We start from the raw sequence: 72089 nt of genomic DNA on the forward strand, positions 1-72089 counted from the left end.
GTTGCTAGGAGACGTCTGTAAATAGTCACTGTCCAGGGTGCTGAAAGAGTTACGCGATCGGCAGTAACTGTTTCTGCACCCGGGACAGTGACTACCGATCTCAATATACATGTATCTGTAAAAAAATAGATAAGTTCATACTTACCGAGAACTCCCTGCGTCTGTCTCCAGTCCGGCCTCCCAGGATGACGTTTCAGTGTAAGTGACGGCTGCAGCCAATCACAGGCCAAGCACAGGCTGCAGCGGTCACATGGACTGGAGCGTCATCCAGGGAGGTCGGGCCGGATGCCGAAAGAGGGACGCGTCACCAAGACAACGGGCGGTAAGTATGAATTTCTTTGACTTTCACTAGGGAAAGTGCTGTCCCTTCTCTCTATCCTGCACTGAATAGGGAGAAGAGAAGCACTTTTCCTGCAGTCCGCAGCGGCCAGTCCGCATCAATTTTCTGCACATTTTGTGCAGATCCGCTGCAGAATCTGCAACGCAGATTCTGTGCGGCATTGATGCGGACAGTTGCGGAGGAATTCCGCCATGTGTGGTCATGCCCTTAAAGACACTCCTCACTGCAAAGGGTGCAGTGAGTAGTAACGGGGGTTGTAGACCCCTGTTCCCACGATCGGCAGGGGTGACAGCAGTGGGGCCCCAGCAATCAGACAATTATTATTTATCCTGTGGACAGATGATTATTGTCAATTCTGGTACAATCCCTTTAATTCAATGGCTGTATACTTCTTTAGCACTATTTATCTGGGGTACTTTGCAGACACTATTGTTTATAGGGGCACTCTGCTGGCATTATTTACAGGGTTGGACTCTGTTAATACTCTTTGTGGCAGGCATTTGGCTTGCACTGTTAGGGTATGTGCACACGATATTGACGATTATGTCTGACTTTACTGAGCTGTTTTCAGGAGAAAACAGCTCCGTCATTTCAGACGTAATTGCTCCTCCTCGCATTTTGCGAGGCGTCATTGACGGCCGTAATTTTGAGCTGTTCTTCATTGAATTCAATGAAAAACGGCTCAAATTACGTCCAAAGAAGTGTCCTGCATATAATGTATATGTGTCCTGCACTTCTTTTGACGAGGCTGTATTTTTACGCGTCGTCGTTTGACAGCTGTCAAACGATGACGTGTAAATTACAGGTCGTCTGCACAGTACGTCGGCAAACCGATTCAAATGAATGGGCAGATGTTTGCAGACGTATTGGAGCCGTATTTTCAGGCGTAAATCGAGGCATAATACGCCTCGTTTACGCCTGAAAATAGGTCGTGTGAACCCAGCCTTAATGGGGCCACGATGCTGGAGGCACTTTGGCCGATATTACAAAGCAAGACCTGTACTTCAAGTGGGTTAACGGAGGGAAAAAAAGTTCTTATGGCAGATCAACTATAAGCCCAAAAAGTCTGATTGATGCAGATTTTTTGTTTAGTGTCCCACTGGGCTCGATGGGATTTGTTTTTATAATCACCAGAACCTGACCCAAACAGCGGACGAGCGTGATCACAGCTTTACTCCATATTTGATATCTGGTTGAGAACGGTAAAGTTACCCTATATCCCATAAAAAGGGCTGTTAAGTTTAATATAAAATGACCCTTTTGAGCGTCTGACATGCAGTGAGGTTTATTATCATACAGATATAACAGGAGCATTCTTGCAGTGCTTTACCACGGGATAATAAAAATAACATATGACACATGTTACCTAAAATAGAACCAGGCGAGTGCAACGTGAGAAGAGTTGCATAACGTACAATCCTACTAAGTTAATATACTGTTATCGTAGAAAAAAATATTACTTGTAAGGGCCTGTTCACACGTCATGGAATCGCTGCAGAAAATTTCTGCAGCAATTCCGCAGAAACTAGCATAAATTCTACTGCGGTAAAACCGCACCATTTCCTGCAGTTTTTAGTACAGAAATTGGTGCGGATTTCTCTCAATGTTGGGAGATGGTGACGTCTCCTCTGAAAAACACAGCAATTCAGTCCAGTTTCCGCAGCAGGAATTGACACGCTGCAGTACAAAAAATACGCACCGCAGGTCAATTTCAGCTCGGAAATTTTCTCAAGCGTGTGGATGAGATTTGTTAAATCTCATCCACTTTGCTGTTACTGTATTCTGCTGCGTATTTTCCATCCGCAATTCCGCTACGTGTGGACGAGCCCTTACATGTAATGTACAATTCACATACACAATAAATACACAAGAAGTTTTATATTAGTGGAGACACATTTACCTGAAATCAGAACAACGGCCACAGTGCTGATTTTGGTGTCACCTTTGGCGCCTTTAGGCTTTCCAGATATTATATTTTACAATACAAGTACTCTGTGGGTTTTCCCATTTTAGACTTTTAGGCTAGGTTCACGCTAAACAAAAAATGGCTGTAAAATACGGAGCTTTTCAAGGGAAAACAGCCACTGATTTTGAGCCGTTTTTTAATCATCCAGTATTTTTTGATGCGTTTTTTGCGGCCGTTTTTGGAGCTGTTTTTCTATTGACCCAATGAAAAACGGCTCCAAAAATAGCTCAAGAAGTGACATGCACTTTTTTTTACCAGGCGTTTTTTTACGCACAGTGTTTTCAAACGACCGCGTAAAAAAACGTCCCGTCTGAATGAAATGCCGTTTTTCCCATTGAAATCAATGGGCAGATGTTTGGAAGCGTTCAGCTTCAGTTTTTTCAGCCATTTTTCAGGGCGTTTACAGCCCGAAAAACGGCTGAAAATAAGCCGTGCGAACTTACCCTCATGGTATATCCATAGGATATGTCATAAATGTCTTATATTTGGGGGACACTCCCCCTCTAGCACCCCCACCTGGAATCCCCTGAGGGGGCCGGAAGAAGCCACATCCAGACTAAAGACTCATTTACACATGCCAATGATTGGGCGAATGAGCGTTTGTACAAACTAAATGGCAGTGCACAGCCGACGAATGAGCAAACGTTTGTTTGTTGGCTGTTTTCATATTTTATGCTACCATGAAAATCATACTACTATAATACTGCCCCTATATACAAGAATATAACTCCTATAATACTGCCTCCTATATACAAGAATATAACTACTATAATACTGCCCCTATATACAAGAATATAACTCCTATAATACTGCCTCCTATATACAAGAATATAACTACTATAATACTGCCCCTATATACAAGAATATAACTACTATAATACTGCCCCTATATACAAGAATATAACTCCTATAATACTGCCTCCTATATACAAGAATATAACTACTATAATACTGCCCCTATATACAAGAATATAACTCCTATAATACTGCCTCCTATATACAAGAATATAACTACTATAATACTGCCCCTATATACAAGAATATAACTACTATAATACTGCCCCTATATACAAGAATATAACTCCTATAATACTGCCTCCTATATACAAGAATATAACTACTATAATACTGCCCCTATATACAAGAATATAACTACTATAATACTGCCCCCTATATACAAGAATATAACTATTATAATACTGCTCCCCATATACAAGAATATAACTACTATAATACTGCCCCATATACAAGAATATAACTACTATAATACTGCTCGTATATACAAGAATATAACTCCTATAATACTGCCCCTATATACAAGAATATAACTCCTATAATACTGCCTCCTATATACAAGAATATAACTACTATAATACTGCCCCTATATACAAGAATATAACTACTATAATACTGCCCCTATATACAAGAATATAACTACTATAATACTGCCCCCTATATACAAGAATATAACTATTATAATACTGCCCCTATATACAAGAATATAACTACTATAATACTGCCCCATATACAAGAATATAACTACTATAATACTGCTCCTATATACAAGAATATAACTACTATAATACTGCCCCTATATACAAGAATATAACTACTATAATACTGCTCCTATATACAAGAATATAACTACTATAATACTGCCCCTATATACAAGAATATAACTACTATAATACTGCCCCCTATATACAAGAATATAACTACTATAATACTGCCCCTATATACAAGAATATAACTACTATAATACTGCTCCTATATACAAGAATATAACTACTATAATACTGCTCCTATATACAAGAATATAACTACTATAATACTGCCTCCTATATACAAGAATATAACTCCTATAATACTGCCTCCTATATACAAGAATATAACTACTATAATACTGCCCCTATATACAAGAATATAACTCCTATAATACTGCCTCCTATATACAAGAATATAACTACTATAATACTGCCCCTATATACAAGAATATAACTACTATAATACTGCCCCTATATACAAGAATATAACTCCTATAATACTGCCTCCTATATACAAGAATATAACTACTATAATACTGCCCCTATATACAAGAATATAACTACTATAATACTGCCCCCTATATACAAGAATATAACTATTATAATACTGCTCCCCATATACAAGAATATAACTACTATAATACTGCCCCCTATATACAAGAATATAACTACTATAATACTGCCCCTATATACAAGAATATAACTACTATAATACTGCTCCTATATACAAGAATATAACTACTATAATACTGCCTCCTATATACAAGAATATAACTCCTATAATACTGCCTCCTATATACAAGAATATAACTACTATAATACTGCCCCTATATACAAGAATATAACTACTATAATACTGCCCCTATATACAAGAATATAACTACTATAATACTGCTCCTATATACAAGAATATAATACTATAATACTGCCCCCTATATACAAGAATATAACTACTATAATACTGCCCCCTATATACAAGAATATAACTACTATAATACTGCCCCCTATATACAAGAATATAACTACTATAATACTGCCCCTATATACAAGAATATAACTCCTATAATACTGCCTCCTATATACAAGAATATAACTACTATAATACTGCCCCTATATACAAGAATATAACTCCTATAATACTGCCTCCTATATACAAGAATATAACTACTATAATACTGCCCCTATATACAAGAATATAACTACTATAATACTGCCCCTATATACAAGAATATAACTCCTATAATACTGCCTCCTATATACAAGAATATAACTACTATAATACTGCCCCTATATACAAGAATATAACTACTATAATACTGCCCCCTATATACAAGAATATAACTATTATAATACTGCTCCCCATATACAAGAATATAACTACTATAATACTGCCCCATATACAAGAATATAACTACTATAATACTGCTCGTATATACAAGAATATAACTCCTATAATACTGCCCCTATATACAAGAATATAACTCCTATAATACTGCCTCCTATATACAAGAATATAACTACTATAATACTGCCCCTATATACAAGAATATAACTACTATAATACTGCCCCTATATACAAGAATATAACTACTATAATACTGCCCCCTATATACAAGAATATAACTATTATAATACTGCCCCTATATACAAGAATATAACTACTATAATACTGCCCCATATACAAGAATATAACTACTATAATACTGCTCCTATATACAAGAATATAACTACTATAATACTGCCCCTATATACAAGAATATAACTACTATAATACTGCTCCTATATACAAGAATATAACTACTATAATACTGCCCCTATATACAAGAATATAACTACTATAATACTGCCCCCTATATACAAGAATATAACTACTATAATACTGCCCCTATATACAAGAATATAACTACTATAATACTGCTCCTATATACAAGAATATAACTACTATAATACTGCTCCTATATACAAGAATATAACTACTATAATACTGCCTCCTATATACAAGAATATAACTCCTATAATACTGCCTCCTATATACAAGAATATAACTACTATAATACTGCCCCTATATACAAGAATATAACTCCTATAATACTGCCTCCTATATACAAGAATATAACTACTATAATACTGCCCCTATATACAAGAATATAACTACTATAATACTGCCCCTATATACAAGAATATAACTCCTATAATACTGCCTCCTATATACAAGAATATAACTACTATAATACTGCCCCTATATACAAGAATATAACTACTATAATACTGCCCCCTATATACAAGAATATAACTATTATAATACTGCTCCCCATATACAAGAATATAACTACTATAATACTGCCCCCTATATACAAGAATATAACTACTATAATACTGCCCCTATATACAAGAATATAACTACTATAATACTGCTCCTATATACAAGAATATAACTACTATAATACTGCCTCCTATATACAAGAATATAACTCCTATAATACTGCCTCCTATATACAAGAATATAACTACTATAATACTGCCCCTATATACAAGAATATAACTACTATAATACTGCCCCTATATACAAGAATATAACTACTATAATACTGCTCCTATATACAAGAATATAATACTATAATACTGCCCCCTATATACAAGAATATAACTACTATAATACTGCCCCCTATATACAAGAATATAACTACTATAATACTGCCCCCTATATACAAGAATATAACTACTATAGTACTGCTCCTATATACAAAAATCTAACTACTATAATACTGCTCCCTATATACAAGAATATAGCTACTATAATACTGCCCCCTATATACAAGAATATAACTACTATAATACTGCCCCCTATATACAAGAATATAACTACTATAATACTGCCCCTATATACAAGAATATAACTACTATAATACTGCTCCTATATACAAGAATATAACTACTATAATACTGCTCCTATATACAAGAATATAACTACTATAATACTGCCCTATATACAAGAATATAACTACTATAATACTGCTCCCTATATACAAGAATATAGCTACTATAATACTGCCCCTATATACAAGAATATAACTACTATAATACTGCTCCCCATATACAAGAATATAACTACTATAACACTGCCCCCTATATACAAGAATATAACTACTGTAATACTGCCTCCTATATACAAGAATGTAACTACTATAATACTGCCCCTATATACAAGAATATAACTACTATAATACTGCCCCCTATATACAAGAATATAACTACTATAATACTGCCCCCTATATACAAGAATATAACTACTATAGTACTGCTCCTATATACAAAAATATAACTACTATAATACTGCTCCCTATATACAAGAATATAGCTACTATAATACTGCCCCCTATATACAAGAATATAACTACTATAATACTGCCCCCTATATACAAGAATATAACTACTATAATACTGCCCCTATATACAAGAATATAACTACTATAATACTGCTCCTATATACAAGAATATAACTACTATAATACTGCTCCTATATACAAGAATATAACTACTATAATACTGCCCTATATACAAGAATATAACTACTATAATACTGCTCCCTATATACAAGAATATAGCTACTATAATACTGCCCCTATATACAAGAATATAACTACTATAATACTGCTCCCCATATACAAGAATATAACTACTATAACACTGCCCCCTATATACAAGAATATAACTACTGTAATACTGCCTCCTATATACAAGAATATAACTACTATAATACTGCCCCCTATATACAAGAATATAACTACTATAATACTGCCCGTATATACAAGAATATAACTACTATAATACTGCCCCCTATATACAAGAATATAACTACTATAATACTGCCCCCTATATACAAGAATATAACTACTATAATACTGCCCCCTATATACAAGAATATAACTACTATAATACTGCCCCCTATATACAAGAATATAACTACTATAATACTGCCCCCTATATACAAGAATATAACTACTATAATACTGCTCCTATATACAAGAATATAACTACTATAATACTGCTCCCTATATACAAGAATATAACTACTATAATACTGCCCCCTATATACAAGAATATAACTACTATAATACTGCCCCCTATATACAAGAATATAACTACTATAATACTACCCCTATATACAAGAATATAACTACTATAATACTGCCCCCTATATACAAGAATATAACTACTATAATACTGCTCCTATATACAAGAATATAACTACTATAATACTGCTCCTATATACAAGAATATAACTACTATAATACTGCCCCTATATACAAGAATATAACTACTATAATACTGCCCCTATATACAAGAATATAACTACTATAATACTGCTCCTATATACAAGAATATAACTACTATAATACTGCCCCTATATACAAGAATATAACTACTATAATACTGCCCCCTATATACAAGAATATAACTACTATAATACTGCCCCCTATATACAAGAATATAACTACTATAATACTGCCCCCTATATACAAGAATATAACTACTATAATACTACCCCTATATACAAGAATATAACTACTATAATACTGCCCCCTAGGGACAAGAATATATCTACTATAATACTGCCCCCTATATACAAGAATATATCTACTATAATACTGCCTCCTATATATAAGAATATATCTACTATAATACAGCTCCCTATATACAAGGATATAACTATATAATACTGCCCCCTATGGACAAGAATAAAACTACAGTCCGAGTGACATAACACACATCACGTGATGTAGTGAGTAGTAGGAGGAGTCATGTGATAGTAGGAGGAGTCATGTGATAACGCCGCAGTATTCTCCTCCGCATTCTCTTATTACCTGTCACTCAGCTCTGGAATGTCATAGAGAAGAATCACGCGAGATTTTGTCTGTATTCTCGTGAGATTTTACTGCAGTCTAAAACAGTCGTTCCGCAGTTCTCGCGAGTTTTCCGCTCCCCGCAGGACATTAGCCCGTTCCCGCGAGATTACGCAGCCAGTGTTTGCGGTGACGCAGAGACTGCACAGCGGTTTTCATATCTTGGTGCCTGGAGTGAGCGGTCGATATGGCGTCGTAGAGTAGACGGAAGGTGAGAATAACGGGGGCCTCGGTATGGTGCGGGGCAGTGGGTTAGAACCCCAGGATTATTGTAGGCCGGCGTGGAGCTTCGTATGTGTTATGAGTGACAGGATATGGGGGAGGGGGGCTGCAGCGTTGGAGGAGCAGGGGCTGACCGGAATGGTGGGTTGAGTAGCAGTGTGTGGGGGGTGATTGTCTTGGGGTGACAGGAATGACATATAGGAGTTCACAGGCTTAGGGGGAGCAGCACGGTCTCTGGATGACCGGTTTGTGCAGAACAGGCAACGTATGTGGAGTGTGACAGGATTGGTGGTGGGGGGATATGTGGAGTGTGACAGGATTGGTGGTGGGGGGATATGTGGAGTGTGACAGTATTGGTGGGGGGGGGGGATATGTGGAGTGTGGCAGGATTGGTGGTGGATATGTGGAGTGTGACAGGATTGGTGGGGGGGGGGGATATGTGGAGTGTGGCAGGATTGGGGGGGGGGGATATGTGGAGTGTGGCAGGATTGGGGGGGGGGATATGTGGAGTGTGACAGGATTGGTGGGGGGGGGATATGTGGAGTGTGACAGGATTGGTGGGGGGGGGGGAATATGTGGAGTGTGACAGGATTGGTGGGGGGGGGATATGTGGAGTGTGACAGGATTGGTGGTGGGGGGATATGTGGTGTGTGACAGGATTGGTGGTGGGGGATATGTGGAGTGTGACAGGATTGGTGGTGGGGGGGGGGATATGTGGAGTGTGACAGGATTGGTGGGGGGGGGATATGTGGAGTGTGGCAGGATTGGTGGTGGATATGTGGAGTGTGGCAGGATTGGTGGTGGATATGTGGAGTGTGACAGTATTGGTGGGGGGGGGATATGTGGAGTGTGGCAGGATTGGTGGTGGATATGTGGAGTGTGACAGGATTGGTGGGGGGGGATATGTGGAGTGTGGCAGGATTGGGGGGGGGGATATGTGGAGTGTGACAGGATTGGTGGGGGGGATATGTGGAGTGTGACAGGATTGGTGGTGGGGGGATATGTGGTGTGACAGGATTGGTGGTGGGGGGATATGTGGTGTGGCAGGATTGGTGGTGGGGGGATATGTGGAGTGTGACAGGATTGGTGGGGGGGATATGTGGAGTGTGACAGGATTGGTGGGGGGGATATGTGGAGTGTGACAGGATTGGTGGGGGGGGGATATGTGGAGTGTGACAGGATTGGTGGGGGGGGGATATGTGGAGTGTGACAGGATTGGTGGGGGGGGATATGTGGAGTGTGACAGGATTGGTGGGGGGGGATATGTGGAGTGTGACAGGATTGGTGGGGGGGGGATATGTGGAGTGTGACAGGATTGGTGGGTGATATGTGGAGTGTGACAGGATTGGTGGGGGATATGTGGAGTGTGACAGGATTGGTGGGGGGGGATATGTGGAGTGTGACAGGATTGGTGGGGGGGGATATGTGGAGTGTGGCAGGATTGGTGGGGGGGGGATATGTGGAGTGTGACAGGATTGGTGGGGGGGGATATGTGGAGTGTGGCAGGATTGGTGGTGGGATATGTGGAGTGTGACAGGATTGGTGGGGGGGGGGATATGTGGAGTGTGGCAGGATTGGTGGTGGGGGGATATGTGGAGTGTGGCAGGATTGGTAGGGGGGGAGATATGTGGAGTGTGACAGGATTGGTGGGGGGGATATGTGGAGTGTGGCAGGATTGGTGGTGGGGGGATATGTGGAGTGTGGCAGGATTAGTAGGGGGGGAGATATGTGGAGTGTGACAGGATTGGTGGGGGGGGGATATGTGGAGTGTGACAGGATTGGTAGGGGGGGAGATATGTGGAGTGTGACAGGATTGGTGGGGGGAGATATGTGGAGTGTGACAGGATTGGTGGGGGGGATATGTGGAGTGTGACAGGATTGGTGGGGGGGGATATGTGGAGTGTGACAGGATTGGTGGGGGGGGATATGTGGAGTGTGACAGGATTGGTGGGGGGGGATATGTGGAGTGTGACAGGATTGGTGGGGGGGGATATGTGGAGTGTGACAGGATTGGTGGGGGGGGATATGTGGAGTGTGACAGGATTGGTGGGGGGGATATGTGGAGTGTGACAGCATTGGTGGGGGGATGTGTGGCAGGATTGGGGGTACAGTAACATTACTCGGGGTGTTTGCTGTTTCTGGGGCGTTAGTAGAGTATATGGTTGAGATACGTCCTGTGTAAATAGTTCTGTGCCTGTATTAGGAATGAGGGGGTCTCCTCCCCAACGCTGCGGTCCCTGTATCTTGTGGGGACCAGTTCCATGTTCTCTGGATTTGTTGCCCCCCCATCTCGTGGTGGCGACGTTGCAGGGCGCGCGGTGACTAGATGTGGGACCTGTCACTGTAATATAGTAAAATACGGGAATCTTTGAAGATTATATATTATATCTGATATGACGAGCTCTGTTTTTTCGTGTACCCTATGATTTCATCTTGTCACATTGTCCTTCGAAGACCAGCTGAAACAACGGCCGTGTGAAGGGTCCATGAGAAATTAGGACGTGTCCTATTTTTTGGCGCTTCACGCATCCCTCCGTGTACGCTGGTCTATGGGGGATACGTGATCACGCGTCCCACAGGGATTCACGTCCGAGATGCGCAAAGCTCGTGAGAATCTAACCTAAGGAGTACAAGTCGCGTGTCACGTGCAGCGCCACAATGAGTCACGCCAGTTGTGCGACCGTTGCGCCCTCTAACCACGGCCTCGGACCGTATGTCCCGTAGTCTGTGAGCGTGCGGCTGGGTCTGTTTTGTGCTGTTCTTCTATTGGCTCTTTTGACTTTATAAGGAAATGAGAAATCCAGCACACAATAGAAAGCCGGAATCGTGAGGATATTATGCGGGGGATTGTTTCAGTTTGTTTGATCTTCCCCGTTTTCTTGCTTTATTACGCACTGTGTTTTATCTTTGCTGAGCCGCCTTTAGTTACATTGTACAGTGTTTATTTGTAATCTGGGCTGTGGTCCGGTCATCCCAGCCTGAAGGGGATATTCCATGGCATTTCCGTGGGATATGCCATATATGTCTGATGGGTCAGGTCCCAGAGCGAATATCCCATTCGTTTCTAAGGGGCCGTGCACACTTCTGTTTTTTTTTTTAACGTAAGCATGTAGCCCTTCTAACGGAAATAGAACATGTCCTATTCCTGTCCGTTTTTTTGCGGGTCAGTCTTGCCCGGTCTATTCATCTGGTCTGTTAAAACAACGGACTGTACACGGAAGCCATCCACGTGCAGTCCGTGTTTCGCGGCTGTATATTTGGAATGGATTTGTGCTTGAGGCCTAAGGCAGAGAATGAATGGACGAGTGTGCGCTGCCCCCTCCTTTTCTAATGGGTTTACAAAAACAGCCGAAGCTGGTAGCTGCCTCACCTGTTGGGACGGGGGTTGCTTGACCCCCGAAGTAGGTGCGTGGTCCCAGAGTTAGATACGTCATAAATGTTTCACTTGGATATTGTAGTTTATATGGGGACAGCACAAATTCCCCCAAAGTCTGCTGTCAGGGGAAACGAGGATCGGCATGCAGGATTCTTTGTTTCCCCTGGAGATAAGCGGCATCAAGGGTATCCGGCAGCCACTTATCCACTTTCCCTATGCCAGTGTGCATGTTTGAGTAGTCTGACAGGGGAGCGTGTTTGTTTTAGGAGTCGGGATGGTGTTCTGTTACAATTTATGCAGGTTCCTAAACTATTCTAGTCACCTTATCAAATTGACTTACAGATAATGCAGTAACGTTTGGTTAGGGCGACACGGCCTCATCCAACATTTTTTGCATTGACTGTTTTTCTTTTGGGGAAATCCTGAAGTTACGGTGATTCCCCCAATTTTAACGTAACTCGCTGGCGCCGTCATGTCGCTGTGAAGCTCTTGCCTAATAATCATTGTTTCAATGGACTGTGACAACACAATTATTTTCGACAGATGGAGGTTTAATCTGTCGTCAGAAGATTTCATTTTTTTTTTTTCTCCTGGTGACTACTTGGATTAATTTAAAAAAATCAATCCTCAAAGAATGTCCAATGCAAAAACTAATTTGTATTTATTTTTTACTACTTGTAGCAAAATATCTGTGTGTTTTCAGATGAACAGTCATAATAAATAACAGAAATTTGGAAGGCAGTATCCTTTATTTATAGAGGTTATCCGGAAGTTTTAAGAATAGTGTTCTAGGGCAGGGAATACTATAAAATAATAAACTATCCGGTATTAACCCCTGAAATGCCCCCCCCCATCCCCACCATTCGCCGTTTCTTCGATCACGGAAGCTCCTGCCACGGTCACGTGGAGTTCATCAGTAACTTTCCGCTGCCACCAATCACAGGCTTTAGCACTGATGCTGCCATAAATGACACTGAGGTCAGTGATGGGCGGCAGCGCGTGACTGATGAACAGCGCAGGACCGCAGCGGCGGGGAACAGAGCTGCTGTGCCGGGGTTGGGGTGAATACCGGATAGTTTATTATATTAAATGTGTAAAAGTCCCGATTCGGTTAAATGTCCACCTTGTTTGTTATGCAATTGCAGCAATTTACTTGTATACTTTTTAGCCTGCACAAGGCAGAACCGTATCCAGGAGGCTGTGCAGCTGTTACCTATGCCTGCCGTACGTAGGCAATATCCCGCCTATACATGCAATGGTGCATGCCACAAGTTTTTCTCTATAGTTTTGTACATGTGATATGTCCTGTGCATATCACACCTAGCACTATTCTCTCCTGTCTACAAAGGGGAGCAATTGAGGTAATAGGAGAATGGCTGGTCTCCCAGCGCTACCGCAGAATATAAATGTCAGCTACCTATACTCTATAGAGAGCAGAGATGCTGTTATGATGGCTGTCCGCACATGGTGATCGCCCCATTGATGGGATACAGGCAACGTTACTTTAAAGAGGTTGACTGACTTGGACAACCCCATGAGATTGTGTGGGATCCTGGTGATGCTGCAAGAGAAATTCAGCATTATGCGTTGCCCGTCCGTGCTGTACACCCCATTGATAGAATACAGGTGATGTAAGTTTAATGGTAGTTTTTACTTATACGGTGTTGGACAGTATATTGCCATAGATAAGACAACTCCTAGAAAAAGGGTTGCCCATGAAAAAATCAAATGTGTATGGACGGCTTCATACCACCTTGTATAACAGTTAGTTAGGCCTCGATCACATCTGCATTGGGGTCCCATTCTAATGGAGCTTTCCGTCAGAACGGGACCCTGAACAGACACAAACTGACAGAGACGGAAATTTCCATTACCATTGATTTCAATGGTGACAGGTCTAGTGCCCATGTCTTACGTTTGTCTCTGCTGAGCACCGGACTCGTCGTTTTGCCGAAAGCAATAGCGTAGTCGACTACAGAGACAAATGGAAACCATGGGCACCACATCCGTCACCATTTAAATCAATGGTGATGGAAACGATTTCCGTCTGTATCAGTTTGTCTCTGTTCGGGGTCCCGTTCGTACACAATGCTCCGTCAGAACGGGACCCCAACGCAGGTGTGAACTATGCCTTACTTGGTACAATCTTCTTTGCTCTGTATTACGGGCTCGCTGTCTGGCAGATGGACACAGATCTTTATTTCTCCTCAATTTTCAGTTTAATTCTTGGTGGAGACAGGGCTACTTTTAGGTAGGATTATTTGCTGGGTCACCATTTGTAGAACAGGTGGGCTCAGGGGGATTTGGACCATTAATCTGTCTCCGACAGGGTCAGACCGGTGCAAAGACCAAAGTGTAAGCGTTTAAAGCGGTTTGACCTACATAGTACTATTTTGGGTTCAGTATTGTGCAGTTGCCTATTCTGCTTGTGATCTGGGTCTGTAAGCAATTCAGTCTTTGGTTTTGCAGGTGATGTATCTATTAAAAGGTTATTCCCATCACAGAAAGTGATCGCTAGGGTGTTCCATAACGTCCTGATCGATGGGGGTCCCATTGCTGGGAAACAAATCGGTTCTGACAATAACAGGACCACAGTACTAGTTTAGCGCTGCATCCCCTTTAAAGTTGTTTACCTGCACAGCAGCGCTCCTGGCACCCGCTGTGAAAGGGCAGCAGCGCAAAACTGGCTTATAAGGTAATAACATATCCAAAACCAGAAGTGGATCCAAAGAGAAGGCAATCTGGCTACATTCACACGATCGTGAGAAACGTCAATTTTCAGTACAATGAAGTTCTATGGGTGTATTCACACAGCCGTTTTTTATAACGGCCCGTGAATACCAGCCATCAAAAAATAGGACATGTCCTATTTTTGGTCGTTTTTCATGGCCAGACGCCTCCCATAGGAGTCAATGGATGATCCTGGCTGAGGACTCCCCACACACAGCGCTACCTGACATCGCTGTCCATATGAAGTGAGGGCTTTCAACTATGGAAACGCAAGACTGCTGTCCAGTGAACCCTGTCTTGGGAAAGCCCTTTACATCACTGTCCATATATAGACAGTGGCATCAGAGACTCCATCTGACCCCCCCCCCCTCCAAGTAGTTAGCACCCCCTGCCTGTGGATATATGGACCGTGACGTCAAGGGGTTACTGCTGGATTGGAATCCCAGGCGAGAGTGCTGCCGATGGAGATTCCGCTCTTAGAGGAAGCCACTGACGTCACTGTCCATATATGGTTCTCATTTCATTCTATGAGCGGAATCCGCGGCCAGAAAGATTCCGCTTTTACAGGGAGTTAGTAGTGCTATCTACATGGGGGTGGTGATGTCTGCAGTGGGGGTGGCGCTATCTACATGGGCACTGTGGCACTATATGGGAGGTGCGGCACTATCTACATGTGAGGACTATGGCACTTCACTGTGGTACGATCTACAGTGGGCACGATCTATGTGGGCACTGACACTTTCTACAGGGACATCGTGGCACTATCTACATGGGCACTGTAGAGTTTTCAGGGGGTTGGGACAGAAAATACCCTGAGAAATTCAATCCGTTCTTTTTCTTTTAACGGCCATTAAAACCGGACAGACGGACTGGAAATGGATGAAACTTTGGAGACACTGATGCAGAATGGCCATGAAAACCTGACAGTTGATCAGTTTTTAATGGCCGTTTTTTTCCGTGTCGTGTGACTGGAGCCTAGAGAACAGACTCGTGCATCTCATTTCTTTTGCGTCCACTTCTATGTTTGGCTAAAAAAAACTGAGCCAAAAACTACTTTTGGTCGTCTGCAAGTCGCCGTACATTCGCAGCATTACTGTGATTTGCATGTTGCGTCACTGCTTCCTTATGAGTGAATAAGTGAATGTTGGGAGTTGTAGTTTCTCAAATGTTGGTTTGCAATGGCCCAGATATGTTTGGGTGGTGACATGTGACACTGCCTGATCTGGTTGTATCACCCGCTGGTAAAGGACTTATGGCGCCTCAGACATTATAAACATCTTGTTATTGCACCCGCACTGTAGAAACGAATGTCCTGAGCGCTGGATAATTGAACGTTCATTACTGAGCAGTTCTCTGAATTCCCTGCTGCGTTGTAGTGGCTGCTGCTTGTTTTATGAATGGTGGATTTCATTACTTTTCTAGTTGTGACTAGAATTGGTTGTTGCTTATTTCTATATAAAGGTCGGGTTAATGATTGCTGAATTATCAGTCTGGCAGTGCAAAGCGTGAACATCCAATTATATGGGTTTACTAGGCTGTGCCGTGTGATGAGCTCTGCCTCACTTCCTCTGTATGTATGTGTGTATCTATATATCTATATCTTCTATCTCAGATTATTTTGTGCCAAATGACATTAGAGGATCAGTCAGGCCCCATGCACACGACCATATTTTTTCCCTCCCGTAAATACTGGCGTAAATACGGGTCCTTTGTCACCCGTATTCCACCCGTATTTACGGACCTGTTTTCTCTGCTTCTCTTTACACGTAGAGAGAGATATTGCGCTGCACTGATCACTAATTTCTCTCTATCCAGCTCTGATCGGCAGCCTCTTCTCTCTATCCAGCACTGATCGGCAGCTTCTTCTCTCTATCAGTGCTGGATAGAGGGAAGGGGCAGCCCTTTCGGGCAGAGTTTCCGCAGCGGAACGCAGCAATAGAAAGAAAAATAAGTTCATACGTACCCCGGCCGTTGTCTTGGTGACACGTCCCTCTTTTGAAATCCAGTCCGACCACCCTGCATGACGCGGCAGTCCAGGTGACCGCCGCAGCCTCTGATTGGCTGCAGCGGTCACATGGGATGAAACGTCCTCCCAGGCGGCCGGACTGGAGGAAGAAGCTCTGGGTAAGTATGTATTTTTTTTTTTTTTTTTGAAGGATACATTAGAAATCTATATTGTGAGCGCCACGCATGGTACTCGCTGTCCAGCGGTAGTCATTGTCCAGGGTGCTGAAAGAGTTACTTCTGATCACTGCAGCCCCTTCTCTCTATCCAGCACTGATCGTTTAACTCTTTCAGCACCCTGGACAGTTACTACCACTGGACAGTGAATACCATACGTAGACTTATGGGCATGCCCGTGCCGTAATTACGGCCTGAAATAGGACACGTTCTATATTTTTCAACGGCCCGGGCACCTTCCCGTAAGCAAACGAGAAGGTACCCGTGGCCAATAGAAGTCTATGGGCCCGTAATTCTGGGCGTTTTTACGGTCGTGTGCATGGGGCCTCACTGTGGGGCAAGATCATTTAATTATTTACATTGGAAGCAAATGACATCTTACAAGACCGAGACAAGTAATTTGTTTAGAACCCACCAGAGGTCAACATTTCTAGTTCAGCATTAAAGGAACACTCCATTAAAAATGAATGCCGCCCTGAGGGGGCGGAGCATGACATACCTTTGGTGGTCTTTAAATCCCATTCTCTGCCCCCTCAGGCCCTGCAGCATGCGTAACACGTTATCTGTTTTTCCTTCAGTGTAGACGATCTCCCCCAGTCGTCCCACGCTCCCGATTTATAATGAAAAATACAGAAACAAAGGTTAATACTTAGTCTACGTGTCCTGGCGCTCATTTTACTGCTCGTCCCTACAGCACGGAGTGGGCGGCAGATGATGGCCCGTGTCTCTTTCTATGTTCACCTTTTAGTATGTTTAGCAAATCAAGATGAAACTTTTTTTCTTTAGTAAATAAAGTTCACTGATACTTGAAGGACAGAATACTATTGAACGAAGGGCAGTGGCTCCTTACACCTTCAGCCCTACATTAGTGAAAAGATGATTTCAAGGAGAATGTGTATAGAAACTGCTGCATAGATTATAAATGTATAATTATACTTATAAATTCCCAGTATAAATATTCTGCCTGGATTCTGATGGTAGTCATTCGGTGGGTTGGACCAATATTAAAGAATCCTCTAAATAAGTTGGCTGTTTTAGTCGGTGTGGCCTCTGGGGGTCTTTGAAGGTATTGTATGCTGGGTTCCATCCTTCCTTCTTTTTGTCAATTTTACTTCCCTCATGTGATCCAATGTTCACACAGGGCGTATAAGCTGCATAAAAACACGCGGCGTATCCGCACTATTTGCCGCAGGGAGTTCCGGACACAACCGCATTGGGGTGGAGTTTTTCGGCCGGTATAGCTGCTGCGGCAAACTGTATGTGTGTGTGTATGTATGTGTGTATATATATATATATATATGTGTGTGTGTGTATATATATATATATATATATATATATATATATATATATATATATAACATACAGAGACATACTTACCCTCTGATGTCCTGCAGACCGGCCTCCTGGGATGATTGGCTTCAGCGGTCACATGGGATGAATCGTCATCCCAGAAGGCCGACCTGGATGAAGAAACTTTTCCACCACGAAAATCGCAACGTCTGCTATTTTATCGCTGGTTTTTACCTCCACGTTGAATTCAATGGGGGAAAACCCGCAACAAAAAAGCAGCGATTACGCAAATACAATTGACATGCCGGGGATTCAAAAACCGCACCGCAGGTCAAATTCATTTACGCAGCGTGTGAATTGGACTTGTTCAAATCTCATCCATTCTGCTGCTACTGTATTATTCTGAAGTTTTTCTGCAACAAAATCTGTTAAGGAAAATTTGCATTATTTAGGCTACGTGTGAACTGACCCATACTCTCTATCGTTAGGTTTGACATCTACCTGGGCCAGAACAGACCTTGACCTAAGGGATCTTACATTTTAGGAATAAGTTGGTAGATATTGGTTCACCCTCACCCGTCTACCATGCCAATAAACAAGTGCTTCTCCATTGTCCTGCTGTCTTTGCTCTCTACCTATCTGTGTTCTCTGTTTCCTACCTGCATTGTCCATACATGTAATTAGATACTCGCACTGTTTACTGGTTATGGCCGTTCTTCGGAGCTGGGTGGACGGTCGCTTTATCGTAGGGTACGATTACTAACAGTAAGCTTGCTTCCACACTGCATGGCCTGTATTATGATCAATACTGCTGTGTTATATAGGTCATGTGTGCTTGCGGAAGAGTAGTGTGAGGAAGCTGGGAGTGGCATGGCTGGACGTCCCCATCCTTATGACAGTAACTCCAGTGATCCAGAGAACTGGGACCGGAAATTGTGTAATAGACCTCGTAAACTATACAAACACTCAAGGTAGGTACTTGAAAGCTGGCGGCACCTCATGTACATAGTGCAATCCACTACCTCCTAGATCCCCGCTGCTTGTGACTGCATTCGATTGCATGATGATCATTCACTGTCTAAGGGCTCATTCAGACGAGCGTAATACTCGTCCGTGTGCTGTGCGTCAATCTATGGGTGCGCGAAAGTCACGGACAGCACGCGGATGTCGTCCGTGTTTCACGCATCCGTTACATAGAAAAGCAGAGAAATAAATGGAAAAACAAAAATTCTTGCACGGACGTGAAAAACGCGTGACGCACTCAAAGCACACTGATGCCAATACGCAACGTTTTTTACGCGCGCAAATTGGGCACGCTGGTCTGAATGTAGCTTTGCTCTTCACTATTATCTGCTTTATTTGACTGCTCTTTTCTATGGCAGCATGTGTAGTGTCACTCGCTTTTGCAAAAAACATCCCCATTTTAACCTCTTTCTCATGACTTTCGGTTAATGATTGACTGCGCTTAGAACGTCTCGCTTTGGCATTTTAGGTGGCACAAAACGAAATACCGTTTACCATTAATGGACCCACGCTGGTTTATTGAACATTTACCGGATGAGGGCTGGACAGATTTTGGTTGCTAAGTAACCTAAAAACTGGCCTGTAAATTGAAGCGGTTGTCCAGGGTTAGAAAATGTAGTTCTTGTTTTGTCCAGAAATGGTGCCACTCTTGTCCATGGTCTGTCCTGGTATTGCAGCTCAACTTCATTTACTTAAATGGCTACAAAACCAGACACAACCCATGGAGAAAAACATGCATCAATATTTCTTATCCTAACATCTTGAATAGTTCTAAAGTCATCTAAAAACCAGGGGAAACAGGGGTTGTGTTAGACCAGTGGGTAACTAAAGGCCCTTTTACATGGGCCAATGATCAGGCAAACAAGCATTCATCTGAACGCTCGTTCCTGATCATTACCTTGTGTAAACAGGGCAACAATCAGATGATACAAGAGTAAATGCTCATTCATCGGCTGATTTACTCGGTTATGCTCCATTAAATATTATCGTTCGTTGTCAACAGAACATCGTATTAATGATCGCTCGTCCCCATACATAACTAATCATTTGCTCCTTGTGATGAGAGCAAATGAGCGCCGATCAACGAGCTGCCTCGTTGATTGGCGCTTGTTTTCATGACCCATACCGGGCTGTGTAATAGATGCATGCGACCCTCAAGTGCTCACGCTACGACCCCTTGATTCCCTCCGTGCATACATCGTGTATATAATCTGCTCCCCTGCTGTGCAATCTACATACATACATAGCTAGCTATATTTTACGCAGAGAATGGGGTTCCTATGTTCCCTGTTTGCAGCTGAGACGTGGCCATACATGTACGTTTACACTCCATAGAGAGTAGATATAAAAAATACAGTGCGCTTACTGGGCTGTTTTTTTTTGTTTAGTTTTATATCTCCCACCCCTCCGCTGCACACATGGAACATTAAATATAATGTGTGGCCCTAAAACAGAGTCAAGGTCCGCATCTGAGATCACCCCCCCCCCCCCTGTGATGCTTTAGGTGTTTGTAGACAATGAAACAAAAAGGTATAACATTCAAATACCTACGTCTGGCTGTATATATATATATATAGTGTTACAGTGACGTTATTTCTGCTTGTAACTAATGGCTCCCCACAGTATGAGGCCGTCATATTTGATTACTTGCTAGTTTTGCCTATAACGCAGAACCGTTGAGAGAATGGAGCCGGAAACATGACTCACCGGGACCAAATATCACTATCGTCTATGATTATCCATAGCAGAAAGTTTTTACCCTGTGGAGAGCAGATACTGTATGTATATATATATGTCTGTGAATACTTTAATGTCACATATAATGTCCCTTCCCACCCCCCTTTCAGAGGTGACCTGATTTCCTTAGCGCTCCAAACCAGGTGCTTAGAATACGACTTTCTCTCGGGGTGGTGGAATTTGGTGCACTGGTCCTGCCCTGGCACACGTGACTGGTTATAGGTGTTTACTACAATCACAAATTATAATGTATCTGTAATAATGTGTCATGTATAATGATTGTCAGGAACCTGCACGCAACTGGTAACATCACAGCGGAAGCTTCTATTTATACGTTTATATGTAATCATTTCTTTACTTATAAACCGGTCAGTCGGTGTAACTTTATAATTTGTTTTTATTAAAAATTAGTTTTACTTTTTGAGACACAGCTACTCAGTATACAGAGCAGCTGTATCTTTTGCTTTGACCTGACCATCAGTCCCGCGGATCTGACTGGTTTGTCAGCGGCTCTTGCGTGTCTGACATGCAGGATCCGCCTGTAATCTATCTAGATTACTTGTGGATCTTGGGTGTCAGAGACAGGCAGGACCCGCTGACACAGGAGTTGTCAGTCCTGTGGACCTGATGGGAACAGGATTTAGCGCTGCATACAGCTGCTCTGTATACACAATACAGAGCAGCTGTATCTCAAAAAGTAAGTTTTTTTAAATAAAAACTAATTATACAGTTACACCAAACACACCGACTGACCTGTTTATTAAAGAAAAAGCCCATCAAAGGTTTACATAGCCTCTGAATGTGTGAAAGAAGAGTTTAGCGGTATTGGCCTTCATCCTATTTACATGAAGCTGTCGTGTTTGGAGGTTTTTGATCAATGATCCCTACACTACAGGGACAAATCCCAAACATTTCACCCTGGTAATAACTAAGTGATTAGTGTTGTGAAGCGTTTATTATGTGCCGGTCTCATTGTTGGACGTTACTCCTAGGAGAAGCCCTGACAAGTTGCTTGTTATGTTGTGAAAATACGGATTGTGGTATTCATCGCCCCATATCCCAGGAGAACTTGGGTGTTTTATATTCAGAAGCCTTATAGTCAACGTAACAATTTCTGTGTAGTCTGTGAAGAGACCTTTTTAAATGGTGAAATTCACGATTGGGCGGCGGGCATCTTTTCATTTCAGGCGGCCTATTCATCAGATTCTGGAGTATTTCATTCCCATTTATATTTATAGTGTCAGTTTCAGGAAAAACATTGTGTCACTTCTTTTACAAGTTGCAAACCCCTTTATTTTATGTATGCGAGCTCGACCGAGAGAGTAACCCGGGCCTCTAGACCACAATACATCCCTTGCAGTTTGTATACTCACATTGATTCCCATTGGAATATAATGATATTATTTGTTAATACAGATACAATTATGCCAAGAATAATATTATGTAACCCTAAATGTGATGTAAACCGACCTCTGTATTTCACAGTCAGGTGTTTGGTGGTCGGATCTGCTTTCTGGGTGGACGTTGGCCCAAATACTCAGTTGCACCCCTGTCCTTTTACGCACGTCCTAGTCCCCGTCTTATATTATGCCATTATATGGCTTATGAGCCGCTTCTGACTCCACACACCATCGCGCTCATACTCTGAACAGGACGTATAAATTAGATGTATTGTGTGAGAATTGCCTATAATTTATACACAATGTCTTTTAGTTTTACATTTCAAATTTCCCGTTCTGCACGAACACCTCTGATCTGTCAGAAGTAACACATACTTGTTGAAAGCTGCAGGATATTTCACTGCTGGAATTAATGTGACGTATTCATCATAAAAATGGGAATATGCAATATGTTAATAAAAATACATAGTTGGTACGGTCGAAAAAGACACATGTCCATCAAGTTCAACCAAGGGATGGGAAAAGGGAAGAGATGAAACAAAAATTCTACACGTTGACACAGGAGCTGATATTTTTTTGTTCTGGGAAATGATCTCTGCCGTTTTTACAGCATCTACTGTCCCTGCTGTGACGGCTCCTGCGGTGGCTATTCCATAGATTTACAGTTCTTACAGTAAAGAAGGCTTGTCGCCTCCGCAGGTTGAACCTTTTTTTCTCCAGACGGAGGGAGCGTCCCCTTGTTTTTTGAGGGGGTTGGAACAGGTTTTCACCATATCTCTTGTACTGGGCATTAATATATTTATATAAGTTAATCATGTCCCCCCTTAGTCGTCTTTTTTTCAAAGCTAAATAGGTTTAATTCTTTTAATCTTTCCTCATAACTTAGATTCTCCATGCCCCTCATTAGCTTCGTTGCTCTTTGTATTTTTCCTCCTTTCTATGAACTGGAGCCCAGAACTGAACTGTATATTCTAGATGAGGCCTCACTAATGCTTTGTAAAGTGGTAATATTACCTCCCTGTCCCGCGAGTCCAGGCCTCTATAATACACGACAATATCCTGCTGGCCTTAGATGCAGCTGATTGACATTGTGCTGTTATTTCGTTTATGATTTACAAGTACAACCAGATCCTTCTCAACAAGTGACTCCCCCAGTGTAGCCCCCCTAGGACATATAATACATGCAGATTATTACACCCAGATCCTTCTCAACAAGTGACTCCCCCAGTGTAGCCCCCCCTAGGACATATAATACATGCAGATTATTACACCCAGATCCTTCTCAACAAGTGACTACCCCAGTGTAGCTCCCCTTAGGACACATGATGCTGCAGATTATTACACCCAGATCCTTCTCAACAAGTGACTCCCCCAGTGTAGCTCCTCCTAGGACATATGATGCTGCAGATTATTACTCCCAGTGTAGCTCCCCTTAGGACATATGATGCTGCAGGTTGTTGGGACCCAGATGCATAACTTTACATTTATCTACATTAAACTTAATTTCATGACTTGTGTATGAGGCTCCCCAGCTGTTAAAGTTACAGATACTATCCTGCACCGCTGACGTCAGGAATGTCCTTGAATTACAAAGACTTGGGACCGGGGTCTGAACCGTATGACTGGCAGTCGACACCAGGTTAAGAACCATATCACTGTCACTTGGCTCTTGATTCAGGATCATATAACCGGCTCTTGACATAAGTCCGTTCAATATTCTTTTAACCTTTTGCAATATTTAGTAATTGGTTAGAAATTGTTAAAGGGGTTGTCTCATCCCGGCAGCCCCTGCCCATGTGTCCTATCAGGGCATATTGACTTCATAGAGGGGTCCTCCGCTCGGGACACCTCCTATATGCTAGAACGGGAAACAGCTCTCGCTCTGGCGGACCCAGCTCTTCCCTGGATTATATGGGAAATGTATGGCTTCCCCTGACGATGACCACCAGCTTTTTAAAAAGGATTTGTTGATTTATAATATAGTTTATATTCTAGTTTAAAGCGACCCGTCAGAGCAGATCTTGAGGGTTGTTGTAACATTCGCATTTCCTGTATGGGAAGTTTAAGGCCTAGTTCACACAGGGATTTTTGAGGCAGGCTTTGAAAGGCAAGCATATTTTGACACATTTTTTTGAGGCAGTTTTTCTTAAGGCGTTTTTTAATTTCAGAATATGGGCAACTAAAGCCTCAATATCTGACCTGATCTACATACATGGGGCATTCAATATCCGTATAAAGCACTCACCTACACGTGTTTCTTTTCTTCCTCCTATTGGTTTCAATGAAGGTTTAGTGGCAGAAACTGGTCAATGACCACCAGGAAAAAAAAAAAGCCTCTACCTCCTACTGGGATCAATGTAGGAAAAAAAATGCTGTGTACTTGGTTAACGATCCTTTTAAGGTTTTCATAGTTTGCGTTCTCCAAAATAACCATCTGTGGAAGAAAATGTTCCAACTTGTAAAGTTTCTTTTCCATATAATTTATTTATGATGGGAAGTAGTTTACAATGGAAACACATTATGGCCAATGCAAAAATGTGATACTTTGCTGCAATGTATCAGTCTGGAGACCACGTTGTTTAGCTCAGAGGATTGTCTGGACTGGATACATTATAACAAGCTGTCAGCTGTGAGATGTATGTGGTCTGTTCAGCCTCTAGATCAGGGGTCTCAAGCATGCGGCCTGCGGGCCGCATGCGACCCCTGGGGCTGTCATCTGCGGCCCGCGGGACACAGAGCCGCTAGTATCGGCTCTGCTCCGAGACTCTGGAATTCCCTGACATCACTGTCCACATATGAACAGCGATGTCTGGGGCTTCCCCAGAGCTGGAGTCCCGGGCAGAGCGCTAGTACAGGCTCTGCTTCGGGACTCTGTGGAATTCCCTGACATCGCTGCCCATATGTGGACAGTGTGTCAGGGTCTTCCCCAGAGCGGAGTCCCGGGCAGAGTGCTAGTATAGGCTCTGCTCCGGGACGCTGCGGAATTCCCTGACCTATCTGCCCATATATGGACAGTGTGTCATGGTCTTCCCCAGAGCGGAGTCCCGGGCAGAGCGCTAATATCGGCCGTGCTCCGGGACTCTGGGGAGCCTCTGACATCGCTGTCCATACATCGACAATGATGTCAGGGGCTTCCCCAGAGCAGGAGTCCCAGTGATGTCCGGAGCACAGCTGGAGTCCCAGGAAGAGGGTTGCCCCTGACATCTCCGTCCATATATGGCACTGTGGCAGCCTCTGCAGAGGGCACTGTGGCAGCCTCTGCAGAGGGCACTGTGGCAGCCTCTGCAGAGGGCACTGTGGCAGCCTCTGCAGAGGGCACTGTGGCAGCCTCTGCAGAGGGCACTGTGGCAGCCTCTGCAGAGGGCACTGTGGCAGCCTCTGCAGAGGGCACTGTGGCAGCCTCTGCAGAGGGCACTGTGGCAGCCTCTGCAGAGGGCACTGTGGCAGCCTCTGCAGAGGGCACTGTGGCAGCCTCTGCAGAGGGCACTGTGGCAGCCTCTGCAGAGGGCACTGTGGCAGCCTCTGCAGAGGGCACTGTGGCAGCCTCTGCAGAGGGCACTGTGGCAGCCTCTGCAGAGGACACTGGCATTATCTAGGGGTGTGTTGCATTATCTACAGAGGGCACTGTGGCCTTATCTACAGAGGGCACTGTGGCCTTATCTACAGAGGGCACTGTGGCCTTATCTACAGAGGGCACTGTGGCCTTATCTACAGAGGGCACTGTGGCCTTATCTACAGAGGGCACTGTGGCCTTATCTAAAAAGGGGCTGCCCAATCTTGACATGTGTGCTAACTGAGCCGCCGGACTGCGTCTAGCGACACTTAAACTGGAAAGCTGGATTGTTGAAATAAGCACGTGGAGAAATATCTCAAATTTTAAACCTAGCGCTATTATTATAGTAATGTAGTGTTATAGTAATGTAATGTAGTGTTATAGTAATGTAGTGTTATAGTAATGTAGTGTTATAGTAATGTAGTGTTATAGTAATGTAGTGTTATAGTAATGTAGTGTTATAGTAATGTGGTGTTATAGTAATGTAGTGTTATAGTAATGTAGTGTTATAGTAATGTAGCGTTATAGTAATGTAGTGTTATAGTAATGTGGCGTTATAGTAATGTAGCGTTATAGTAATGTAGCGTTATAGTAATGTAGCGTTATAGTAATGTAGCGTTATAGTAATGTAGCGTTATAGTAATGTGGTGTTATAGTAATGTAGTGTTATAGTAATGTGGTGTTATAGTAATGTAGTGTTATAGTAATGTAGTGTTATAGTAATGTAGTGTTATAGTAATGTAGTGTTATAGTAATGTAGTGTTATAGTAATGTAGTGTTATAGTAATGTAGTGTTATAGTAATGTAGTGTTATAGTAATGTAGTGTTATAGTAATGTAGTGTTATAGTAATGTAGTGTTATAGTAATGTAGCGTTATAGTAATGTAGCGTTATAGTAATGTAGCGTTATAGTAATGTAGCGTTATAGTAATGTAGCGTTATAGTAATGTAGCGTTATAGTAATGTAGCGTTATAGTAATGTAGCGTTATAGTAATGTAGCGTTATAGTAATGTAGCGTTGTAGTAATGTAGTGTTGTAGTAATGTAGTGTTATAGTAATGTAGTGTTATAGTAATGTAGTGTTATAGTAATGTAGTAGTGTTATAGTAATGTAGTGTTATAGTAATGTAGTGTTATAGTAATGTAGTAGTGTTATAGTAATGTAGTGTTATAGTAATGTAGTAGTGTTATAGTAATGTAGTGTTATAGTAATGTAGTGTTATAGTAATGTAGTAGTGTTATAGTAATGTAGTGTTATAGTAATGTAGTGTTATAGTAATGTAGTAGTGTTATAGTAATGTAGTAGTGTTATAGTAATGTAGTGTTATTATAGTAATGTAGTGTTGTTATAGTAATGTAGTGTTGTTATAGTAATGTAGTAGTGTTATAGTAATGTAGTAGTGTTATAGTAATGTAGTAGTGTTATAGTAATGTAGTAGTGTTATAGTAATGTAGTATTGTTATAGTAATGTAGTGTTATATAGTGTTATAGTAATGTAGTATTATATAGTGTTATAGTCGTTCAAATAACTAATTGATTAACAATAATTTTGTATTGTATCAAATTTGAAAGTAATGCGGCCCGTCAACTTCCCATTTTTTCTATATGCGGCCCACTTACCCGGCCGAGTTTGAGAGCCCTTCTCTAGATCAACCTTTTCTGGTCCCAGGTCCTCATTGTCAGACTGTAGGGCCGTAGTAAGATTCAGTTCAGGAAAATTCCTCCTCCCATTGACTTCAATGGGATGTCCGGGCTGAATCTGCCCGAAAATCGAGCAGAACGCTTTTCCCCCCACTAGCTGAAAAAATTAGCTAGCAGGGAAAAAAGAAGCGTCCGACTCCCATTAAAATGAACAGGAGGTGGAATTTTGTGGCAAGATCCTCCACAAAAATTCTTCCGTTTGAGCAGGGCCGTAGCGGTATCTTCATCTGGGACATTCATGATATAACGGTATATGCCATAACGCTTGTTGGCAGGTGGGGTCCCATTTTTAGAGGTGTTTCGCAACTCCCATAAACAACAATGGAAAGCACAGCAGGCATGCGTGGCCACGTCTCTATCTCATTGCTTTTCACTTAGGCCTGATCCACACAAGCGTTGAATACGTCCGTATGATGGCGTTGAAACAATGGGGCTGTTCACACGGCCGTTGTTTCAATGGACTGCGCGAAGGGTCTGTTGAAAAATAGAGCATGTCCTATTTTGTTCTGTTTTCACAGATCTTTCCATAGGCTCAAGTCTAAGGGGATCCGTGAAAAGGGGAGCCGCACGGGGGCACTTCGGACGTGAAAAAGTCAAGTTTTTCAAGTCTGCGTTTCCCCACGTTCGTGTTAATCTGGCCTTAGGGCTGTAGTTTATTGCTCTTGGGTGAAATTTCTGCTAAAATAAGCAGACCGTAACCATTTACTGCACAAAATGGTGCAGATTTTGCCACGTTATTTTCAAGTCTGTCACATGGTGATATCTCCTCTGAAAAACGCGGGAATTTACGTGTTGCAGAACGAAAAAATAACACACCGCAGGAAATTTTACGCAGCCTCTGGATGACATATGTTGATTCTCACCCGCTTTGCTGCTACTGTATCGCGCTGCGTATTTTCCATCTGCAATTCAGAATGGAAAATATACGTAGCAATTCAGTTTTACGTGTTAACAAGCCCTAAGACTTGAGGGTCTGCCCATTCCATTATTATAGGGTGTTGTGGTTGAGCTTTGCATTAATGTGAATAGTTTGTGCACCTTCCGATACATTACAGCGTTGCTCTCCTTCCTTGTATATTCTCCGGTTCAGTCGTATATTGTGGTACAGAATGTATACTCAGGTTTACGCACATACACACATCCTTTCTGCATCTGTTTTCGTTTTTTATTCTCCATTTTTAAGTGTGACAAACCCAGTTCTTATAGGGCCACTGCCAAAAACAAGCAGCAAATAATGGGAACAGGCGGAGATTAGTTACGTGTCTGGTGGGTCTCCGCGCTGGCGATGGTATAGGATTGTCCTGTCACTAATTCCATTCACATATTAGTGCGTTTGTCCGCATCGTGAAATGGCAGATAACAGGGAGCAATAAATGACATTCAACAAACTGCTTTCTTCCCTTTGCTTCTCCGTAAGGGTATGTTCACATGGCTTATTTTCGGCCATTTTTTGGGCCGTAAACGGCCGAAATTTAGGAAGCCGAATGCCTCCAAGCATCTGCCCATTGATTTTAATTGGAAAACGCTGTTCTGGTCTGACGGGGCGTTTTTTACGCTGCCATTTTTCATTTACTCTATAGAATAACCGCTCCAAAAACGCCCGTAAAAAACGGTGCCAAAATCGGGAGCGGTTTTCCCTTGAAAACCACTCCATATTTTCAGCCGTTTTTTGTTTTGTGTGCACACAGCCTTACGATCTGCAGCGTTGCTTCATGCTTTGTCATCCATAACATTCAATCCGCTTTTTCCTCCTAGTAATACATTCATGATGAGTTTTCCTACAAAATTGGCTGCAGAAATATTTTAAAAGCCCCTAAAATATAACGCAGCCTGCTGCTGTTTCCCGTTTCCTTGCTGGACGAGCACCCCCATAGTTTGCTGCTGGTTTCTTCTACGTGTCGGACGGCAGCATGTTTTATTTGATGGGTCTTTCCGGCGAGCGCTCCTTCCTCCGAGGTCCGGGCTCCGTCGCTGCCGTCGTCTGTTGATGAACTAGATGTTTCCGTAAATGACGGAGGTTTAAGTCGTTCTTTCGAGTAATTTGCAGCAGCCGCAGCATCGGATCTAACGAGTTCTACTAGAAAATCCTGTTAGCCTGGGAATAGCTCAGATACACCCCCCCCTCCCCTTCCCGTCTGTATTCTGCCTGTCACCGTGGGACATCCAATAGCAGCAGCTGGTAAAACTGCTCTCACAAAGCAGCACTAATGGGGCGGTGTGGCTGGAGACGTCAGTCCGATCACTACGCCAGGCTGAATCACGGATTGTGTCAAATGATTTGTATTAATATCTGGGAGGTGGTGTCTCCGGAATAGCTGCCATCGAGGGTAAGACATCCAGACGCTGCACTGATGCTGCAGGAGGATTGCAATATGCTGAACTTTCCAAGGAATGCACAGAGATGCGGACCCGGCTTTTGGACAGTCCTGGTTTGATGCCACTCAATTCCTTTGTGCTCTGATAGCCAAGGTTTTACCGTGTATGAGCAGTCCGAGCGTAAGGTGCGTATGTCTCCGTCACCCTGGGGGGGATTGTAGGTGGTCTAGGAGAGTTACGGCTTTCATGCCGGAGATGAGACTCCTCTTTGTGTGAAATGTTGGATGTCTTCTGCTGCGTGGACAGTTCTTTGTTCAGTTTTTTTGCTCACTTTTGCCATTCCCGCAGTCCTTCTCCTTCATGGCTTTGCTCCAGTTTTACAATGCGGTCCTGATACGTGTAGGTGAATGCGTTATCCTGACATTGAATGCCCCCTGTATGTACATCCGCTCAGATATTGAGGATTTTCTGTCCATTCTCTCAATATTTAATTTGGTGGCAGAATGATCAGCATGTAAAGTGTTAATATTGGCAGTTCTGAGGACCATCTGGGTTATTGACCTGGTGGGTTTGCAGCGCGGGGGGGGGGGGGGGGGGGGGGGGGGGGGTCTTATCACGGTCACTGTTTTTCTATCTTTAGATGTTTTTGTTTTTATTTTTGTATAATGCTGCGCTCTACTGTACGCTTCATGTTTGCAGGTGTCCAGCAGGTATAAGGAGGACTTGTCCCCGGTCCTGTAATTAACTTTCTTCTTGCTTATCTCATTGACAGTCCTTTGTGTCTGCTCTCATATCTTTAATAATCTACTTTACATAAAGCAGACATCTGGCCGACCTCCTCTCCTCTCCTGCTGTCTTTTAGTTTCCTCCTTTTTGGCTGTTGCACCACTGAACGCTTTCTTCTATACCTGAAACTATCTGGATCTTTATTTAAAGTCAACCCATCCCCCCCCATAAAACATGAATCTGTATATTTGGATGCAGTTTGCAACAAGCTGCGCCTCCCCCTACTCCTTAATGATTGAGGGGGCCCTCGGTAGCTGAGCGGTGCCCTTCTTACTTGTGCTTTGTCCCCCTCGCCTGCCATAAGTTGCATGCAATAGTTGTGGCAGAAGTCAACCTAGAAAATATAAGTTCTAAGTTGTGTCTATTGGACCTTCTTAGGCCCCGCAGCCTTGTTTTTAGCTTCCGGCAGCAGCGGAGGAATGCACGGCGTGTGGGTGAGAGATAAGAGGTGCCAAGTTATCTTGCCTGCAGTGGATTTCATGTGAATTAGTTTAAATACCTACAAATTCTACACAAACCTGAATTTCATTTCCTTAAGGGCTTATTCACACGACCGTAATATACGTCAAAACAACGGCCATCACACTGCAGCATGTATTACAGGGGGGCCATCACACTGCAGCATGTATTACAGGGGGGCCGTCACACTGCAGCATGTATTACAGGGGGGCCGTAACACTGGTGCATGTATTACAGGGGGGCCGTAACACTGGTGCATGTATTACAGGGGGGCCGTAACACTGGTGCATGTATTACAGGGGGGCCGTAACACTGGTGCATGTATTACAGGGGGGCCGTCACACTGGTGAATGTATTACAGGGGGGCCATCACACTGCAGCATGTATTACAGGGGGGCCGTCACACTGCTGCATGTATTACAGGGGGGCCATCACACTGCTGCATGTATTACAGGGGGGCCGTAACACTGGTGCATGTATTACAGGGGGGGCCGTCACACTGCTGCATGTATTACAGGGGGGCCGTCACACTGGTGCATGTATTACAGGGGGGCCGTCACACTGGTGAATGTATTACAGGGGGGCCGTCACACTGCAGCATGTATTACAGGGGGGCCGTCACACTGCTGCATGTATTACAGGGGGGCCATCACACTGCTGCATGTATTACAGGGGGGCCGTAACACTGGTGCATGTATTACAGGGGGGGCCGTCACACTGCTGCATGTATTACAGGGGGGCCGTCACACTGGTGCATGTATTACAGGGGGGCCGTCACACTGCTGCATGTATTACAGTGGGGCCGTCACACTGCTGCATGTATTACAGGGGGGCCGTCACTGCTGCATGTATTACAGGGGGGCCGTCACTGCTGCATGTATTACAGGGGGGCCGTCACTGCTGCATGTATTACAGGGGGGCCGTCACACTGCAGCATGTATTACAGGGGGGCCGTCACACTGCTGCATGTATTACAGGGGGGCCGTCACACTGCAGCATGTATTACAGGGGGGCCGTAACACTGGTGCATGTATTACAGGGGGGCCGTAACACTGGTGCATGTATTACAGGGGGGCCGTAACACTGCAGCATGTATTACAGGGGGGCCGTCACACTGCTGCATGTATTACAGGGGGGCCGTAACACTGGTGCATGTATTACGGGGTGGCCGTAACACTGGTGCATGTATTACAGGGGGGCCGTAACACTGGTGCATGTATTACAGGGGGGCCGTAACACTGGTGCATGTATTACAGGGGGGCCGTCGCACTGCAGCATGTATTACAGGGGGGCCGTCACACTACAGCATGTATTACAGGGGGGCCGTCACACTGTTGCATGTATTCGCAGCTGTTTTAATGGACCGTGTGAAGGGTCCGTGGAAAAAGAGCACATGTCCTATTTTTTTCCGTTATTAGTCTGAGGGATCTGTAAATACGGGTTCTGCACGGGTTTCACTCGGGTGGTGTGAACGTAGCTTTAGGAGCGTTATTATCTGCACCGGTTTCTTACTATCTTTGACGTGTGAGCTTTGTCTATATTTATGGGTGTTTTTCTCCTCTAGAATGTTTTCAGTTTTTTGCATTTGCACCACAGGTTAGTTTCGCCTGCTTGATACGCCAGCCGTTTTTAATATACATGCATTTGCTCCCTTTTCCAGCACTCCGTCTCGAGGCGCTAGAGCAGGCGCTGGCCGCACAAAGATGAGTCTCCATGGTGCCAGTGGCGGTCACGAACGTTCAAGAGATCGACGTCGGTCAAGTGACAGATCTCGAGACTCATCCCATGAAAGAGGAGAGAGCCAGCTGACTCCCTGCATCCGAAACGTCACCTCGCCTACACGGCAGCATCAAAGTGGTACGTCCTCTGCTGACCGTCCTGAGATACAGGCTGAGCTGTTCTCCGTTAATTGTGCGCCATTCTCATGTCCACTTCAATACACGACATAATGTTTTACTGAACAAGCCGGGTAAATGCAATGCAGAAATACATGGCCTGAGTACAGTATATCTCACGAGCTCCTCTATCTGCTCGCAATCGTCACACGTCCCCCGTATCCTACATTAATGGTGTAGGAGTTTCTCTAAAGTCGAGATGCTATGTTTTTGGAGACTTGGCGCGCGCGCACAGCTCCTTGTCTGGTATTGGTTCGCTGTGTTCATTTCTAATACTGTCCCTTGCTATTGTGCTGTTTTATTTCTTCAGCTTAATTAAAGGGCAGTTCCATCTGATTGCAAAATTCACACTGCTCCGTTGGTTCACATCATAGAGTACAACTCTCATCATCTCGCCTGATAGCTGAAGGAGTCGCTCCTGAAAATGGGACAGTTACTCTGGGCACCGTTGTCCTATCCATACAAGTGAATAGGAAGGAGAGCTCTGCTTGCTCCGATAGAGGGGCTGCTCCTGTTTTGTTCTGAGATGGGTCAATAGGCCGTATAGAAAAATACTGTATGGGATCTGTTCTTCTCCTGTGCAGACATGAACTGCTGTGTATATATCGGAGAAGTAGGAGATCAACATTAGGGACATCCATCCAGTAGATCCTGCTGGCCGCTCTTTAGTCAATGGAGGAAGCATCTCAATTTTTATTTATTTTTTATATATATTTTAACTAAATCCACCTAATCCTAGTATTGGATAGAGCTGTATGTGCAGGGGCTCAAGACTAAACCTGAACTGATTTATTATTATTATATTATTATTACATACTGGTGCTGACCACTGGTTGCTGTGAAGTGCTCCCTAAAAAGAGAGCTGCCGTGTGTATTATACAGTACTGTGCCTAAGCTGCTTCAGAACCTCATAATGCACCCGTCCGCTGTTTTAGAGCTCCTTCTAAAATGTAAATTTCATGCCCTAAGTCTGAAAGGGTAACTAAACGTTCAACAAACTTCTGACCGGTCATAGTGACGTGTTAGATGTTTTGATTGGTGGGGGTCTGAGCACGGAGACCCCCACCAATCGCTAAAATGAAACATCAGAAGCGCTCAGCCGCGTCGTTTCTTTTCGGCTTTTTCTAGAAATCAATGCGTCAGAGTGCGGACTCAATAGAAAGTCTATGAGCCCGCACTACGTTGGCATTCCGGAAAAAGCCGAACAGAAACGAAGCGACTGAGCACTTCTGACGCTTCATTTTAGCGATTGGTGGGGGTCTCGGTGCTCGGACCCCCACCAATCAAAACTTCTGATATGTCACTGTGACCGGTCAGAAGTTTGAACATTTAGTTTCCCTTTAACTTTTTCTTTTGTTCCTGATGCATTTAAATACATTTGGAACAATTTCAAAGCCTATTGAGAAAAGGTGTTATCAGCTGCATGTTTCACTGTAAGGGTATGTTCACACGACAGCGCAAAATACGTCTGAAATTACGGAGCCGTTTTCAGGCGAAAACAGCTCCTGAATTTCAGACGTAATTGCTCGTGTACTCGTTTTTCGCGGCGTCCATTACAGACGTAATTGGAGGTGTTTTTCGATGGAGTCATTGAGAAACGGCTCCAATTACGTCCCAAGAAGTGACATGCACTTCTTTTTTTACGCGCCGTCTTTTGACAGCGACACATAAAATGACAGGTCGTCGGCACAGTACATCGTAAAACCCATTGAACAATGGGCAGATGTTTGTTGGCGTAATGGAGCCGTTTTTCAGACTGACTACGGGGCGTAAAACGCCCGAATTACGTCTGAAACTTGGTCGTGTGAAGATACCCTAATTGTTCCCACTGTAATGGGTCTGCTGGATTTATCGCTGTAATACTTTTCCATGGTAACTGCATCATTATGTGACTGAATCACACAAATTCAGAATTGACAGAGTAACGCAGTATAAACTCATGACGTTTTTATCTAGGAACCACAAAGTTTGCACAAATACTATTCATTTCTTAACTTTTTTTTTTTTTTTTTTTAGTAATATTGACAGCGGTCGCTTCTTTGCCAGATTTGCAGCTTCCTATTAAATTTAGTAAGAGACATAATAGGTAAACCTTCTAATAAAATATATATATATATATATACTCTAAATCTAGATCGCAATGTTTCTTAAAGAAAAAAATCTTGCAATGTGCACATAAACTAGAAACATCCCGCTATCTCTTGTGTAGGAGATGGGGGTGATATCCCCTGGAGCCCAGGACGCTACTTTTTAGCCCTCGGGATTGCCACCAGGTGGAGCTCACGCTGCAGTTTCATAAATTTGATGGTGAATGTCCTGCATCTACGCGGGCAGCAAACCATGAGGTATCTGGGCGTAGTTGGTCCTTTAGCCTGCCAAGCCATGTTGTGTATTTTACTATGCCAGCTCCAAGTATTATAATGCTGTTATTTATGGACAAGAACATGGATCCAAATACTGAAGAGACAACTGCTCTTGGCCAGAATGAGAAACCCATGTCTGTTATCTGCCAAAAACAGCGCCACACCTGTCCATGGGTTGTCCGATTATTACAGCTCAGCTCTATTGAAGTGAATGGGCCTTAGCTGCAGTACCACATACAACCTGTGAACAGGGGTGGTGCTGTTTTTTCTAACCCTGGACAAAATCAGCAACTGTTTTAGTGGGTCAGCGCATCTTTGTGTCTTGACTTCAAAATGGCAGGTAACAAATATAATGTAGATGTAAGTTCTGAGCTCCCGAACCAGAATTCTGGTTGTAAACCAGAATTTCGGATTTCATTTTTTTTTGGGATATGATTTATTTGTTGTATTTTGCAGCGCATAATATATGTTTAAACCAAATATACATTTTATGCATTTGAAATCTAGTGTTTGATTATATTGTATCCATCGAATATACACTATATGGCCAAAAGTATATGGTCACCTCTTCTATTTACCAGGCTTGGACATTTCAGCCGCATTGCCAACAGGTCCTATAAATCTGGCAAACAGCCGTGCGATCTCCATAAACAGACGTCTGTAGTAGAATGGGCCGTACTGAAGACCTTGATGACTTTCAACATAGTACAGACATTTCTGCCCTGTTGGAGCTGCCCGCAGTCTCCTATAAGGACTGTTCTAGTGAAGTGGAAATGTCTAGGAACAACAACCGATCACCTGCGAAGCTTTGGCCACATGAAAGTGACTACTGAGTGCCGAAGGGATTATAGGAGCCCGACCCCACGAGCCTCATCGCTCCGTCATTGGCAATGCTAAATGTTGGAGTGGTATAAAGCGCATCACCACCATTAGAGTCTGGTTTGAAGGTTCACTCTTCACCATCTTGTAGTCTAATGATGATGTATCTCTGGCCACCAGGAAAACATTTCCTTTGCAAATAACTTCTGCTACCCGTAGCGTCTAGAGAAAGAAGGTCGGGGCTGATTTTTGTGATTTGGGATGTTCGTTCCAATGAAAATCTTAATGCTCCGAATACAATGTTGTTCTAGAAAATTGTGACGTTCCTATTTTGTAGCAATGGTTTGGAAACTCGCCCTCATGGCCAAAGCTGGCCCGTAAAGGAATGGTTGGCTGGATTTGGTGTGGCATTGACTGCACAGATCTCTGACATCAACATCATCAAATCTTTGGGATGAATTGGAACCTTCTTGTGAGTCCGACCACCTCATCCGACCCTGACCTCACTAATGTCCTTGTGGCTGCGTGTACATTGATCTGGCTGCGTGATACAAAGCGGAGGCTGTTTATAGCAGCAAAGAACAAACCAAGTTCATATCCATGATCTGCATTTGAAAATACGTTATCCAGCAAGCACCTATATACGGGATGTTGGGTGTCTGCATACTTCTGGCCGTCTTGTGTCCGTTATTGCATATCAGTTATTGTTACTGCATATCTGTAGCGGAGTAAGACTTTGTTCGCAAAAAGTGGGATTGGGTCCCATCAGAAAAAAATAGGGAAACCTTTGGGGCTATACAAATAAGACCATCATTTTGTGGATGGGGGTGGTGTACAAATTTAGCCCCGAATTGCCATTTTATATTCATTTTCATATGTCGGGGCTAAGCTGCCCTCTTGCTGTCTTGTCTTTGTCAATTTGCGCACTATACAAAATTTTATTGACCAGATTTTCCGTCCCGGTCTGCAGAAGTCCGGCCTCCATGTAAGCGTTTGTTCTGTATATATTTGTCTCCTTTAAGAGTTAACACTAGATCCGTATGATGTAATGTGACCGACCATTGGGGTATTTCCAGATGTGAGAGATTTAATTATTTTTTTTTCCTACAATTGATTTATTAAGTCTTCTTATTCCGTAGTCGTTAGAGAGCAGAGTCTCATCATGGATTAGCTGTAAGTAAATCTCTGCAGTCCTGAGATGACCCTCAGCAATCAAATACAAGATGATCTAATATCCGCAATCAATAACAATTGAATCATTTGTGCCGGCGTAAGGAAGCCAAAGCGTGAGATCGCTACTGCGGCCCCTAGTGTGCGAATACGAAGCGGGAACAGAACAAGCCTGCGATCGCTGCCGGACCTGTGTACGTGGATGCTGCCGATTGTGCCTTTTTAGGGACCTGATAGGCTCTACTAGCCCCTCCCATAAATTGACCCCTCCCTCTTCTGGATGATTGATTTAAAGGAGCCGCATGCTGAAGTGAACATGGAAGCAGCATTTTAAGTTCTCATGAAGATTTCTCCGTTTTCATCCTCTCTCCTCTCCTTCCTTTTATTGAAGGTCATTTCCATGAATTTACTCACCAAATAAACAGTGCAGTGTGGGTAAATTAAATGGGGTTATCCTAATAGATTACGTTACTTTTAATCTGTTGCCGCGTTACTGGAAGTGGCTGGGTTATTTGCTGGAAGGAAATGTTAAGTGCTTAAAAACTCAATTACTATACACATAAGTGCGGCGCTCTCTGTAAGTCTATACCTGAAAATGTCTCGCCGCCAGTCCACCTACTTACAGAAAGACTTGATTTTTTCTTATAGATCGAGAGAAGGAATACTGTTCATCCCGGCCGAGCAGCCCCCGCCCTCAGAAAATCTCCCCCAACGGTTCCAGTAGTAGCGTTGGGCTCAGTAGCCGAAACAGTAGCCAGTCGAGTTCGGAAGTGAACTGTAAGACCGCTGGGGAGATGGTGTTTGTGTACGAGAATGTAAAGGAAGGAGCGCGGAGCATCCGCACCTCCGAGAGAGTCACCTTGATAGTGGACAACACCAGATTTGTTGTAGACCCGGCCATTTTCACCGCACAGCCAAACACAATGTTGGGCAGGTTGGTATTTTGTGGTTCTGTTCAGTCGCTCTGAGGCTGTTCTCTTATGTCTCTGCTAAGTCTATGATTTCCAACGCAGATGATTTGCTTTCTGTCATCTCACTGCAGGCTACGTTCTTTCAATATAAATGTGACTTGTTTCTCAGGAGCTCCAGACTGGAGCAAATTTATAATGCAATTACCTAAATAGCAATTCCCTAATGTCATTTTCTTAATTAGAATCCCTCCTTTTAGCTGCAATAGTCCCTTATGACAGTCTGTAGTCTGTGTCCTATTCACGCACTGCATAGTCTGGAGGTCCCTAGTTAGTGGGGTATCTAAATCTAGATTGCTCATGCAGCTGACCGGAGTTATTCTGATAATGGAATATTATGGAACTGCTATTTTAAAGGATATGTGCACTTTTTTCAACCTATACATCTAAAATAAATCAACATAGCAAATGGTTTTGATTAAAAAATCCTTTGTGTATACAGCTCCCCTGCAGACCTGTGTGTGTCCAGGGTTACGGACTACAAACAAACCATGACTGCAGGAACAGACTACCCATGTTTTACTTCACTCTCTCTGCCCCTCTTCTCGATAACCTACAGACAGTAGAAAAGATGGAAGAGAGTAACGCATGACTACACAGGGTTTGTTTGTAGTCTGTAACCATGGAAACACATTGGTCTGTGTATGAGCTGTAGACACAAGATGCTAGGAGGTTTTTGTGTTGCAAAAGTATACATATCCTTATATGTTAACTTTTTTTTTTTTTTTTTATATCCAATCAATAAAAGTATATAGTTAGTAGCCAGCTCTGTGACCTGTACTGTTGCTGAAATGTGCCGATCTCGTTGTGCAGGATGTTTGGATCTGGCAGAGAACATAATTTCACACGTCCTAATGACAAGGGAGAGTTTGAAGTTGCCGAGGGAATCAGCTCCACTGTGTTTCGGGCCATTCTGGTGAGGATTTGTGCCGTCTGCCGACATATTTGTTGCTTTTCTTCCATCTCTGAAACTCTCACTTTTTTGCTCTGAGGTTTTTCCCGGTGTCCGTCATGCAGGTTTCCATTAATCGTGATCTACGTGGTGTTTTACCTTTACTGTTCATTTTTGCGTATTTCTTTTAAGGCTTTTTTTAAATTTATTTTTTAAATCTTTTATAACTGGTCGTTTCTAATCCATGATCAACTCTGCGTTGTGCCGTTCCTCTGTTATGACTCTTGGAAAAATGTGTAAATACATTAACAATTTAGTTTTCATTCCCATTGTCGATGGGACATGTCCCTACATACTGACACTGTCCAGTCCGCTCTGACCGGGTCACACCATGTAGCGACGCATCCTATTGACAAAGGGATTGGCAACGCCCAGTTGTCTATCTTATCGTACATTTCCAGGAGGAGTAACATGGAACGGCACATTTTGACTTAGAGGGTGTTCTAGTCGGGCGAAGCGAATGGTGTAAACTGAGGTGTGACCGGTCATCTGAGTACATGGAGATCAGGGAGGAGCTGTTACGGTTAAATGCCTTTAAATAGAAGATATACGGAATGTGATCATCTGATTTCATTGATGTGTCTGTCCTAGAGACAGATTAGAGCAGGGAGATAAAAGATCGACCTAATAGCCCGTCATGTAGACGAAGCGCAGAGGGGTCCAACGCATCGTCCCTCCCATATTGGAAAACAGAAAGGTGCAGGGATTTTCCAAATAGCCCTAGATAGTTGCTGACTTCATAGTGAACCTGGGGATTAGGAAATAATGTCTGGAATTCACTGGAATGTGGCTGAGCTGCAATAATAGACGTGGACTATAGACAAAAAAAAGCAGCATTTATATTTTTAACATTTCGATCTTACTCGGGGTTAGGTTATATGTACAACTCCCAGTCCTTGGTGAATAAATCATCACTGAAGTGGGGATAATAGGTGTCATGTTACCCCTTCTGGCTGTGAGGCGAGGGCCTGTGTGTCCAGGTAGTAGCCCCCTCCCCCCTCATTCGTCTGTCTACCACATGTAAAGTGGCCGGCGTTGCTGACCCGTCCTGATCGATGCGACCACATGGAAGTAAAGGTGCACCGGCCATTCACACAGCCGATTTTTATAGTTTGTATTATTATTATTCTCCGATCCGCAGCGACGTTCCAGTATGTGATGGCGTCGTTCCTGTATGTGATGACGACGTTCCTGTATGTGATGGCGACGTTCCTGTATGTGATGGCGACGTTCCTGTATGTGATGGCGTCGTTCCTGTATGTGATGGCGACGTTCCTGTATGTGATGACGACGTTCCTGTATGTGATGGCGACGTTCCTGTATGTGATGGCGACGTTCCTGTATGTGATGGCGACGTTCCTGTATGTGATGGCGTCGTTCCTGTATGTGATGACGACGTTCCTGTATGTGATGACGACGTTCCTGTATGTGATGGCGACGTTCCTGTATGTGATGACGACGTTCCTGTATGTGATGGCGACGTTCCTGTATGTGATGGCGTCGTTCCTGTATGTGATGGCGACGTTCCTGTATGTGATGGCGACGTTCCTGTATGTGATGGCGACGTTCCTGTATGTGATGGCGACGTTCCTGTATGTGATGGCGACGTTCCTGTATGTGATGGCGACGTTCCTGTATGTGATGGCGACGTTCCTGTATGTGATGGCGACGTTCCTGTATGTGATGGCGACGTTCCTGTATGTGATGGCGTCGTTCCTGTATGTGATGGCGACGTTCCTGTATGTGATGGCGACGTTCCTGTATGTGATGGCGTCGTTCCTGTATGTGATGACGACGTTCCTGTATGTGATGGCGACGTTCCTGTATGTGATGACGACGTTCCTGTATGTGATGGCGACGTTCCTGTATGTGATGGCGTCGTTCCTGTATGTGATGGCGACGTTCCTGTATGTGATGGCGACGTTCCTGTATGTGATGGCGACGTTCCTGTATGTGATGGCGACGTTCCTGTATGTGATGGCGACGTTCCTGTATGTGATGGCGACGTTCCTGTATGTGATGGCGACGTTCCTGTATGTGATGGCGACGTTCCAGTATGTGATGGCGTCGTTCCTGTATGTGATGACGACGTTCCTGTATGTGATGGCGACGTTCCTGTATGTGATGGCGACGTTCCTGTATGTGATGGCGTCGTTCCTGTATGTGATGGCGACGTTCCTGTATGTGATGGCGACGTTCCTGTATGTGATGGCGACGTTCCTGTATGTGATGGCGACGTTCCTGTATGTGATGGCGACGTTCCTGTATGTGATGGCGACGTTCCTGTATGTGATGGCGTCGTTCCTGTATGTGATGGCGACGTTCCTGTATGTGATGGCGACGTTCCTGTATGTGATGGCGTCGTTCCTGTATGTGATGACGACGTTCCTGTATGTGATGGCGACGTTCCTGTATGTGATGACGACGTTCCTGTATGTGATGGCGACGTTCCTGTATGTGATGGCGTCGTTCCTGTATGTGATGGCGACGTTCCTGTATGTGATGGCGACGTTCCTGTATGTGATGGCGACGTTCCTGTATGTGATGGCGACGTTCCTGTATGTGATGGCGACGTTCCTGTATGTGATGGCGACGTTCCTGTATGTGATGGCGACGTTCCTGTATGTGATGGCGACGTTCCAGTATGTGATGGCGTCGTTCCTGTATGTGATGACGACGTTCCTGTATGTGATGGCGACGTTCCTGTATGTGATGGCGACGTTCCTGTATGTGATGGCGTCGTTCCTGTATGTGATGGCGACGTTCCTGTATGTGATGACGACGTTCCTGTATGTGATGGCGACGTTCCTGTATGTGATGGCGACGTTCCTGTATGTGATGGCGACGTTCCTGTATGTGATGGCGTCGTTCCTGTATGTGATGACGACGTTCCTGTATGTGATGACGACGTTCCTGTATGTGATGGCGACGTTCCTGTATGTGATGACGACGTTCCTGTATGTGATGGCGACGTTCCTGTATGTGATGGCGTCGTTCCTGTATGTGATGGCGACGTTCCTGTATGTGATGGCGACGTTCCTGTATGTGATGGCGACGTTCCTGTATGTGATGGCGACGTTCCTGTATGTGATGGCGACGTTCCTGTATGTGATGGCGACGTTCCTGTATGTGATGGCGACGTTCCTGTATGTGATGGCGACGTTCCTGTATGTGATGGCGACGTTCCTGTATGTGATGGCGACGTTCCTGTATGTGATGGCGACGTTCCTGTATGTGATGGCGTCGTTCCTGTATGTGATGGCGACGTTCCTGTATGTGATGGCGTTCTTCTGCAATCATCGTTCTTCAGCAGAAACCCTGGAGCTATTTCTGGCTGTCGGTCTATTTTAGGGTTTTCTTTTATCACTGTTGTTGTTCGGCTGCGTCATAAACTGCAACTTGTTCAGGTCTGTTGTGCTGATGTGAGATTTGCGGCGAGTGGATTATAATGTTGCGGAGCAGCTGCTTATATTATCTCTCCGCTTATAGTCCAGAGACTTCACATTCCAAATCGAGATTCCTGATCTCCTGTGATGCCGCGATCTCCTCTGCGGTGACGACTGATCAGTCGACTCTGGAGATAATCCATACCAGGCTGCTGCTGCGTTATTAGGACGGTCTATATCCACCCTCTCATGTCATCAACAGCAGCATTGAGTTCAATAAGTGGGGGGAAGACTGTTTACAATTTCCACCAAACCAGAAAATGATAGCATGTGTGGGATTCTTTATAGGATCAGTGGAAATAATTGTCTCTGTCCCTTTAAGTGCATTAACCTTATAGGGATTCTGGCACATTCCTCTATTTAGTTATTTTCCAGGACAAATTTGAGATTTTTTTTTTTTTTTCAAACGTCGATCAATAAATTGGTCGTGTTCTCGCCAGGTAATGAGTCACAGGAGGTAGCGAGCAGCCTTGTAGTTACGGTTATATCGTTTGCTTGGCGTCTCGTGCACTGCTGGGTTGTCCTATAGATCTGGACACGATGGAGACTTATTACAAATCTGTTAAAGCAAGAAAAAAACTTACGCCCCTGCACACGACCGTGCCCGTAATCACGGTCCGTGATTACGGCAGGCCGCTGACCGTCACCTGCATTTGCGGGCTGCGCTCCCATATAAAGTATGGGAGTGCGGTCCGTAAAAAGCAAAAAATAGGACATGTCTTTTGCGGAGCCTTTCTACGGCACGGACACCTTCCTGTAAATATACGGAAAGGTGTCCGTGGTCAATAGAAATAAATGGGCCCGTAATTACAAATGAATTCTATGGTCGTCTGCATGGAGCCTTACTGATTGTTGCTACAGGGCAGGGGGAGGTGTGAAGAAATGGGGAGCAGTGCACTAATATACAGGTAGAGTTACTTTATAGGGTCCCCCTCTATAGGGTGTTGATTGGGTGTCACGGCTTCTACTTATAGCGCAGCCATGACCGACATGACGGATCCGGATGGACTTAATTCACAAAATGTGGATCTGGTATATTTGGCGGGAAGAATATCTTAATAGACTGCGCTAATCTTGACATAAAAAAAATTCCAGAAAGCTCGATGGTAACCGTTACGCAAACGTGAGCAGAGCCTTATTATAAAGAGGGGAAAGAAGGTTATTGACAATGTAATGTATAGACTGATTACTAGCGGGGGAGGGGAAATGTGAAAATGAACGTCGGTCAGTGACATTTTCACGTCTGTGGCTTTTCCGCAATTATTCTGGGAAATTCTACCGTCCGTCCCATATGTCTGAAGTCATGAGGTTCTTGATTTGTTGCATGTGTCATAGACTTCCTCCTCTCTCTGATGGTTTTTTTTTTAAATTTATTTTTTGTAATTGTTTTTATTTTTTTTGTAATTTTTTTTATTTTTTATAAGGATTACTACAAGACCGGGATAATTCGCTGTCCAGATGGAATATCTATCCCGGAGCTCAGAGAAGCTTGCGACTATCTATGTATCTCTTTTGAATATAGCACTATCAAATGTAGAGACCTCAGTAAGTATCCGGCAGAAGCTTCTCCGTCTGTCCTGCTGTTCCATTTCACATCTTGTCTCGTGTGGCAGCACAGATAAATGATGCAGTCACCATCCCTGTGACATCTCTCTCCTCTCTCTCCTGACATTCTGTGTCCTGTGCCTTTAAATCTCTCCGCTCTTCTGTGCCTCGTGTCATGTGCAGCTTGTTTCTTGACAGAGCAGATTTTTATCGGACGTCGTCTTGTATGAATGTGATTTTCTTAATGTTGTTTGGATATTCCAGGTGCCCTGATGCATGAATTGTCCAACGACGGCGCTCGGAGACAGTTTGAGTTTTACTTGGAGGAGATGATCTTGCCTTTGATGGTTGCCAGCGCTCAGAGCGGGGAGCGAGAATGCCATATAGTGGTGCTAACCGATGACGATGTCGTGGACTGGGATGAAGAGTACCCTCCGCAGATGGGAGAAGAATATTCTCAGAGTATGTTTAATCATTTAAAATATTTTTTCTTTGCTCCCCCCTCCCATGATGTCTGTGCACAACCTGCTGGAATGGTGACGAACGGAAACCATTAGCGATGTTTCCGTCACCATTGATATCAATGGTGACTGAAACGGAAGCTGTGGTTTCAGTTTCGCTTTCCATTGCGGGGTTCACCCGACGGAAACCTCCGACGCGACCCCAGAACGGAAAGCAAACGCTGATGTGAAGAGGGCCTAACTTACTTGCTTCGAATTGTCATCCACAATTCTGCTAGCTGAGTGAACATGTCATAGTATCACCTACTTACTTATTCAGGGTCTGTACAGAGGTTGACCCTAGATCTGCATACTGGGATGTGTAGTCTTTGTACCAGGCACTGTGCAATACTTTGACAACTAAAGCTCGCTTAACATGGGCCGAAATTTTAGCAATAACCTGGCCATGTGGGGGGGTAGTCACGAGCGCTCCGGGCAATCTGAACCACTCATCAGTTGGATATTTCTAAGCAATGGAAACGATTGTTGCCTTTTCCTCTCATATATGAGGAATGGTTTCCAGCTTGACCGTCCTTGTTGGCGATGTACGACCAGGTCAACTCTCCCGCTGCTTTATGGGAGCTCAGCTCTTCGTCTTGACTGATTCTAGTAGCAAACAGCTGTGCTGGATTCTAATACAGGATTGGATAATGTATTTTTTTTTTTTCCTCTTTTTAGTTATTTACAGCACTAAGTTGTACAGGTTCTTTAAGTACATTGAAAACCGAGATGTCGCAAAGTCCGTTCTGAAGGAAAGAGGCCTTAAAAAGATCCGGCTAGGCATCGAAGGTGAGCACCTCCCCCGCTTCCCATCCATATTTACAATCATGTAAAGTGGTGGCGTTATCCATGGCAGCCAATCAAAGCTGCAATCTGATTGATCACTATGGGCATCTCTCCAAATATGATGTCACCGGTCCTTAAAATTTGTCTATCATTCTAAGGCTCTGTTCACACTTGCACGAAGTCTCCGTTGGGGGGGTTTCCATTACTTTTGACAGCATAGCGCAGCCTCATGGCTTCCATCATAAAGAGAATTTATGATGCCAGTATGAATAGAGCCTTAGACACTTACATGTTGTATACCATAAAAAAAAAAAAAAGTGTACAAATGTTCACTGTAGATTTCAACGGATGACTGAAGAGCAGCGGTGTGATTGGTTTACATCTGGGTTCTCTGGTATTTATAAAGTTACTGAATAGCATCGATATAGGCCTAATGCACACCATTGTTTTTTTTTTTTGTCCATATGCGATCTACAATTTTGTAGATCGTGCGCGCGCGCATCCCCATTCACATCTACGGCCTCATGCACACGACTGATGTTCACGGATCCGAGTGGGGGGGGCCGCAGAAACTCAGGACAAGTGATTTTAAGTCCATATTTCCGGATCCGTGAATACTGATGACACATGGATGCAAAAAAAATGGACCGCAACAGATCCATATTTTTTCAGACTGCAAAATCTCCGGTCATGTTCATTAGGCCATATTAAATATAGCGGAAACTCTGCTTTGTTACATTGGCAGTCTTGTAGTGGTTTGGGTCTCCGAGCTCATGGTATAACTTTTTTTTTTTTTTTTTTTATACTGAACGACAAATGCTTCTCGGTTTTAAATGTCCAGACACTTGAGCAATTTTGCGCACGCGTGGTGGCCCACCAAAATCACTTTTATATTGTTTTTGTCTCTAGGGTATGTTCACATTCTGTTTTCAGGGTATAAACGAGCCAAAATATGCTTGAAAAAACGGAAGCTGAACGCCTACAAACATCTGCCCATTGAATTCAATGGGAAAAACAGCATTTTGTTCAGACGGGCCGTTTCTTTACGCCGCCTGTTTAAAAAAAAAAAAAAAAAGGCACGTAAAAAGGAGCATGTCACTACTTGAGCTGTTTTTGGACCTGTTTTTCTTTGGGTCAATGGAAAAAACGCTCCAAAAACATCTAGAAAAAATGTTTTCAGCTTCAAAAACAGTTGAAAGTGCAGTGTACATGTGTGGCCCGAGCTGTTACAAAAGACCCCGGGGGACATTTAGACTGTTTTTCCCGTAAGTAGTACTATGGATGCTGTGCTGTAAAATAAGACGCCTGTGGGGACAACAGAGTTAATCTGCTAATACCTAGTAGCTCTAGGAATCGGGGTAGCAGCATGATATTCTGCTTCTGTATAAAGATTTTTTTTGTAACAATCTGACACCTGACCAGCCCAGAAGCTTTAAATCTGCGCTGTATATTGAGGATGTCTTGGGGTTGAAGCCCAGGACCCTGTCCTGTACATTTATAAACCGTTCCGTGAAAAATATTTAAAGTGTAGCTAAACGTTTGACGAACTTCTGACATGTCAGAAGTTTGGATTGGTGGGGGTCTGAGCACTGAGCCCCCCACCAATCGCTAGAACGAAGCAGCTGAAGTTCGTGTCTTTTCAGCTTATTCCAGAAAGCCGATGTATCGGAGGACGGGCTCATAGACTTTCTATTGAGTCCGTACACTGATTTATTTCCAGAAAAAGCCGAACAGACAGGAAGCGGCCGAGCGCTCACACGAGAACTTCAGCTGCTTCGTTCTAGCTATTGGTGGGGGTCTCAGTGCTCGGACCCCCACCAATCCAAACTTCTGACATGTCAGAAGTTTTTAAAACGTTTAGCTACGCTTTTTAAAGTGATTTCCATAGTTTGTGGTTTTGGTGATACACAAGCTGCTGCATATTACCTCTGTCTCACTTCCAGGTTACCCAACATACAAGGAGAAGGTAAAGAAGAGGCCGGGTGGACGGCCCGAGGTCATCTACAACTACGTGCAGCGGCCCTTCATCAGGATGTCCTGGGAGAAGGAGGAGGGGAAAAGCCGACACGTGGACTTCCAGTGTGTAAAAAGCAAATCCATTACAAACCTGGCTGCAGCCGCCGCCGACATCCCACAGGACCAACTGGTGGTTATGCACCCAACACCTCAAGTAGATGAGCTTGACATCTTACCCAATCATCCCACCCCAGGCAACAATGACACAGAACCAGACGGGCAGAACTCCACCTTATAATACAGGCTTCACTACAGATGCTGGGAACGTGTGCAAGTCTTTAAAAATTGCCTTTGGATGTCAATCAGCCGTCGAGGAGTCGAGTTCTACAAGTCACTGGTGATGAGTATTTATTTTCTACAATCATGACAAAAAAAAAGGGGAAAATGGCGCTACGGTGGCACCGCCACACGTCGGACTTGTAATATACCAATGAACTCTTTTGGTTGTGCAGTGTGGACATTTTCTTTTTAAGACCAAAGGAACGAGCAGAGGTTCTGGCCGTGTCGTGTTTCTGTGTGCTTGTGATGTTGGCTGTCTATTCACTTCACATTGTATGAATCCCCCCCCATATTACCAGGGTACACCCGGTCTTTTGTAGCGGCACTTTATGGATGGTTTCAGGTGGTGTTTGTAAAGTTATTTCACAGTGTATTAGTATTAACTTTAAAAAAAAAAGTGCATCTTAAAAATACAAAAACGTTATGTTTGGGTATATAGTGATATTATTAATCCCCCTTTAAATGTATTTACTGAGCACAAGTGGGGCGATTCTCCTCCAGCGCTGGAGTATTTTACTTTGCTAGGGGCATCCCTCCTCCCCTGATATCCAGATACTGCAGTGCCCGGAGCTTAAAGCAAGCGATGCCTTACACCACACAATCTGGGCCAGGTTTACCTATAGAAATGTTTATGAAATAAATGATTGTATGTTTTGCATTTAAATAAAATGTCATTATTTTAAGACTGCTGGGAAGGTGTGGAGTGGTCGTCCGGGAGTGGCAGTGCCCATGTAAAGGGCACAGGAGTATGAAGGCTTGGAGGACCCGTTGGCTCTTCTGACATGTCTGTTTTAATACTTTTATTTGTTGTTTGAGAACAATTCTGGAGCATCTTTTCTTAGAGTAACAGCACAATGCAGAAGTTCTGTTATTCCTCCTGGAAATGTAGGACTAAATTGACAACTGGGTGAAACTATTTCCCTTATCAAGAGGGCATATCCCTAGAGTCTGGTACTGATTGGACCATGTCTGACTATAGGGTAACACCCAGATGTCACATTTAAACATTTCTAGGAGGAATAACAGAGGAACAGCACAAGTTATTTTTTTTTTTGTTTTTTTTTAAACGCTTCAAAATGGTTATATAATAGAATGCAAGTATTTACTAAAACAGATAATTGGTCCTCTTAAGGCCTTATTCACACGAGCGCCTCTGATTTTCAGCCACAAAAACAAACATGTTTTTCATCCGTTTATCATCTATTTTGTCTTCTCTGCAAGCACTTCCTGGTCTCAATTTTCTTTTTCTGCATCGTTTAGCAATGGATCTGTGAAATACTGACCGCACAGGGATGTTGTCAGAGGTTTTAATTTTTTTCACACACCTAAAGACTTCAATTTGCGAGTCTGGTCTGCAAAAATTGTCCAGAGTTGGACGTGCTGTGAGTTTCTTGCGACGGACACGCGCTCCAATAAGAATAAAAAAAATGGGTGTGTGAATAGTCCTGTTGACTTGTATGGGTCCATGCGCTGTACAAACAGCCAGCACACTGATGAGAAATACGTTTGTGTGAATAAGGCCTCAGCCACATTTATGTAAAACTAAACGAGTCGTTTATAAAAGGTAAAGTTGGATATAACCATCTTATTGGTGGGATTGAATAATCTAATGTCTATGGAGCCTAAGGCTATGTTCACACGGAGTATTTTGGGGGAGGAATATCTGCCTCAAAGTTCCAAACGGAATTTTGAGGCAGATATTCCTCCCCCAAAATACTCCGTGTGAACAGCAATTATCGCGCCGTTTTTCGCCCGCGGCCATTGAGCGCCGCGGGCATAAAACACGCTTTTTCCTGCCTCCCATTGAAGTCAATGGGAGGTCGGAGGCGGAAGCGCCCGAAGATAGGGCATGTCGCTTCTTTTTCCCGCGAGGCAGTTTTACTGCTCGCGGGAAAAAGACGCCGACGCCTCCCATTGAAATCAATGGGAGGCGTTCTCGGGCCGTTTCAAAAAACTCGGCAAAAGACCCCGTGTGAAAATAGCCTAAGGAGAAAAGGTCTAATAAGTGATTCTTTAATCAGTCGTCTGTAATGGGTCATTATTGGCTTCAGTGTGTCCAGTGATGTATCTGTATCTATGGACCCCAGGTAAACAGCTGTTGAGCTGGAGAAAATAAAAGTTGTAATGTTTTTGTTTGGAGATGCTGCCCCCTGCTGGGTAAAACACTGACATCACGGTGCATTATTACTTGTCCACACAACTGAATTGCTGCAGAAAAACCACACTGTTTCCTTCGTTCTTTTTACTGTAAAAAAAATGGTGCAGATTTTGCGCTTTTTTAATCAATGCTGGAAGATGGTGACGTCTCCTGAAAAACGCAGCAATTCAGTCTACACTCCACAGCAGGAATTGACATGCTGCGGTAGGGAAAAATTACGCATCGCAGGTCAATTTCTGCTTGGAAATTTTACGCAGCATGTGGATGATGTTAAATCTCACCTACTTTGCGGCTACTGTATTCTGCGGTGTATTTTCCAGCCAGAAAATACAGCGCAATTCCAGCTGAAAAATACGCCATAATTCCGCAACGTGTGGACAAGCCCTTAAATTTACTGAAAAGCAGCGGTTTCAGAGTATTCAATGCCTATGTTTTAGGCAAAGTTTAAAAAAAAAAATTCATTATATTGTGGCAAGCTGTGCTGTTTCTGGAAGCAAATGGAACTTTTATACCAGTGGTCTAGAACCTGTTGCAAAACTACAACATCCATTATACCGAATGAACTTGTGATTACAGACCACGGCTCTAACCACATGTGGTCCGTTACATCACGCTAATCGAGGAGCTGTGCAGTAAATTGCGCCTGTGTGAGGCAAGGCTTGGATTACGGACTACACGTGGATTAAAGCAGGGCTCTCAAACTTGGCCAGGTAAGTCGACCACATATAGAAAAAAAATGTGAAGTTGACGGGCCGCATTACTTTCAAATTTGATAAGATACAAAATTGTTAATCATTTAGTTATTTGAACACTGCTACAATACTAGAAGAATACTACAGTACTAAACACTACTAATACATTACTATAACACTACTACATTACTCTAAGAATGTTACAGTACTAGAAGAATACATACTATAACACTTGCTACAACACCACTACTACATTACTATAAGAATTACAATACTAGAACACTACTAATACATTACTTTAACACTTATAATACTGTAGTATTCTAGTACTGTAACATTTTTATAGTAATGTAGTATAACACTACTACATTGCTATAACACTACTGCACTACTATAATTACTAGAACACTACAACACTACTACGTTACTATAAGAATGTTACAGTACTATAACACTAATACACTATAATAACTACTACATTACTTACTATAACACTTTTACTACACAACTACTACATTACTATAACACCACCACTATACTACTATAAGAATGTTACAGTACTAGAAGAATACAACAGTACTAACACTACTACATTACTTACTATAACACTACTACATTACTATAAGAATGTTACATTACTATAACACTTATAATACTGTAGTATTCTAGTACTGTAACATTTTTTTTTTTTTTTTAAACTCGGTTTATTGTAAAAGTACATACAAAAATCAACAGCAAATGGAAACAGAATAATGACATTAACATTCCTGCATACCATGAATACACATTAGAAACAAGAGTTTGCAATTTACATTTATACATGAAAGCGAGTCACAGGAGACTCCAAATACTCACTGCACGCAGGCAGGTCAGTGTCACACTTATTTGTGATTCTGTAGACATACAGGTCGCAGTTATTTACCAGGATCAAGCCCCATTCTCACATCTAGGGCATCAAAATACCCGGTCATATAGAACTCAGATCCCTCCTACTTGAAGTGGTAAGGATTCTCTAAGGTCACCCACGCTGAAAGAGGCAAGAGGTGAGGAGCACCACTCTCCCCAGATTTTCAAGAATTTATATTGACATCCTCTATGTTTATATACTATATTTTCATATGGGAGAATAGCATTGACCAGGCTTTTCCATTGCGATGTATCCGGAAAAGTGTCCCCCATCCATCGGATGGCTATCGCTTTTCTGGCTAAGAACAGGGCTTCTCGCAGGAAGATACCCTCATAGTGTGTCCGGGGTCTCTCTCCCAACAGCCCCAATAAACATAGACCTGGTTCACATGGAATCGGGTTGGTCATAATTGAGGACAGTATTTGCGTCACTTCTTTCCAGAAATTGGCTATGACTGGGCATAACCACATCATGTGATCAAAGCCAGCTTGATCTTGAGAGCATCTAGGACATTGTGTGTTAGGTGCCCTTCCCATCCGATATAATCTAATGGGGGTAATATAACATCTGTGTATGATGTACAATTGTGTCAATTTATTGTTCGCTGCAGGCGAGACCAAGAGATGTGATCCCATGGCCTCCCCCCAGTCCTCACTAGATAATGTAGGAATAAGACCCCTCCATCCAACCTCAACCGACATTTCAGCGTGAGCGACCCTCTGCGACAGGAGGTAAGTATAAAGTGCAGACACCATCCCCCTTGGTCCCTGTGTTCTCAGAATACCAATGAGTGGAAGTGAAGAAATGGATCTCTGATCTTCCCTGAACTGGGATTTTAAAGCATGCCTAATTTGTACACAGCGGAATGCGTCTCTCTCAGGGATCCGGAATGTATCCTGTATCTCTCTGGCTGATAGCATATGTCCCTCGTCATCTATCAGGTTTTGCACCTGCGCTACACCTACTTCGATCCAAAAATCAGAATCCTGCATCCCCTTAAAATGAGAAAGACCCTGATGAGACCAAAGTGGCAGCTCTGCAATTATGTCCTCCCATCCCAGAACTTTCTTAACGTGTGACCAAACCTGTTTGGCTAGTTTAATTATTGCCAAGGAATGCCTGGGGCTATATCCATGCGGCTCAAGTATGGGCCACAAAGAGGGAATCCTAAGAAAATGGGCCAAGTGGAGATCTGCATTAGGTATTGGTTCCTCAGCCACCCATGTTTTAATAAATCTTAATTGGCCTGCCAAGTAATACAAAAACACGTCAGGTAGAGCAGCCCCTGCCTGTTCCTTGGGGCGTTGGAGCGTGCTAAGTTTAAGTTTGGGGCGACTCTCCCCCCATACAAATGAGGAAAATAAGGAGCTTACCAAGTTGAAAAATCGTTTAGGGACCAGGGTGTCCGCATGTTCTAGGAGGTATAACATTTTGGGCAGCACTATCATCTTAATTAAATTTATTCTTCCTGCCGTCGATATAGGGAGCGCCTTCCAAACAGCAAATTTATCCCTCAGATATGTCAACAGGGGATATATATTTAGATCATATGAAGCGCCACTATCCCTAACTATATGGACCCCTAAGTATTTAAAACAGGAAACCACCTGCAGGCCCTGGAAGTCCCTATCCCACCCACAGTTATCGGGTCTAAGGGGCATAAGAAATGACTTACTCCAGTTGATATATAGGCCTGAGAACCGTCCAAACTCTTCCAGTAGTGTCATTGCTCTTGGTAAGGAGGCGTTTGGATTAGCCATATACAAAATCATGTCATCGGCATAAAGACCAATCCGATCCTCCCGTGGTCCTATGTGGATACCCTGAAAAGCCGCATCTAGACGGATGCGGATAGCCAGGGGCTCAATGGCCACTGCAAACAGAAGAGGGGATAGGGGGCATCCCTGCCTTGTACCTCTATGGAGACAAAAGGAGGGAGACAAAATCCCATTGACCAACACCGATGCCTTCGGATCTTTGTATAGGATGTTAATCCATTTAAGGAATCTCTCGCCAAATCCAAATCTGCGAAGGACCTCAAACAAATAAGGCCACTCTACTGAATCAAAGGCCTTAGCCGCATCCAGCGAGGCCAATGCCCAGTCTTGCTGCTCCCACCACCCTATCTGGGTCACTACCTGAGCTCTGCGGATATTATCCGATGTTGATTTGCCTGGGATAAAACCGGATTGGTCCGGATGAATAATATCTGTGATAGCACCACTAAGTCTATTAGCTAAAAGTTTGGTTAGGATTTTATAATCCACATTGAGTAGGGATATCGGGCGATACGACTCACATTCCTCTGAATTTTTTCCCGGTTTCAAAATGACAACTATAGTGGCATCCTTCATCGAGACTGGCAATTCACCCTTCTGAAAGGTGTCCTCATATACAGTTAATAGCTGGGAATTTAGGGTATCTGCATATTTAATATACACCTCTAGAGGGAGACCATCCGGACCTGACGCCTTCCCTTTTGTCATGGAGGCTAAGCATTCTTCTATCTCCTGTATCGAGAAAGGGGCCTCCAACTTGATTCTATTCTCCTCTGACAACCCTGGGAAGTTTGCCACATCTAAATAGGAGTTCAATTCCTCCATCGAATACTGTGCCTGCGAAGTGTAGAGTTCCCCATAAAAATCTGTAAATCTATTCAGTATGTCTAATGGTGTATTAGCTGTACCCTGGTTTGGTTGGGATATACGTAGCACTGGGGGGGGACATGGTATTCTGTTTCGCTATTTGTGCAAGCAGCTTACTCGACTGATTACCGTGCTCAAAAAAGGATTGTTTAGAGAAGAATATCCTTCTTGCTGCCTTTTCTTTGACTAGAAGCAAGTATTGTCTGCCCGCTGCCAGCCACGCTTCTCTGTTAACCTGGGATGGGTCCCGTACGAAAGTATCCTCTAAACCCCTGCATTGTTGTGCTAAATCCATTTCTTGTTTGGCTGAGGAGCGTTTAACATAGGAAATAGAGAATTTCAAGCACCCTCTCAAATACGCTTTTAATGTATCCCAAACCAGTGCACTATTTTGTTCTTGTGAATGCGCTTCTAAAAAGACATCTAGTTGGTCAGGTATTCTATCACTTCCCGTAAACAACTGCAACCAAAATGGGTGTATCTTAAGAGCTCCCCTCCTTCCCTCTTCCCGTTGATGTAACTGTAAAAGAATCGGGCTATGATCCGACACCCCTCTGGGCAAGTGCTCTATAGAAGCCATGCTTGAGAAAATGGCGGGAGATCCCAACACGTAGTCAATGCGAGACAAAGCGTTAAACTGCGGAGTATGGCACGTGTATTCCCTTATTCCCGGGTGGCTCACTCTCCATAGATCCAACCATCCTATCTCCTCTATCATAGATGCTAGCGGAGTGGGGCTCGTGGGGTAGTACTGTAACATTTTTATAGTAATGTAGTATAACACTACTATAATAGCCTTAGGTTTAAACTTAACGGAATTTTGCAAGATTTCTTCACTTAAAATGGATTGTTGAAATAAGCATCGCTAAATGCAGTCCGGCGGCTCAGTTGGCAGACACACAAATGTCAAGATTGGGAAGCCCCTTTTTTAGATGCTGCCACAGCGCCCTCTGAAGATGTCAGGGGATCCTCCTGGTCTGGAATGTGATGTGCAACCCTAGATCCGGTGACCAGAGACTTGTATGACGCTGATTGGTCAGCGTCATACACTTCTCTCCACAACGCCCAGTTGGGCATTAAGAAAGTAATTAGCATAAATCTAAAAATCGGTCAAAATTGTTTTTTTTCTAAATAAAAACCACTGCTGTCACCGACATTACAGCGCCGATCACATTATGTAGGAGATAGGGCACTCTTGTCTTTAAAACAGCAATACCTGGTGGATGTGGGTGAAAAATCGTTTATGTAACCTACAATTAGCTTGTAAGTAGCTGTGTACCTTTTAGTATTCCATATTTTAGTGTTCCTGCACTATATGCTAATGAGCACGAGTCATGTCTTCGTTCCTCAAGCCTTTCCGAGTTAACCCCGCCTCCTTACTTTTGAGTGACAACATTCAGGACGGGCCAGTTTTTGCCGATGGGCGGGCATAAGAAGAGGAATGAACGAGACTGCTGGATTATTAACATAAAAGGCGCAATTTTTTTTTTTATTTACAGTCAGAGGAGGAGTTTAGGAGAGGGGATAACGGCTATGAACTTAACAGCAGTGGCCTGCAATAGGTGAAATAATGGTGACAGGTTCCCTTTAAAGAGGCTTTCTGGGACTTTAATATTGATGGCTGGAGCACCACAAGCTATTGTGGCTGTGCCTGGCACTGCAGCTCTGTCTTGAGTGAAACAGCTGCAGTACCAGGCAAAGCCACAAGAGAATCTACGGTGCCGTCCAGTGTAAACAATGAATAAGATGAGGCACTGATATTGACTGGAGGGTCCAACTCAAAAGTCGTGGAAAAACTTGTGTTTCTAGTCCCACAGGTAGAATGAAACACAGCTGCAAGGATCTCCGTGCTATAAGATAAAAGTTCAGACAATGGCTATAGAACAATTAAACAATTTATTTAAAAAATATTCAACTATTACACTGTACCATGTATAGCATAAAGAATTCTTACAATAAAACATCTTTTATACAAGTAATATAAGAAATATCCATGGAGGGGCGCTCCTCAGTGTACACACCATACGTCTGAAATGACATGATTCGCTGACACCATTGCCCATATGGGCAATGATTTAAAAAAATAAAATAAAAATTCATATAGAATTAATGCAAAGCTATACACCACGAGCTGCTCACTGGAGCAGGTTCTAACACATTGGACTGAGTGGTGAGCTGATATGGCTTTATGACATACAAGTGATCCTGGATCCGGTTTACCTCTTACTGCCAGGCCTAAGTGGCACTGAAGTAGTTGGAGTTCCCATAATGCACTTTGATGCTGCAAATGAGGGGACTAAAACCATCTGTCCTATTCACAACGGCCATGGCAAGTCACTGAAATCTACTGGGCCCCCAAGTCCTGCATCTGCCTCCAGGAGACTCATGATAACCGCCATTGCAGCTTCGTCATTGGATGGACTGCTTGACCCATGGTCCGTTTCGATCATATCGATCCCCATTTGTGAGTTTTCACCTGCATAAGAGAGAAAAATGTTGTGTAGAAGTTCGAAAAACATGAGGAATGCAGGACGGGAACTGCTCTGTGGGAAAAGAAGTAATCCTAACCGACCTACATGCAACGTCTGCTGCTATTTTATATGTTCTGCTCCAGATGAAAGGCCTTGCGTGAAGTGAGGGCTTATGGTAAGGACGGATGTTTTATTTAGGCCATGTTAGGATCCTAAAGAGGAGGGGGCATTTAAAAGGAAAAACTAGGGCCCTGTGCATACATGGTGGATATATGGCAGTTGCTGCACTGACGATCCACAAAGTAAGACCTTCTATATGTGAATGGGATTTAGAAAACCCATCCAGAAGCCACGATAAAAAATTTAAAAAAAAACACTCCTTGAAAACAGCCACAGCGTGTAAATGGAATTTCTTATATTTTAGTGAATAGAATTAAACATCTGGGCATAAAGGTAAAATTGGCACAAAGTAAAAAGCTAGAGATTAAAGGGATTTTTCCCATGAGACATTATAGGTGTGGGACCTGCATCCATCTCTAGAACGGGGCCCCCTAATCCCAGTTCCACCTTTTTCTGCTCCCCCGGCCACTTTCGGACTATGTTTTCGTAACTCCCTGAGCTACGCAGTTTCCGTAAGTCCCATAGAACTGAATGGTAGTTACGCTGTTTTCGTAACTCCTGACCATATAGTCTGGAAGTGGCAGAGGGAACAGGAAAAAATAGAACAGGGTTTAGGGGGCCCTGTTCTAGAGATCGGTGCAGGTCCCAGAGGTGGGATATCCTGTGGATATAACAAATAGGTCTCTGATGGGGAAACCCCTTTAATAGATTGTTTTGCAAAACTTCTATGAAAATACATTGTTACATGTTATTTTCTCTGCCATTGCCCTGCCCATACTCTCCTCCCCCCCCCCCCACCTAATTTTTATTTATTTGTTTAAACGGAGCATGCCCTTAACCTTCTACGATGTACTGGTCTTACCGAGCATTGAGGAGTTGTCAGAATATGGGAAGCCAGAATTATCTTGCAGCTGTCCGGTTCCTAAACCAGAGATTGGGATGTCCATGGTGCCCCCGTTCATAACCTAGGAGAAAAATAAATTGTAAAATAGTTACCCACATGCTGGCAATATTCTGCTTCTTGTTCCACTTTGCTTCTCCCTTCTGGTCCCCATCAGCCCCGAGTATGAACGGAGTCTAATTTTAACACAAAAAATGCCATTGCGCTAGTCTTACCAAAAGGGGTAACAACAAGCTATTGAAAAAAAATTATTGCAAATTTTGGTGAGGTTTCACATATGTATGTGTGTGGGTATATATATATATATATATATTTTTTTTTTTATAAAAATTAAAGTTGTGTGACCCTATTCACGCAGATCTCCTGAGAACTTTACCTTTTTACCACCAGGGGAGGCATCAGGAGGGGGGGTGCTGGTGATGTTAAGGGGACTCGACCCACAGCTCGAAGGTGAAGACCCTCTTATTCTGTACAAGAGAACAAAATCAAATGAGAAAAATGGCAGTTTTCTTTACAGATTCTTATAGACTTGAGTATCGAGGGATCTGTTAAAACAGCACAAAATAGGACATGTTCTATTCTTCAACAGACCCTTCACACAGTAAGTTGAAACAACGGCCGCGTGAACAGCCCCATTGAAATACATGCGTCCGTGTGACAGTCGTTTGAATCGCCGTCACATGGGCGTATAATATGGTCGTCTGAATTCGTTCTTAGGAGCAGCGCCGATCACAGCCAAACGTTCTGGGGCGCTAAGTTTAATGCTTCTGCATCTTCTGTTTCAGCGATGGGGGGGGGGGGTAGGGGGTTGTATGTCTCAGCACCCAGACTCCAACCCATCAAAATGCCTGATATTTCAAAAGTTTCTTTGAAAGTGCAGTTACACTAAGGCTGGGTCCACACGACCATGTTACATCCGTAATGGACGGAACGTATTTCGGCCGGATGTCCCGGACCGAACACAGTGCAGGGAGCCGGGCTTCTAGCATCATGGTTATGTACGACGCTAGGAGTCGCTGCCGGACAACTGTCCCATACTGTAATCATGTTTTCAGTACAGGACAGTAGTTCCACGGAGAGGCAGGGACTCCTAGCATCGTACATAACTATGATGCTGGGAGTCCGGCTCCCTGCACTGTATTCGGTCCGGGACTTGCAGCCAAAATACGTTCCGTCCTTCACGGACCGAACATGCTCATGTGAATCCAGCCTTAAAAGCACTGTGGTCATTACACTTTTTTTTTTTTTTTTTACATGAGAGCCCCAGTGTACGCAGATTATTGGTATACTCTAGATAGAAACAAAATAGATCAAAGAAATACGATTTCAAGAAGATATTTTTCATAGGAGGCAGCCACTAAATCACAAAGATAGTATTGATCTCAATCGACTCAAATATGCTACAAAAGTGGTGTAATGTGCATTACAAAAAATAGCGCATCACAGGAGCGTGCAAAGGCGGCACCAACTTTATTAATAAGATGTAGCGGTTATTCAGGCGTCCAGAAAAAGGCGCAAGGTGAAATGTGTTTTGTATGTCGGGAGCTGTACCAAAATATATTATGTAGCGTGCATCATTTTCATACATTTGCTCCAAATTATAAGTCTTAATTTCAACTTCAGAGAGTTCGCTCCCCCTAGTGGCCGCATTGTTCTGCAGGAATTTATGTATTTAACAAGCCTGTACACAGATTCTCAGCTGAATTTCTTTGATGCAGGGGTTGTTTCTATAGTACACTCTAGACTAGAGCATTCATTTATATAAAATAAAAAAAATGAATGATTGTGTAACTATAAAATATTCACCTGTGAATTTCCATGATCTCTTCAGCGATCATTCTGCCAATCTTCCCGGCTCCAGCTCTGGTTCCACCAGGAATACCGGGCACTGTCGGATGAGTTCTCTTCGCACCACCTGATAATATAAGGTAAACCGGTAAACCGTTAAGTCGTGACCTTACAAAAGGACGGCTTTCATTTTTGTGGGAAATGCATCAATAGGTCTTGAGATGTAGAAATTTCACTCATTTCCAATAGTATGCGTCTGAGCGAATGGATGATTGTATGTGTTCAGCTGATGACCTCACTCATATTGGGCTAGTAGAAACTGCTCCAGCCGAGTCCATAGCCTGGAAATGTGACCATTAGGACTTTGCCAGGGCCGTACTGGAGCAGAATTGGGTTCGATTTGCACCAAATATTTAATTGAATTTACAACATATTTGGCTTCAATAAATATTCCCATGTCTAATATTTCGGGACACTGAATTAGAAGGGATGTCCAGGATTAGAAAAAACATGGCTGCTTTCTTTCAAAAACAGCGCCACAGATGTCCATAGGTTGAGGGTGGAATTGCAGCTCACCCTCATTCACTTCAGTAGAGCCGAGCTGCAATACCAGTAATAGCCCATTGACCGGTGTGGCGATGTTATTGGAAGAAACCCGACATGTTTTCCTAATCCTGGACAACCCCTTTAAGGCCAACTGTAGACTCACCTTCTCCAGACTGCAGGACGTTGTCCATGCTGGGTGGGGAGGATGCCAAATGTGAAAAGGCTGAATCGCCGCTCTCTAAAATGTTTGCTCTGCAATATAAAAAAAATATTATTTTTTTAAAAAAGGTAAAAATCTCCACTTCGATACATTTTAACATTTTGTTACCTATAGCAACCAACTGTTAATTTGCCTATACATTTACAATATAACAGATGATCCAGATGAAATGAACGAGAATTAGCAATTTTTACACGACCTCCCAGGTAAAAGCCTTTACAACACATCAGAACCGTTTTATTTTCCTTTCTTTTTTTAATAAATAGAGAAGAAACCGGTTCAGAACTTGGGTCTAACTTACGATACAACGGTGTTGGTGGAGACTATGTATTCCACTTCTTTGGTCCATGGGTTCATGAAACTGAAAAAGCGACTCTTCAGGGTGATGAAGGAGCCATCTTTGATTTTAAACTTGTAACAATTTGTGGTTATTTTTTCTCTCGTCTGTAACACTGGAAGGAAAGGAGAAGTAATTACAGAAACTCCACCTCAAGAAAGGAAGAGACTTACACTGGTGCCATCATATGCTGTAAACCGTAATGACTGATTCTAGTAGCAGTTAGAGCTTACCACCACTAGAGGGCATGATGGCTCGTTATCTACTATTATGATTAGAACTCACTTTACATGAATATTGTATGAAGTGAAGTTAATTTTCTGCCCATTTACAACTCAATAACTGTTTACAGTTATTCTACTTTTTTTTTTTTACTTTACCATTCTTTTTACATAAATAAATACAGCATTAACCCAGGAGTTGCGTTACCTTGTCTATGGCACTCTGCGAGGTTCCCGATGTCGTCTTGATGGAAATACTCGTAACACGACGTCCCTAAAAGTTCTTGCGGTAAGTACCCTAAAATGGCAGTCGCCCTGTAAAGTAAAAGAACTTTAGTTAAAATGCTGATCAATAGAATAGAATTAAAAACTGCAATCAGTAGCGGCGGATGAGATCAAGTAGTTTGATTCATTGATAATTGACACTTTCTGATCCTTTTCTTCAGGGTTGACTCTGATCCATCAGGACTCAACTAGGAACAGTGACTCCAGCTGATCTGCATTGTCTATTGGAGTCAGAAATCCACCTCTTTAGGGCTCATTCAGACGAGCGTGATTCTCGACCGCGTGCAGTGTGTTGAATCAACGCACAGCACACGGCCCCATTGATTTCAATGGGACTATTCAGACATGCGCGAGTGTTCACGCAGCGAGTGTCCGTTGTGTCAAGCTCACTGCATGTCCTATATTGGTGGATTTTCATGCACCTAGTCGCCCATTTATATCAATGGGTGCGTGAAAACCACGGACAGCACACGGACGCATCAATTGCATTAAGGAAAAAAAAAAGTGCTTGCAAGTGGGTGAAAAACACATGTCACTCGCAAAGCACACATGTTAAAATGTAACAGACAAATTTACGCGCGTGTGAATGTAGTACTCACTAGAGGCTCGGGCTGATACTGCTGTCTCTCCCTTATGCTTTACACAACAACTCTGCTCTAAGGTACTGTTATAATCTGCTACTCCAGTATAGAGTGCAAGGTACTTTCATCAGTGGCTCAGGCTGCTGTGTTTTCATTTCCCCATGCTGTAAACTGCAGCACTGCTTGTTCTGATTGACTGCGGTGTATAAGAACAATGCTCAGCAGGATGTCAGTGCATGGAGCAGATATCCCGAACGGCAAGGACGGAATGATTATTAAACTATAAGCAACTAAACCACCAATGCGAAAAATAAGATTATCCATTAATGGCGGCACATGGAGTGCAGGGAATGAGCCTCAATAAGGGGGGAAAGTGGAGAGCAACTTTAAGTGTAAAATTAACCACTGCTAAATCTACGCTAAGGGGTTCGCAAAAATAAAACTCTTATAAACCCATTATTGGATTTTATAAGGAGCGCTCTGATAATAGAACAGACAAGGCATGGAAAAGTCACATTCACTGCAGCTTTCCTGCAAGCAGAGACCGTGCTGTTTTAGGACATCCTGGGTCTGTGGCTCTACATGCAGAATACAGACTGCTGTGAATAGTGCCTGTGTTCTGCTGACGGATTTTCAGGGCGATGGTGCAGACTTCTGCTTATACAGATAAACACAGTAACATTGTTTCATTAGTAGCAGACAAGTGCCGGATTATCAAATGGTCATAGGAAAGTCTACAAACAACTCAATTGTAAAAGGATAAAAAAACCTTCAGGAAAAGCAAGCGCCCAAAAAATAGTAACAAAATATATTATAACTTCCTCTCCTCAACCATCAAGATAGTCAAACCACCTCTTACCTCTGATCTACAAACACAAATTTCCCGTCAATGGCGTGCCGCGAGACGTACTCTGTGGACTTTACTCGGATTTCCCCATTTGCAGGCTGCGGTACTATGTGCGGGTGTAAACGTCCGATGGCGACAAGGCAGCTAAGATTACAGCCCTCACTCTCGGGTTCATTGTCCTCGTCGAGGCCCATTTTTGTGGGTGGCCAGCTCTTTAAATATCCAGTGCTATGAATAGTGCAAAAACTTTTTCGGTCTCCTGCAAACCAAAATAGTCCTTGTTAGAACCAATGCAGGGACTGGACTGGTCACAAAGGTTGAACCGGATCTGAGAAGGCGGGGCTTAGGGTGTCTGAGCAACTACTGCAAACACAGCATTGGGGGGAGGGCTCCTGCTACTGCCAACAGCCAAAGACAGACCAGAGCTTAATCAGAAGGAGAGGGGAGGTGTCTGATCTCCTTGGACATACTGTATTTGTATGTCTATATATGAATTCCTCACAATTTTTATTGTCGTACGAGACAGGATTAAAAGTAGAGGGGAATTGCTTTCCTAATCCGGCCACACATGGTGCATCTTTTTTTGGCCTGCTGCAATGATCAGATCAAGAGTTGCACCGTCCTTATGTGACATTGTGGGGGATGGAATCTATGGAAGTATTGCATGATTACTATATATTACCTTTTTAAACTTTAGAATTGGCAATGGGACAGGTCTCATTAGTTGTACAGATCTACTAATCTAAAAGGCCACATATAATAACATGTACAACACAAGACCAACTGACCATACGGCAGCCACTAAAGCATAATAAACCCTGGGAATGGTGGTCATGGAGGAGATGGGGCAGAAAGTCATCAGAAAAGGAACGGGGTAGACGCCAATTGTAGGACACGTCACACATACATCAGGCCGACATTCCCACCTTTCTTCTTCGAGCAGTTGGATGGGAACTCTTTATCTTCTACTTTCACTGAAGGTCTGTTACACTTCATCCTGCAGAAGAACGAACGCCTGGCTCCGGAGCACAGCCGCGAGGGTCCGGGGGTGATGTCAGTCTTAACAGGTAGACCGGCTACAAGAGATCAAAGACATAAGCAAGACTTAGAACCAGGATTGTATATATGGTCACGGTTTGATATCACTTCTGTCCATAGCAAACAAACTAAATTGATACAATGAAGCGGGAACGTCAAACCAAAGACGACATATATAGTTTATATAAAATTTTATATTTGAGCCAATACCGGTGTATAAAATATAGTAACTATTATATATATATATATATATATATATATAGTAATCTGCACTGGAGCCTGGATGGTTTAAAACTGTATAGACTTAGCAGTAAGAGGAGGATTCGGGAGGGGGGGGGGCAGCTATTAACACTGATATCTTTTAGATTTTATTTAAGCTTCATACAACATATTAGATATTTGTCTAAGGCCAGGTGTTATATTAACTATTTCTTTATAGGGGGTCAGAGCTCCGTTTTTCCAGTTACAGAACTCCAAGTGCCCTGCTTCCCTTCATACAAACCATAGAGTGACAGGACAAAACATTGTCTGCCTGCAACCACCACTAGGGGGCACTCACTACATACAGATCCCATAGAGTTACATGATAACATTCTGCTACCTGCAGTCACCACTAGGGGGAGCTCACTACATACAGATATATACATCTCCCATAGAGTTACATGATAACATTCTGCTGCCTGCAGTCACCACTAAGGGGAGCTCACTACATACATATTTTACATCTCCCATAGAGTTACATGATAACATTCTGCTGCCTGCAGTCACCGCTAGGGGGCACTCACTAAATACAGCTCCCATAGAGTAGCTTGATAACATTCTGTTATCTGCAGCCACCACTGGGGGGAGCTCACTACATACATATTATACATCACCCTATGAAACCAATAATCAAAATCAGTCTTCAGTGATCTAAGCGTTTCCTACTGGTGGCTGCAAATGTTATCACTTACCTCTATAGCAAAGGGAAGCAGGAGATTTGGACATTCACTTTCGATGACCCCCTATAGGTTACTGCGTCTATGAAAATAAGTCTTCGTAGATTTACCACGACCATGTTCTGTCCATTGTAATCTCTCAGCTAATCACAACACATTTTCTCCCGTTTTTCTAATGCTTCGTGGATCCTCCCTTTGTAACAACCTAAATACCTTTATGGTCCTGCTAACATAATACATAACATAAAAGATCTTATAGCCAGTTATATCATACATGCCCCCCAAAAACTGATGTGGGGGGGGGGGGGTGTTTGACTGCCAGCTCCTCAGACTAGTGGCGTAGATATAAAGGAGCAAGAGACTGTAGTCACACCCAGGCCCTGGACCCTCTACTATAGAGGACCTGATGGTTGGGGGTCCTGGTAGATAATACCGCCTCTACCTCAGACATTCAATGGTGAGCAAATCTGCCCCAAAATAGGTTTATGCTGCCTAAGAGGATTGCAGACCTGACTATGGCCTGAACAGCAGGCCGTCCTCCAGGAGCACAGGTAATCCTATCAATCACTTATAGACTACTCCCGCTCCCTTGGAGAGCGCGCATGTCGACCCGAAGCCTAAATATAAAAGAACAGTGAAATATTTGATTTTCGCCATACCCAAGCTGCCACCTACTTTTTGCATCGATGAGTCTCTCCCGCGGGGCCGTGTCGGAGGATGACAACTGCTCCTTTACTTTGGCGATGTCTTTTGGATGTAGGTAATCAAATAGGCTTTGCCCAATCAGATCGTTCTGGAATGGCAAAAGTTCACGTCTTTGGTCAGTTTACAAAACACCTTCCCCTCCTGGCACCATTAGTGATTAAGGTCATTGCTAAAGAGTCGTTGATGTCGGTGATCGGCAGACGACGGTGCGTCGTTCTTTATTGAGGGGGGGGGGGGGGGGGGGTTTGCACGCAATATTGGCGACTATTGCAAAATGTTCAACCATGAAATCTCTGCTGTATTTAGCAACATTGTATTTGAATGTTTCCTCCACACAATAGAAGTGGCTTGTGACGGCAAATACTTACGATCTACATGCAACTAAGTCACCGTGTAGGGTTAACTTTATAAGAATATCTTTACAATTCAGGTGCAGCACACGAGATCTACTACAACTCCTAACAGACGTGGCCTACATAGAACAGCGCAACTCCTCCCCTTCTGACAATGTCTGCCACCGAGGAACGGGCACAAAAAATACAACCAACCAGGTCCTTCATGGGTCTGGAGGGTCAATGATAACCAGGCGCGTCCACAGTACACGCGGCGCGTCACAGAGCAACGAACGCCTCTTACCTGACTGTAATTCAGGATCTTGAAAACGGATTCTGAAACAAACAGGATCTTCCCGCGGTCACAGCCGACCACAAAGAGGAATCCGTCTGCTGCCTGCAAAAGTGAACGATTACAATCAAGGCCATATATAAGTTTAAGCGCTCTCTATGTATATACACACAACCAATACATATAGGTTATACGGTGTCAGCTACCAATGGGATGAGCTCAATTAAAGCGATTGCCCGGTTTTATGAAAAATGAACCTATTCACTCTCCAATTAATTTTTTCTGGTATGCTGTATCAAATTGTAACGGTTTACAAGATCTCTGCTTGCTGTCAATAAACAGTAATATAACACCCAGAGGCAAAAAACCTGTTTAGACCGAATAGTGCTTACAGCTGAGTTTTTGCTCCAAATTCTTTCCAGTCTAAATAATCCTATAAGCTAAACACATCGGTCGCACTAATCTTTCTCTGTCAAAGAGAGGACAGAGAGCGATACATTGTAACAAGCCCTGCACCTATGTAAGCAGGACATCATCAGGACAGGAAGTCAGACAATACATGTAAACAAGAAGGTTTCCATTCACTGAAAGCAGGAACAGAGCTTGAAAATAACAGTAAGGAATTGAACCACATGGTATCTTAAAAAGTTTCAGAGCTTTTCATTATACAATAATTCAGCTTCACTGCATAAAATTGGTTTAATTTGGATTAAATGCATCACATGAAGTTGTAAAATGCCAATGAGACAGACGGGTGCTCCGATGCTGGTGTTAGTGTTGGGCATGTCTTGTAGTTACACCCAGTGACTCATCACCACCAACTGCCCAATGTTATATATCATTTCCTTTCTATGATGGATACGAAATGCACAGAAAACCAGTCATAACCTCCGTGTCCCAGCTCCGCAGCCCCCGTCCAGTGATCATTGGAGCCCTCTGCCCCTCAGTCTCTGTTATCAGACATGTCAGTGATAAAGTGCAGGCCGCATACAACCCGACACCGAACATCAGAGCGAACAGGTTTTACTGCGCTACATGTTATTCTCTAAGGCAATATACACGTTCAGGCTCATTCTGTACACTCTGTCCCACTGTAAAGACACCTCCCTGACATCTTGTAGCTGCCTAGAAGACAATGGTGCAATCCTTCTGAAATACACAATCAACTCCTTAAAGCAGAGTCACTGCGCACATACATTACTTATCCTGTACTGATCCGGAGTTATATCCTGTATTATACTCCAGAGCTGCACTCACTATTGTGCTGGTGGAGTCACTGTGTACATACATTACATTACTTATCCTGTACTGATCCTGAATTACATCCTGTATTATACTCCAGAGCTGCACTCACTATTCTGCTGGTGGAGTCACTGCGTACATACATTACATTACTTATCCTGTACTGATTCTGAGCTACATCCTGTATTATACTCCAGAGCTGTACTCACTATTCTGCTGCTGGAGTTACTGTGTACATACATTACATTACTTATCCTGTACTGATCCTGAGTTACATCCTGTATTATACTCCAGAGCTGCACTCACTATTCTGCTGGTGGAGTCACTGCGTACATACATTACATTACTTATCCTGTACTGATCCTGAGTTACATCCTGTATTATATACTCTAGAGCTGCACTCACTATTCTGCTGGTGGAGTCACTGTGTACATTACATTACGTTACTTATCCTGTACTGATCCTGAGTTACATCCTGTATTATACTCCAGAGCTGCACTCACTATTCTGCTGGTGGAGTCACTGTGTACATACATTACATTACTTATCCTGTACTAATCCTGAGTTACATCCTGTATTATATTCCAGAGCTGCACTCACTATTCTGCTGGTGGAGTCACTGTGCACATACAGGACATTACTTATCCTGTACTGATCCGGAGTTACATCCAGAATGAAAATCAACAGAGCAAACCCTGTGCAGACAGTGAACAAGCAAGGAACGATGGCAGATTTCAGCACTACAAGCAGCAGAATTGTGAGTGCAGCTCTGGAGTATAATACAGGCTGTAACTCTGGGCTATGTGGTACCGATCCCGAGATCTTGGCTCAGGGGCCAATTACTAAATTGTAGAACATTTAGTGTTTAGTAAAAGGTTCAGACCATTGAACCCCTTCACCCAGTTACATGTGTATAGGAATGGTCTGTTACAATTTTATCACCGAATGTGAACAAAAATGTACAACTTGCGGCCAATACGTTCTTCTGCTCAGACTCCTCTCAGCGCGACATCACAAAGATCACTGGAAAGAACAGAGCGCAGCAAGTGATCGCTCACTGATCAGCGCCATCTTATCACCTACCCTGAGGATCAAGTGCTTCAACTCATCATCTGATAGGAATGAGGGTTTGTAGTTTGCTTCTGTATATGGATTTGCAGCACCTGTAAAGAGAGGACACGATCAGTTAAAGGGCCACTACCCCTAAAGTTCACAGCTTATGATAGTGCAGCAGAGTTATAAGATGAGTGGCTGATCTCTCTCTGGTGGTTCTCCGCACTGGAGAGATGGCAAAGGAGTGATTACGGTGGCAGGGAGTTCTGTACTCCGTCACTCATCCCAGTCAGCCTCTCCTGAAATGGCTGATAACAGGGAACAATAGGTCACACTTCACCACACAGCATATGGTGGTTTTAGTACCCCTTTCAAATTCTGAAAATGTGTAGCCCCCCGACCCCTCTTCACCTCGCAGAGTTTTCATATGCTGTACGGCCATTCTCAGCACGGTCAGCTTGTCCAACTTCCGAGACATGGCGTTACACGTGGGCACCAGAGACGCCAACTCATCAATAAAACTGTTCATTTTGTCTCTGCGCCTCTTCTCGATCTGACTGTGAGCCTCCCTATAATCAGAACACACACCATTAACTTCGAGTTCTTTAGACTCAGACGTCTTTAACAAAATTAGACAGCCTCATTATTGGATGTTCCAGCCAACCCTGGTGCCGCTTATCTCCAGAGGTAAATAAAGGATCTGGCATGAAATCCAACATACCCAATCCAGTGTATACTCCTATCCCCCTGCATGCAGAAATATACAGATCCCACTGACATTTATAATCATTACCGTGCATTTTTTATCCGACCTTCTGCATATTCTAACCTAAAGAAAAAACCAAAAAAACCAACAACAGTGTAAATCAATGAATATTTCTCTTACACAAGCACGCAGCATATTAAATCTAAAGCCAACATTTCACATGTTCAATTGTATCCTAAACATCCAATTATAAGGATGCCCAAATATAACCAAAAATGTGTCCCCACTGCGCCCCCCAGAGTCTTGTACTCACATGCCATGTGGATCGTCCTTATCGGTATCCATGCCTTCCCCATGACTAGGACAGGAACAAAAAAAAAAGTGACAATCAGCGACTACAGGTCTATGTCCTGTATCTAGTACAACAGAGATTTGTATATTTTCATTGAAAACATGAGGACCCCGCAGATGGGTCTGAAGGATAAAACACAATAGAGGCTGAAACTTTTTGCATTGAGCAATATTTCGGAGTTTGCACACTATTAAACCACCAGGAAACAGTGCGCAATTTCCCTCAATTGGCAGATGCAATGTGATGAAGGCCCAGGAGCTGTCACTACGGTACGCTGGTTGGACAGGAGAATCAAGGAGCGCACATCCACAATATCAATGAACATGAACAGGAGGTTCTTAGTCAACATTCACGTTCATTGATTAATATTGTGGATGTGTGCTCCTTAATTCTCCTCTCCAACCAGCTTTTTCTCTATGGTACCCTGTGCCCACCAGTAGAAATGATTCAGAGGATTTACTCAACAAAAATCACTGACGAGCCCAAAGAAACCTACAATTTTAGGGTGAATTTACCTTACTAGATCAGATCGGTCTCTAGCTGTAAGGCAACTGGCTGCAGTAGGAGCCCTCCCTTTATGCTCTGTCTGCAATAGGAGAGTGGAAACACCAAGATTCCCCAATGGCTAAGCCTAACACCAGAAGTTTTTACTATGGTACCCTGTGCCCACTAGAAGAAATTATATGAAATGGTTACTCAACAAAAATCACCGACAAGCCCAAATGCACCTACAATTTTAGGATAAATTCCCTTTACCAGATCAGGCCGGTCTTTGGCTTTAAGGAAACCGGCTGCAGTAGGACAAAGGGGACACCAAGATTCCCTTACAGCTAAGGCCCACCCCAAAGCCCCCCAAGGTCAGCTAAAAATGGCAGGGATTATGAAGAAATTAACAACCAAAACCTCTAGGTTTAGTGTTCCTTCATATGGGAAGGTTGACAGAATTGTTTCTCTAGAGACACATTTGCAGTTTAGCCGATGTGATTGTTTACTGCGGTGCAGAGTTGTATTGTAGCAGTGAAAAAAAAAAAGGAAATTGAAACGACCGCAGCTCTAAACCAGAAGTGCAGTCCTGTCATTGTCAGGGTCGGTGGGGGTCCAGTCAGTCAGACCCCACACCGATCAGAAATCGATAGCATATCCTAATTATATGTCATTACTTCCGGTGATGTGAATACCCCTTTAAATTGTCAAGATTCCTTGACAAAAGAGAAGAAAAAAAACGCAGGACTAGGAATAATCAGTCATTTTTATTTGCTTGTTCGCTAGAATTGCAAGCCAGTTGTTTTGCTTTTTTTTTTTTTGCTTTTTTTTTTGGGGAGGAGAGGACTTTAGTATGTGATCATCAAAAAGGAATTTGCAAAACAGGCTCAGTTATATATGTTTTTAAAGGGACAGCATCACCAAAATTCATTTAAAAGGATTTTCCACTTTCATTCAGTTTATTCATTGTAGGATATATATATATATATATATATATATATATATATATATATATATATAAAAAAAAAAAGTTCTGCCCCATTCTTATAGTTAGAGATTATTTTCTCACCATTTCCAAGACCAGTGTTTGCTGCCAGTGGATAGAAACATTCTGGTTTACATTCAGCGACTCAAATCTTCCTGGTAATGTCCAAATAATAGGGACAAGGCTCATTGAGTCTCTCTCTAGTAACAAGTCCTGCGCCATTTGGACACATCAGGAAGTTTTTAGCCTCTGGAGGCAAAGGATGTTCCCATTCCCTGAAAGCAAGCAAAGATTTTGAACATTTTTTATTCTATTTGATTAGATTCTTCTCTTCAATAATTTCAAATTAATGAAGGGTTTCGCCTTCGTAGACTTGGTCACATGCTAAGTCACCAGTATCCTATAATTAGGGCTTGTCCACACGTAACGGATTTGCTGCAGAAAATTTCTGCAGAATTTCCGCATTAACTAGCAGACATTCCGCACCATTTCATGCAGTTTTTTTACTGCGGAAAATCATGCAGATTTTTGGTGCGTTTTTTTTTTCAAGGGCCGTGTGATGGGGATAGGTCTTCTTCCTGTGACGTCATTTCCACCCCATGTAATAAATTCTGATTATGCAGGAAATCAAATCAAAACTAAAATTACGCACTGCAGGTGAATTTCTGGACTGAATTTTTCTGCAGAGTGTGGATGACCTTTGTCAAATCTCACCCACTTTGCTGCTCCTGTGGCCTATATTCCATCCGTAATACCAGATGGAAAAGATGCAGCAATTCCGTTACATGTGGACAAGCCCTTCGGGAACAACTTTGGATCATTAGAGGGGGGGGGGGGGGGGGGTCTCACAAGAGACAGCCCTTTTCAGATTAAAGGCTTCGGCTGATCACTGCGAGTCGGCTTCTCACACCCCGGCAAACAGCAGATTTTTCCAGGGGAAATTGCTGTCAACTAGAAGTTTCCCTGCAGCGCCAGA

The 72089-nt window shown here is 43.3% G+C and overlaps 2 protein-coding genes across 5 annotated transcripts in view; one reads left to right on the forward strand and one right to left on the reverse strand.

Annotated features, from left to right (window-relative positions):
* The first annotated feature begins 8806 nt into the window (after window positions 1–8806).
* On the forward strand, window positions 8807–48951 carry BTBD10 (BTB domain containing 10). 3 transcript variants are annotated; one of them, XM_075838128.1, is made up of 9 exons: window positions 8891–8965; window positions 19378–19524; window positions 33190–33386; window positions 38425–38710; window positions 39558–39660; window positions 44567–44687; window positions 44952–45149; window positions 45866–45976; window positions 47917–48951. In XM_075838128.1, the coding sequence occupies exons 2-9, from the start codon at window positions 19424–19426 to the stop codon at window positions 48225–48227; spliced, it is 1428 nt and encodes a 475-aa protein (XP_075694243.1). In that variant the 5' UTR covers window positions 8891–8965; window positions 19378–19423; the 3' UTR covers window positions 48228–48951. The 3 variants fall into 3 exon arrangements, with proteins under 3 accessions (XP_075694244.1, XP_075694243.1, XP_075694242.1); XM_075838129.1 differs by lacking the exon at window positions 19378–19524 and having other exon boundaries at window positions 8807–8965; XM_075838127.1 differs by lacking the exons at window positions 8891–8965; window positions 19378–19524 and adding an exon at window positions 30249–30469.
* Window positions 48952–56547: 7596 nt separating this feature from the next.
* BMAL1 (basic helix-loop-helix ARNT like 1) overlaps window positions 56548–72089 on the reverse strand; it is a 17564-nt gene continuing 2022 nt past the window's right edge. The window contains exons 3-17 of one of the 2 annotated variants that reach the window (XM_075838130.1): window positions 69607–69651; window positions 69381–69416; window positions 68999–69156; window positions 68618–68697; window positions 66305–66397; window positions 65639–65756; window positions 63914–64063; window positions 63000–63246; window positions 61483–61589; window positions 61018–61168; window positions 60660–60748; window positions 59969–60077; window positions 58539–58629; window positions 58124–58226; window positions 56548–57146 (exon numbers count right to left, since the gene is read on the reverse strand). In XM_075838130.1, coding sequence (XP_075694245.1) covers window positions 56986–57146; window positions 58124–58226; window positions 58539–58629; window positions 59969–60077; window positions 60660–60748; window positions 61018–61168; window positions 61483–61589; window positions 63000–63246; window positions 63914–64063; window positions 65639–65756; window positions 66305–66397; window positions 68618–68697; window positions 68999–69156; window positions 69381–69416; window positions 69607–69651 — 1738 coding nt within the window. In that variant the 3' untranslated portion in view covers window positions 56548–56985. Of the gene's footprint in view, window positions 57147–58123; window positions 58227–58538; window positions 58630–59968; window positions 60078–60659; window positions 60749–61017; window positions 61169–61482; window positions 61590–62999; window positions 63247–63913; window positions 64064–64978; window positions 65046–65638; window positions 65757–66304; window positions 66398–68617; window positions 68698–68998; window positions 69157–69380; window positions 69417–69606; window positions 69652–72089 lie in introns of those variants that run through there. The other variant, XM_075838131.1, reaches the window with a different exon arrangement.

Source organism: Rhinoderma darwinii, chromosome 9, assembly GCF_050947455.1.
Source record: "Rhinoderma darwinii isolate aRhiDar2 chromosome 9, aRhiDar2.hap1, whole genome shotgun sequence".
NCBI classification, from domain to species: domain Eukaryota; kingdom Metazoa; phylum Chordata; class Amphibia; order Anura; family Rhinodermatidae; genus Rhinoderma; species Rhinoderma darwinii.

What these genes read in the sequence shown, in the direction of transcription:
- BTBD10 (XM_075838127.1), top strand. Translation starts at nt 30,360, where the DNA reads ATGCACAGAGATGCGGACCCGGCTTTTGGACAGTCCTGGTTTGATGCC. An exon ending in ATGAGCAGTCCGAGCGTAAG is followed by an intron (nt 30,470 to 33,189) that starts GTGCGTATGTCT and finishes TCCCTTTTCCAG; the next exon opens with CACTCCGTCTCGAGGCGCTA. An exon ending in TACACGGCAGCATCAAAGTG is followed by an intron (nt 33,387 to 38,424) that starts GTACGTCCTCTG and finishes TTTTTCTTATAG; the next exon opens with ATCGAGAGAAGGAATACTGT.